The sequence below is a fragment of the Lactuca virosa genome, chromosome 6, assembly GCF_052849685.1.
Source record: "Lactuca virosa cultivar CGN04683 chromosome 6, Lactuca_virosa_CGN04683_v6, whole genome shotgun sequence".
Classification (NCBI taxonomy): Eukaryota; Viridiplantae; Streptophyta; class Magnoliopsida; order Asterales; family Asteraceae; genus Lactuca; species Lactuca virosa.
In genome coordinates this window covers 266,247,842-266,319,930 of record NC_136431.1, presented here as the reverse complement: position 1 = coordinate 266,319,930, position 72,089 = coordinate 266,247,842, and the positions used below count along the sequence as shown (strand labels likewise).

The window sequence follows — 72,089 nt, the reverse complement described above, 5'->3', positions numbered from 1 at the left end:
GAAAGGGTGAAGGTCTTGCCCAACAAGGAGATACCTTTGGTAAAAGTTCAGTGGCAGCATCGGAAAGGCTCCGAGTGGACGTGGGAGTCGAATGCTAAGATTCGGGACCATTATCCTGAGCTATTCTCTGTGACCGACTTCAAGGACGAAGTCTAGTTCAAGTGGGGGAGAATTTTAACATCCCAACGATAAGGTACTTCTAATTTTGACCCTATAATTGAATTATATTGCATTTTAGTCCCTAAGTGAGAAAATGAGTGCTAAAGGACCTTTTATCATTTTAGTAATTTGGGACTTTGAGGAGTACGCAGTGCGTACATGTGTACGTTGAGCATACTAGGGTGCGCCTTAGTACTTTGGGCGTACACCTCGTACGCAGGGCGTACGTAGTAAACATGTAAACCCTATTTTTTAAGGTTTAGCTTATATTTAAACCCCATTATAGCCCCATTCCCCTCTACTTATCAGTCTCCACCCTCTCAAAATGCTTTTGTAACCCTAACCTTCCTTGTGAAGCATTTCTAAGCTTGAGTGTGTGTATTTTTGTGCTTTGAAGAAGAAAGAAGGAAGTAGAGACCATCTTGGAGGAGTGAAGCACTTTGGATCTGGGATTTCTACCTTATTTGCAACCTTTTGAAGGTATAAAGCTTGCAACTTTACCACTCCATCATATAGATCTAGATCTTGTCCTTTTAAAGACACTTTTTTGTCCCAAGATGGTGAATCTTGAGCATGGCATGTTCTTGACCCATTAAACCGTCCTTTCAGACCTTAGGAGAGGTCTTAAGCCATAAAAATGGAGTCCTAATGGTTAGTTTTGTCCCATGAATGTTATTGAAGGACTTAATTGTAACATCCTGTTTCGGATCGTCTGTGGTTAGGGCTCGTGGGCTGCAACCCGGGCATGAGGAAGTCTCAGGGTTGCGACGAGTTGCTAGAAGCGTAGGGCATCTCGTCACCTTTCCGTGGGTATGAGGTTCTTTGGAAACGGAGTCATATCGAGGAAGCAATGGAAGTTCGGAGTTTTGGCAGGATAAGTCCTTTATGTGAGAAATGTGGTAGCTAAGTACGCTGGGCATACATGTGTGTACGCTTAGCGTACTCATGTGCGTGAAATTGAAGCGGAGTCACCCAGTACGTTGTGCGTACTAGGTCCAGAAAGAAACCCTAATATATTGGAGTGTCCCTATTTAAGGAACATTATGTCTTCATATCCAGCCACCATTTCCAGATTTCAACTCTCTCAAAACCCTAAATCCCGTTCTTTGAGCTTGAGTGTCCATTGTGAGCTTATAAGTGTTCTTGTGCGATTTTTGGAGTGAAGAAGGTGCATGGAAGAGAATAGAGTTGGAGTCCAGGCTTTGGATCTGAGCTTTTCTGTGGATGGAGCATCATTTGAATGTATAAAGCTCAAACCTTTCCCATCCTTTTTATTTGTGCGTGATATGGTCCATTCTAGGGTTTTTGGTCCAAAAGCTTGAAGCTTTATGAGTTGTTGCACTCCAGAGCCTAATATTTGTCCTTTTAAGTGTTTCTAGTGGAGAGGATCCATAAAAATGAGGTCTTGGACGTTTGAATCAAGCCATGCATTAGGTATGAGCATTTTGAGCTAAGAAAGTGAGAGTTTTGTGTGTTTGTGACCTTATCAACCATGCAAAGGCTTAAAGTCACTAACTTTATGGAGTAAGAGCCTTTAAGGAGTCCAGATCTGGGGTTTGAGTTAATATCTTAACGAGTTAAGAACAAAGGAGTAGGAAAAGTAATTATGGTCCTATGCTGGGTGTAATTCATGTACGCCCCGCGTACTGACCAGGTGTCCCCGATGGCTAATCCGGATTCGTGAGTATGCTGAGCGTACCAAGAGTGGTACGCCCCGCGTAACCTCACTGTGGACTTTTGGGCTAAGTCTCATTTTGGCCTTTAAGTGTTGGGCCTGGAGTTTGGGCTTGTTGCAATAGAGTTTTGGACCAGATGAATACACATTTGTGCTTTGGGCCCTTAAGTTGGGCTTGCCTTTTAGATTTGAGAGTTGAGCCTCGGGAGAGCCATTTATTATTGGGCCTTGGTGGGACCAATGGGTTTTAGGTTATTGATGGGCTGGTTAGTGGACTACCATTAGACCTAATGAGTGAGAGTTTGGACTTAGTTTCTAATTGGGTTAATTGTGGGATTGGCTCAGAGATAGAGGTCGGTACGCAGCAGCAGCGTTTTTAGGGGTTGTTCTTCATCCGAGGTGAGTCTTCTCACTATACTTACCATGAGTGGTATCTATGAGTGACCGGAGGGTCTTATGTGTTTACTTGAGTTATGTGATATTATGTATTTTGTCTGTCTGATATATATGCTATACTATGAGTTACAGAGTTAGGGTCGGAGGGTCCACAGAGTTAGGACCGGAGGGTCCACAGAGTTAGGACCGGAGGGTCCATCAGAGTTATGGGACTAGAGGGTCCCACTGAGACACATTGATCGGAGGGTCTTACAGAGTTATAGCCTCGAGTGGCTAATGAGTTGTATGTGGTATTTTAGGGAACTCACTAAGCTTCGTGCTTACCGTGTTATGTGATATGTGTTTCAGGTTTTTCTCAGGATCGCGGGAAGGCGTCGTTTTGATTGTACACACCAGTGAAAGAGTTATGTTTTGAGGATCCTGGATTACTAATCAAACAATTATGGAGTTGCGAATTGTAAATTAAATAATGAGATTTTTGTGAAATGGGTTATGAGAATTATGTGATTTTTAAAATGAAAAATTTGTTTGAAAATTTACGGTGTTACATTAATGCATTAAGATGTGGAGTTTGGAGTTTTAAGCACTTATTGAGCATGCAAGGTCATAAAGTTGGAAACTTTATGACTCCTAGTGATATTTTGGCCATGGATCTGCAATTAGACGCATTAAGTCGAAGTATTAAGCACTTAATGGGAAAAGAGGAAAACTTGGGATACACCATGCGTATCTATGTGTAAGACCAGCGTACTCGGTTAGCCATCCTGATCCAGTCAACGAAGGAGTACGCCCCACATACATCTGGAGTACGCCCCGCATACGTACACTGTGTCAACTCGGCTGAGTTGACTCAAGTTAGTGGAATCTTTATGCTCAAAATCCCTACAGTTGGGTTGACTCGGTTGATTTATTGACTTTGACCAAGTTTGACTTAAGGGTATTTTGAGTATTTTGAGTATTTTGGAGTATGTTTGAGAATTGGTCATTTTGATGATTAAGTGCCGGTTTGAGTTGAGATTCGGAGTCAGGACCTCATCAGCTAGTATTCAGTTTCTGAGGTGAGTTTTCCTCACTGTACTTATGGGTCGAAGGCACCAAGGTCGTCCCATTGGATTAATATCCTGGTTTACCATATGTTGCTATGTTGTGGTGATCTGTTAGATCTGTATCCTTGTATATAGGATGTTGCTATGTTGTAGTGATGTGTTAGATCTGTTTGTTGTCTTCTGACTGGTTATATGTTTATCTGTTATGTTATGTCGACATGTTATGTTTGGTTGGGTTGAGGCGGACCAGTGGAGACTGAAGGCCAAGAGACCCAGGGAGGTTCGGATAGACTGAAGGCCTGTGAGGCGGACCAGTCAGGCCGAAGGCCCGGAGAACGATCTAGATAGGCTGAAGGCCCGATAAGGCGGTCCAGTCATGTTGAAGGTTCTGTGAGCGGTCCAGATAGTCTGTAGGCCGGCGCGGCGTTCCAGTCAGGCTGAAGGCTCTGTATGCATGTTGTTGTTTAATATGTTGTATGTGGTGGTACTTTAGGGGAACTCACTAAGATTTGGCTTATTGTTTTTATTTGTTGTTTCAGGTACTTCTGATGATCATGGGAAGGCGAAGGCGTGACCGTACACATCCTCTATTTTATACACTTTTGATCTATGGGATACTCTGATATGGAACAATACTTTAAAAACAATGATTTTGTATAATTTGGGGTTGTTTTAAAAAGTTCAAATTTATTGTGATTTTTATGGATGTTACACCAAGAAAGGTGGTAAGAGCAAGATCTTAAGCAAAGAGATATCTAGCTGCAAAAGAGTTATGTAATTCTTATTACACTTTTAGTTGCAATAATAGAATCAACTATAGGATCCTTATAGGTTGCATGAACACATAAGAAAATTTTTGTATGCTTTCGTTGCGTATGAACATGTGTTAGTATGTCTAAAACCTTTCAGGACTATGTGTGGTGGGGTAACAGAGGCAAAGGGAATGGTGTTGGTAGTGGTGAAGATGGTGGTAGAATCGGATGCGGTAGCAATGAAGGTGACGGTGGTGGCGGTGGTTAATGGTAGGGTAGGGTAGGGAGATTTATATTTTAATGATATATTAGTTAAATTAAAAAGGTATAAATGACATCCTATAAGCGAAAAGGAGCAACCAAGAAATAAATGAAACCACAAGGACCAAGCACGTAGAGGCTTAGATAGTTATATATTGAACCAGCTTGTTTTGACAAGCCAAATGAACCAAGCCGTTTGTCACTGGGTTGTTATGGACTTTCATTCGATCAACCCATCTATTCACCCGTAAGTTACCATTTTTCGACCGTAGCTCCACATTTGTAGCCACTTCTTCATCAATAACCTTCTCAATCCCAATTCATGCAAATACCTTAACCCCAACCGAATTTCCAATCCCAACCCCAAACAAATTTCCAGTCTCAAACCATACCTTATTTCCAATCCCAACACCAAACAAATTTCTAATCTCAGCCTGATCCAAATCCCGAATTTGAGCCTTTTGAGTCGTTCAAGTAACCCAATTCTTTCCCCAACCGCAAACTAAGTTCCAATCCCAACCCCGACGCCTAGTCGATGAGTCTACTAATTCTTCCGATGAAGGGCCTTTTTAACCAGTTCAAGAACCAAAGTCGAACCCAAAGGAAAAAAAAAATTCAACACTAGACCAATAAAGAAGAGAAGGCGTTGACACAAGCATCGTTAGACATATCGGAGGACCCCATGAGGTGGGATGACCAAAGTAGGATTTATGTCTTAAATCTAGGGTTAAGTTATTTTTTAAGTTAATTAGTAAGTTGTGTTTTAAGTCTATTACTAAATATGTTTTAAGTCAATTTGTAACTTTTTTATTAATATGAAATGTTGGTGTTTATAAAATAAAATTTATTTAAGTTACAAAAAAATCAAAAATGCATCGAGTGTGCTACTACTCTACGAAATTGCCAAGGAGAACATGTTATCAAGGTGGCGGCACAAAAGATAATATTATAGCGTGTTAAGCTAAGATGGTGGTGTGCTTAGGATGCTATTACTCCTCTAGTCTAATTATATAAATATAACTTATACAATGCAATAATGGCAGAAATCAAATTAATGAATTAGTCCTATCATAATTTTTTTAATAGCATTTCGTAATTTATTTATTTATTTATTCTTTTACATTCCAAACACGCCCAACAGAATCCATAACTAATCATTCAAATTAAATATCAATGGATTTCAAGAATATCAATGCCATATTATTAACATTGGATTACAAGAATATTCGAGACAACTCTCTATATGGAATATGGATTTTGAAAATTAGCATTCCATTTCTAGAATAATACAATATCAATGCATTTAGGAGTATAAATAGGGATAATAATCGATAGTCAAAAACACTCGAGCTTTAATTTTCATTACAATAATGGCATCCACATTTGGGTCTCTCCTTACAATCATTCTCTTCACTCTTCTTGTCAATGGTTATTGTTCTTCATTTATATTATATCTTCACATTAATCTTTTATTCATTTTGTAATATATATTGAACTGATATAATTTTCATTCTTGTAGGGTATGGTCAATGCGAATTAAAAGGCATAACTGTTGGAACAGAAAGAACTAATAGAGAAGTAGGAGGCAAAGAAGAATGGAAAGTTAGTTTTATAAACACATGCAAATGCCCTCAAAAAAGCCTTATTGTCTCATGCGATGGTTTTCAATCCACCGAGAAAGTTGATCCAAATCTCTTTGCATCCGTAGGAAATAACAACTGCATTGTTAACGGAGGCCAACCAATAGGACCTTTTGCGACAGTCGGTTTTGTTTATGCTTGGGACCCTCCATTCATTTTTGTACCTCGTTCCTCTCAAGTTCAATGTGGTTGATATATTTAATTCTCAATTAATGAATAAGAGTTTCTGCTTGCTTTCTATGAATGTTATAAAAGTATATTGATCAATCTTACAACATATATGATTAGTCTTGCAAGTAGAGATTGCAAAAATTGAAATGACCCGTCAAATCAATCTGAATCGAACAGAGAATTAACTGAGATATTAAATCTGTTTAATTATAAACCTCAACTTATTAACCCTTTTAATTAAATATATTGGATTAATGTAGAATCTATTACCTAAAACTAACTCGTCGTCAGCCCATTTAAATATATATTTATTTTCGTTTTATATTTTTGTCAGTATTCTACTTTAACTATTACAATATCATAAACCTGTAATGTACATGCTGCCTTGGATGTTTAACTTGCAGTGGTGTCTCTTTTTGTGTTTAAATAAAGTGGCGGTGGCGGTGGTGGTTGTGCAGGTGGGAGATGTGGTGGAAGAAAACAACGCGGTGTGGATGCATATTTATATATGAATATTACCTCGTGCATTTAAACGACAAAGAAAAAATATGTGGCCCATTTATTTACGTGACTGTTAGGTACATAAGATTTGGTACAGAATTCTTTTAAACACATCTTTTTATGATGATGTATTCTACTACCCATTTATTTACATTGATTATTCGGATTCTTCCCTCTATGGAGAGATTACTTACCATGATTATCTTGATATTGAAGGTTCACACTTATATTGATGTATTCTACAACCCATTTATTTACATTGATTACTCGGATTCTTCCCTCCATTGAGAGATTACTTACCATTATTATTTTGTTACCATGATTATCTTGAGATTGAAGGTTCACACTTATGTTGGTGTATTCTACAACCCATTTATTTACATTGATTACTCAGATTCTTCCCAAACTCGTGAAATGAATAGGGAGACGGAGGGTCAAGGGAATGATGCCGGAACCTGGAAGGAGGTTCGCCGGAGAAAACCACTTGAGGAAAAACAAATCACCTCCTTCTACGTATCGAATATACAATACGGCACCACTACAACCATGTTAAGCGAGGCGTTTCGGAAATTTGGGAAGATAGTCGACATCTATATTCCTGGGAGAAAAGACAAAGCGGATTCATATTTCGCGTTCGTGAAATATGAAGGGATCAAAGATGTACAGGTGATGCTAAACTCACTGAACCAAATAAGATGTGGGCACTGTATCATGAAGGTAAATATCGCCAAGTATGAGAAGAAGCCGAACCATAAGATTCATGGGCAAGCATTTCGTCACGTTCGGCCACGACAGATCAATAAGGATGTTGGTGGATGGAAAAAGACAAGTGAGGGCAAATCCTTTGCAGATGTTGTTACCGGTAGAACGAATACGTCCAAGACTCCATTGGTAAATCTCAATCGTGTTCCTGTAATGGAAAGTGACTGGCTACTCTTGGGCGAGGTCTCGAACTTTCAACACCTCAGTAACCTCCCCAAGCTTCTCAATGTTGATGGGGAAGTACCATGTCATGTGTTCTATGCTGGTGGCCTGAAAGTGTTATTGAGATTCTCTTCACAGGATGCGGCTACTAGATATTTAAAGAATGAAAATACATGGAATAGATGGTTCAGATGGCTCAAATCTGAGATTATCGATAATTTGCCATTTGAAAGAATGGCTTGGGTTAAGGTAATTGGTCTTCCCATTCATCTGAGGTCTGAAGAGAATGTCAGCTTGGTTGTTGGTAGACTTGGCAAGATTGTTGAAGTTGACGGTTGTCAAAATTGGCATAACATCGATCTTACGTCCTCACATGCTAGGATCCTAACAGGTGATAAACTACTAATAAACAAGGAGATCAACTGTTCCTTTAATGGTAAGAATTACACAGTGGGTGTGGTCGAATGTGAAGATATTTGGCAACCGTTTTCCAAATATTATGAATCTGACTCCGAAACCAGTACTAAGACTGTAGAAAATGATGATGAGATCGAGAAAAGTGATTCAGACGATGATGGCATATCAGAAACATGGGAAAATGTTAATCATATGGACGTGGAAGAAGGAGAAATTGTGATGGATGCTAAGGTGATTGACAATCCAGATGCAGTTGGTGGTGTTGTTGCATCTCCGTCACCGGCAATCTCCGATGGTGTGGCGTACATCGAAAATCAAAATTTTGCTTTAAATACGGAATCTGATAAGTCACCTAGGGATAATAATATCATTAATACGGAGAACTCAAAGGAGTTATCCAATACCGACAATATCAACGTAACGGATGGAAATTTGGATGATCAGATAACAAGGAATCATGGTAGGCGGCCCACCTCACCTGTTGGGCATGCTACAAATTCAATAGCCCAATCCCCATCTGGCCCATTTACTCCTAATCCGGTTCAAGGCGTCGATTTTCCCTCCTGTAATTTTGGGGGTTCCCTCTCCAAAAAGAAAAAGTTTGACAAAATTGAGAGAAACGATCATTCTTGCTCTCTCCCTGTTCGAAGATTACTGCCTGATTTTCTTGATCTCCCTCTCCCCCTCCTAGATCGCAGCCCATACCTCCAATCATTCACGCTCCCTCCTTCGACCTAAATGTTTCAGTCAATAACATTACCCCATCAAAAACTGATGAGTGCTCCTCCTCTAACGAGATCGTCAGCCTCATCCACATTGCAAATGAAGTGGGATTTCAGATTTCAGAGGATTGTGTTGGTATGTTGGATGAAAACACTTCCAAAGCAGTCATGGGTGATGGTGTCTCAAACGGTGATCAATGAATGCTCTAAGCTTAAATATCAGGGGTGTAGGTGAATCCCACAAGGTTGATTGGATTAGAAGGCTTAAACAAGTACATATGATTGACTTCATTGGTATACAAGAGTCTAGAGTCACGGATTATAATCGAATTGATTTCGTTAGATGTTGGGGGTCGTCTGACTTTGACTTTGCAGCTGTAAACCCTACTGGCAGATCGGGTGGTCTTTTCTGTATCTGGGATCCTACTATTTTCTCTAAAATTAACATTATGTCATCAAGAAACTACCTTGCAATCTCTGGGTACTGGAAGGGTGTTCCAGGAATAACCACATTTGTAAATGTTTATGGTCCCCAATCTACCACTGATAAGAGGGCATTATGGTCTGAACTCATTACATTAAAAAACGGACTCTCGGGTACCTGGGTCTTTCTTGGTGACTTCAATGCAGTGAGATTCGAGCATGAAAGGTTCAACTCTGTGTTCTGTAAAGCAACTGTTGTAGACTTCAATCGCTTCATTACTGAAGCTGACTTACACGAATTCAATATGGGTGGATCGAAATTCACATATTTGCGGGATGATGGCTTTAAACTCAGTAAAATTGACCGATTTCTGGTATGCTCGAATTTTATTAGTATTTAACCACTCTTATCTATTACCGCTCTTGTTAGGGATCACTCTGATCACTCTCCACTTATCTTGAAACCTTCCAATTCCAATTTTGGCCCTATCCCATTCCGATTCTTCAATTCTTGGTTACTAAAGGATGACTTCAATATGATGTTCAAAAATACATGGGAATCCTTTCGTGGATTTGGCGCTCCTGATAGATTCCTCGCTGCTAAACTAAAATTTGTAAAGAATGCCATTCGAGACTGGACCAAGGTGAAATCAAACACAGAGCATTCAATATTAGTACAACTCAAAACGAAGGTGGAAAAATTGGAATCGATTTCAGAATCTAGGATACTCACGGAAGTTGAACGAATATCTTGGAGGGACGATAAGAAAAAAATAATGGAGCTTGAACGACTCAAGAAGTTAGATATGCAGCAAATGGCCAAAATAAAATGGGCCACAGATGGCGATGAAAATTCCCGTTTCTTTCATGGCACCCTCAAACAAAAGAGCAAGAAAAACATAATTCACGGTCTTAACATCAATGGAGAGTGGATCTCATATCCCATGGCAATAAAATCGGAAGTTTATTGTGGACAAATTTCATGAACATTGGACTCACAGACCCAAGTTCATCAATCACAACTTCAAGCAACTCTCCAATGATCAATCCTCGTTTCTTGAGTCAGAATTCTCAGACCAAGAAATTAAGAATGTTGTTTGGTGTTGTGGAGGGGAAAAGGCGCCCGGACCTGATGGGTATACCTTCAAGATTTTAAAAGCAAACTGGGATGTGATCAGTGGAGATATAATTCGATTTGTAAAATACTTTGAATCCACTGGTTCTATTGCCCCAGGCTGCAATTCCTCTAGTATCACTCTCATCCCAAAAGTGAATGACCCGCTATCTCTAGGGGATTACCGCCCTATTAGCCTTATAGGGTGCATGTATAAGGTGGTGGCCAAGCTTCTGGCAAATAGATTGAAGCAGGTGATTGATTCAGTGGTTGATAAAGTGCAATCTGCATACATCCAAAACAGATTCATACTCGATGGCCCCCTGATAATAAATGAATTATTATCTTGGGCAAAACAATAAAAAAAGAAAATCTTTCTTTTCAAAATCGATTTTGAAAAAGCGTTCGATTCAATAAATTGGGGCTACTTGGATTCAGTTATGGATCGAATGAATTTCGGCTGCAAATGGAGGAGGTGGATCATGTGTTGCTTATCTTCTTCCAAGGCATCTGTTTTGGTTAACGGGGCTCCAACGGCTGAATTTCCAATTTCCAAAGGGGTCCGTCAAGGAGATCCATTATCTCCATTTCTCTTCATATTGGCCATGGAAGGGCTAAATATTGCCATTAGAAGCGCCTGTGAAAAAGCACTATTCCATGGGGTCAAATTACCTAGAGATGGCCCCTCGGTCTCACATTTATTCTATGCTGATGACGCGATATTTTTTGGGGTATGGAACATTGATAGCATCAAAAACTTATCCAGAATTCTAAAAAGCTTTCATATATCATCAGAGTTAAAAGTAAACTTTTTTAAATCTCGTATTTTTGGTGTGGGGGTCTCAAAGACAGAACTGTCAAAAACAGCCCAGGTGCTTGGTTGTCTACAAGGTGATTTTCCATTCATATACTTGGGAGTCCCGGTTGGGGCTAACATGGCGTTAAAGAAGAACTGGAAACCAATTCTGGATAAATTTTCCTCCAAATTATCGAGCTGGAAAGCCAAATCCTTATCGTTTGGAGGTCGTCTCACCCTCATAAAATCAGTTCTTGACTGCCTCCCCACATACTACATGTCCGTCTTCAAGGCTCCTCAAGGAATCATTGATCATCTTGACAAGATCAGGCGTAGATTCTTATGGGGAGGTGGAGAACTCAAAAAGAAAATACATTGGGTTGATTGGAAAACAGTCACTGCACCAAAATCAGAAGGAGGTCTCGGTGTTGGCTCCCTACTTGCTCAAAATATTGCCCTATTGATCAAATGGTGGTGGAGGTTCATGAACGACAATGGCAGTTTCTGGAAAGAAGTCGTCATGAGCATACATAACTTATACAACAAACCGGCAATATATATTGCAAGGAAAACAACAAATGGGGTTTGGTGCAATATTTCGAAGGCGGTGAAATCCATTGAAAAGCTACATATCGACTGTAAGGATATTTTTGCTCTCATTCCTGGTTTGCAAAGTAACATTCTGTTTTGGAAAGACATTTGGTGCAGTAATATTCCATTTCATCTCAAATTTCCTCACCTGTTCGCGCTAGAAACGGTTAAAAACTGTCGATTGGAGGATTGATTTTCTGGTAACGGGTTTTCATGGATGTGGAGACACGAACCAACAGGTGGTATTGAACTGAAGGAACTGTTGGAATTATATTTGGATATTGGTGATATGACCATTGAGAAAAATTCCAAATATGGCTTCAGATTCATCCTCAACCCCACGGGTAAATATATTGTGAAAATAATGAGAAAACTATTGGAATCAAAATTGATTCCGTTCAAAGGGCCGACAATTTGGTGGTCCAAGCTAATTCCTTTGAAAGTAAGTGGATTCATATGGAGAGCTGTGTTGGGAAGGATTCCAGTGGCAGATACTTTGGCAACTAGGGGAATTATCATCCCCAATAATCTTTGTCCTCTGTGTAATAAGGAGACAGAAACAGTGGATCATATACTTGTTACATGTGAGTATTCTAGGGAGGTACAATATTGGATACTTAAATGGTGTGGAATTAAAGTGAGTGGGTTCAAAAATGTGAAGGAATTCACAGATTACGCGGCTACCTGGGGAAATTGTCCTAGGAAGAAGTTAATACTGAACATGGTGTTTCACTGCCTCATCTGGAATTTATGGCTAACCAAGAATGATAAGTTATTCAAAGGAATTGGTGTGCATCCGGCGAAAATTGCAGACAATATTATCTCTCTCTCTCGTATGTTTGGTTCAAGCACAGAGATGGACTTGGTTGTGGGAATTAGTTTGAATGGAGTGTATCGCCTTTCACTCATCTCTCAACTTAATTATGTCTTTTTTTTTCTTCCCCTAGCTTTGTTTTTCTTTCTCTTGCGCTATTTGTTCGTTTTGTTGACTTTTGGCTTGTTGTAGCTTCTTGCTATTTGCCTCCTTTAATGATATTTGCCTTTTCTAAAAAAACTCGGATTCTTCCCTCCATGGAGAGATAATGAAGGTTCACAGTCATATTATTAATTCAATATAAATTCGTCTAATCCCTATTCTAATAAAAGACTCCTAATTTTACCGCTTGTCACTTTCATATTCCATATTTCTTCAAAAAGTTAATTGACCATATTACACTTCTTTAGTTTAAATTTCGGTTGACTAATAAATTTGAATGAATCCCTACAAATAAGCAATTGAAACGATATCAAAATTATGTATTTAATTTGATTGCCCCTGTATTCCTTAACAATGAGGTCCTTGCCTATTAATAAAAACGATATCAATACAATCCCGTTAAATTAGTACGAATCCCATAAATTTCGATCCAATTACTTCTCAAGTTTTGAATTTTGCTTCCTTTCATCTTCATGTTCTCTCTCGCCAAACCCTAAACCGCTTCGGCTTCTGCTAGCATCCTAAGTTTTAAAATTTGAAAATTTCATTGGAGTTTGCTCTTTGTTGTTTGGAGAAATCAGTTGCTACCGGTGACGATATAAGTTTCATTTATTTTACCTACTTTGTGTATGTAATTGGGTTGTGCAAGGAAGATTTAATTTAAGGTTTCAGTCTTCGATAACAACATCATCAACCATCAGTTTACTATTTTTATAAATTTGTTGAATTAGGTTTTTGATTTTGTGAATCCGATAATATAAATTATGTTGTGTTTATGTCATATGACAAATTCCTCTTGGTCCGCCCCTAAAGTTTTTGGAAAGCTAAGTAGAACAAGCTCAAGTTTCATATGCATCTACTCCCTGGAAAACAACTTCTATGTTTCTAGAGTTGGCCGACCGTTTCTTGCTTCATCATTTCCGATGAATACGTTGGTTTATGATCTTCGTTCGCAGTTTGTCTCTGATAATAATGATAATAAACAGATAATCCATCTCACTTTGTTCGTCATGTCCCACCATCTTTTTACCGAGTTGTTCATCACCATCCTATCATCAGTGATAACTAACATGTATACCCTCCTTACTACCTAATGTTTCCATATATATATATATATATATATATATATATATATATATATATATATATATATATATATATGTGGGTCTCCAATAATGAGGACACCCTTTTTTCTAACAGACAATAGTCGATTATTTTGTGATAGTTCAAAACCCTAGGGCTGTGTATTCTTATTCCAAAAAGATATAGGATTAGAGGAATTTATCATTGTTGGGGTAAAATTATGTATTCTGCTATCCGATTTCTCCAAACGTTACACATTTAATATGTTGGTTTCTTTAGTTCCTTTAATTGAATTGTTTCTGAAAATGATGTTGGGAGTGATGCTACTCTTATTGGAGTAGATAGGTATTTAGCTTGATGAGGGCTCTCCAAATATCTGTGTGTATGAGTACATTACCTGAGATGAATATGAATTCTTCATTTCCTTTAACTAAAAGATTATCGCTGCTAGAAAATTGAGTGTGTGTTATGAACAGAAATGTCACTAAACCATCTTCGAAGTCAACTTTTAGTTCTAAAATCCAGGTAGAAGTAATAATGTATTTTCAAAGTTAATAGTGGGTTAATGCAAGAAATAATAATGTACTTTCATTGTGTTGTTATTATAACATTCAACTTTCAACTCACTTATCATAATATAATTTTGTTTTAATTTTTTTTCTTGAAGAAACCGAGGCGATTCAGACCAATTACACTGATGGTTTTGGATACTATAAAAACCAAAAGTGATTCTGTTAATTTTCTTCCTTTGTCACTATCTATTACTTTCCTTTTAATGGTTTTTGCTGCTTTTTTAATTCGTAATAAGTTGCAAAAAACTGATAGTATAAAGCAGAAAAATGGTGCAAACATGCAATGTCATAATCTTTTTCTATATAAATTTATTATTCTTTTGATGATTTGCATTTTTGATGACATATAATTCATAGCTTTATATCATATTGGTTTGGTAAACAGGAGCTTATTTGGTTTATTTGGTTGGTTTAATTGCAAGATTTGCTAAACTCAATGAGTTTTTATTTTTCACACTTTGATGTTGAATCTAGCTGTAAAGGAGGCCTATGTGGTCATAAAAGTAATTTACCATAATTTTTTAAAAATACATTAGTTTATTTTAAAATATACTACATGTTAAAGTTAAAAAAAATAGGCTAATTTATTTCGAGAAGTGGTGTTGTAAAAATTGAAGGTAAAGTTAGAAAAGTAAGAATTGCATCCTTGTAAAATAGTTATGAGGAGGATATGTTATTATGGCAATTGATATGATATTAAAAGCATTTTATGTTACAAAACATTCCTTTTATTTCAACTAAAAGGCTCCGACCTAGGGAAGCGGATAACATACTTATATTTAAAAAAAAACATGAAAATACTTTAACTTAGGTTGTGTTTGGCGCGCCACAGCTAGTTTATTTTTCGAGCTTTTTTATGTTGTCGTGTTTGGTAAGCCAAAAAGTAGCTTATAAGCTAGCTTTTTGAAAAGCTACTTAGACTAGCTTTTTAGGAGCTTTTTTAAAATTTTCCAAATACACCCCTTAATTAATTATAGAAACACATACTCCTACATGTCCTTTTATGTAATTTTATATATTTTAGCTAGCTTTTCAGCTAGTTTTACCAAACGTTATTTTTTATCAGCTAGCTTTTTATTTAACAGCTAGCTTTTTAGTTATCAGCTAGCTTTTCAGCTAACAGCTAGATTTTCAGCTAGTACGCCAAACATAGCCTTAAACAACACATTGACACAAACGTTAAACATGCAAATACTTTAACTTAATTGATTTTGATTACTTTTATAATCTCTTCCACAAACTATTTATTTTTGTTGATGTTATTCATTGGCTTCCATTGAGACAAAGATGATTGAATTGGAGTTTTATTTCATGAATCCAAAACACAAACGAATAACATGAATGCTAGTAGGTGTATATATAATCATTAAATCACTTTTTCCAGATTGAATTGGGGTTTTTCTTTAATTTATCCTTATAAAACTTATTCCTTGAATCCAATGCATAAATGATTAAAATGAAAGTTTATATATGTTGATATAATCAATTAATCATTTTTTTTCTTCTCCAATTACTAAAATCATCAAGTTATTAAAAATAATAGTACAACAATCCGAAACCACAACAATGGATAGTAGATTGAATAACATCGCTAGGTTTGTATGGATAAATAAAGAAAAATAAACTGATAAATTAAAATATACAGTTGATGGGTTGTTTAAAGAACAACGCCAGTCAAAGGAATGAAATAGTGGACATGTGTTTCACTTCATTTTCTTTGTTTTTTGAAAATTTAAGCTTTATTTTTTTCGAAAAAAAATTACTCCTTTCATCCCAAATTAATTGTCCACTTTTGACTTTTGAAGTCTTTTTTCTTCAACTTTAACTTTAAATATTTTTATTTGTATTACATATTACTTGATAAAACTTATTACAATGAAAAGAAATTTAAAATACAGTTCATTCATATATTTTTCATCAAGAATTATCTATCGAAAACAAAAGTATTTAAGGTCAAAGTTGAAGAATAAAAACTTCAAAAGTCAAATGTGGACAATTAATTTGGGACGGAGGTAGTAATAAATATATCAAAATTCATATTTTTTGGTATTATTGATGTAAAAAAAAAAGTTTTAACTCAAATTCATGTTGTGATCGCTCAAACTTTTAGCTCATATTCACATTGTGAATCTGCTGAAAACTGATTATATTCAACTCAGATTCACAGTGTGAATAATAGTTAGTCAGATTCACAGTGTGAATTCTGAAAACTAAACTAAAGTTCAGATTCACAATATAAATAAATTCACATGTTGATTTTACAAAACTAATTTATAAATAATCAAAACGTTAAAATACTATAAAATTACATGAAAATATATTCGGATTCATATGTAAAGTTCACTAGATTTGTTTGTGAATTAGCAAAGAGTTGAAATAATAAGTCAGATTCACATTGTAAATATTAAAACTGAAATATGTACAGTTCAGATTCACATTGTGAATCTGTACAGATCAATGTGTTTTTTTAATCGATGATGATGTTTATTTATACAGGACAAAAAATTAAAAACTTTGGTATATTTAGTTTTTTTGGGATAAAAATAAATCTATTAAAAAAAACGAAGTTGGTTTTTTTTTTAATCATTATTTTATATATCAATATGTATCTCTATTTAAAGATGATAAAAATCATAAACAATGATTTATTCAATTTTTTTCAACAAAAAACAAGACCTAAAAAAAATTAAACGAATAAAGTAGGTGAGGGTTTTCTGGTATAATTAGGTACATGTGCGTCCAATATACAAATTACAACCATTATCTTGGTCGTTGATCGTTATAATTTCCAACGTTCACGATTGGTTCATTTATTCATTATCAATAATGATCCTCTATTATAGGAGTATGATAAAATGAGAACACCAAAAAGGTTGAGAACGCGAGAACAAAGTATATTCATTTATGATTCCATGTATTTATTTGTGGAGAAATGATAAATTTTTAATTGGGATGAAGTTGTGTTGCTTTTTCTCTTCAATTGAAATTAAAGGCGTAAAAATTTATCATTTCTCCACAAATGAATACATGGAATCACAAATGAATATACTTTGTTCTCGCGTTCTCAACCTTTTAGGTGTTCTCATTTGATCTTTTCCCCTCTATTATATATATATATATATATATATATATATATATATATATATATATATATATATATATATATATAGACACACACACACACACTAGCCGTTTAACCGCGCCAAGCGACGGGTGCGAATAGTTTTTTAGAAATTAGTTTCTAGAGACAATTATTTTTTTGCTCAAATAGTTTACTACATCTGAACACATTATTGACTGTGCGTTATTAATCATGCAACACTTCTTTATACACCACAACTGATATACATATTTCACTGTCGTTGAATTGTTCGTCAGACTTCACCAACTCGGAAATGGTTCAAAGATAATACACGTCCGACCAAATCATGTTCACAAACAATGACTCGGAAGTGGTCGTTGATCGTTATGTAAATTATAAATAAAACATTAACAAAAAATGACATATTCATTTTATCGTATTCATACTTAGTTTTCGATTAAGAATCTAAATGAGAACTATGTTATGTTTAACGTCGTCCCAAAATTTCTACATGAAAATTCAGCAAAAGCTCAATAGGCTAGATTAAAACAATTTTGAATTGTTAAGTCCTTCGAATCAGGTAGATTTATCCCGAAAACCGATATTCAAACACTTTTGAATAAATGATTGTCTTTAAAACAAATTAATTTTTCTTTTAAACGACAATTAACATAGTAAAAATAAGCACACAGTTTATACGAACGTATAACGATGAACTAAACAAATCTTGATTGGTAATATAAGAATACAATCGGAAAAAACTATTAATCAATTATAAAAAATCCACAATTAATTTAAACCATTAATAAATACTCAATTTTTTAAGTGAACACTATAATGGATAATAATATAATAAGATCATTTGTTTTAGTGAAATTGTTGACAACTTCCATGGAATGTCGCAATTTGTGGTCTTATTTGACGGAGATGGGCTCGAACGAATAGTAATATAAATCCATGCATATTTAAAATATAATTAAATTGTCATGTGTAAAAAGTTTTACTGTTTGAAGCTAACAAAAATAGTTTTGTAAAAATTTCATGACATGGAGTAAATGCATTCGAGAGATTCCCATTAAGGTTTTCCATTTTCATATGTGTTAGTTTTCAAAATATATATCCATTTTTTAATAAAGTTATAAATAAGTTTGAATTTAAAATAGTAAATATATTGCATATAAAAAAATGTTTTACCATATTAAAAAAGTTAATGTATAAAAATGTTTGATAAGGATGAAAATAAGAACACATACAAATTTTCATATTTATTATAAAAGTAAAAAGTATTTATATAAATTATCAACAAACCTCCAACCTCCCATCCCCATTTTTTATCAATGTTTTAAAAAATTCTAGCCAATTTAGTGGTCCACGGGTCTAACATCATTAATCAGTAAAAAAAATGGAAAGAAATAAACTCATATATAGCATACTTCAAGTCAATGTAGTACTGAAAACTAATTTGTATTTAGATGACATCGTTATAATTGGGAAAATTTTATAATGTATATTATTTTAATGATTTAATAGAAACAAATTAAATGAAGATGTTAAAATAAACAAATAATATTATATATATGTTATTGCTTCTTGTAACCTGCAACGGGGAAATTACACTTACAATTTTGTCTATTAATTATGTGAACACGCTAACCATTATGGTATGGATTAGCGTGTTCAAAAGGGACATGGTATTTCCAGAGACTTGATTTCTGCATCCTTCATTTTCATTTGCTGCAACTCAAAAGAATGTAATTAAAACAAAAGATTACTACTATAAGATCCAATTATCTATTTTTAGTGAATAGTTAACAAACATGTGAGCCTTAGACTTTGTTGAATTGTTTTTTTTTTCATTGTGCAAAGTTGCAGCTGAGGTAAAGTTTCACTACCTTTGGTCCTTTTTTCTCTTAGGGTTACTTGGGTCTTGCCTCTTCAATTATATATATTTACAATGAATGTAAATATATAAATATAAATAAACTTAAAAAATTACTTAAAAATATCATTGAATCCTAGTGTGCAAAGTAGATTGATGTATAAAGATGTCGAGGGTATAACATTGTCTTGTAGAAATAAAAAATCTTAACCCTTGCATACCGAAAAACTAATAGAATTTACTGATGGAAAATGTTAAGTTGCAACCATCAATGTTACCTTTTGTTCCATTTCAATTTCCATGAGTTTAACATGAATAGATTTCAAAGGGTTATAATCAACAATTCTCATGCACAACTTTTTGTAATTAACTTATAAAATTATGGGAAATAATCTACCTCAATTCATTGTCGGTCCTCATCAATCCTTGTAGTAGGATTCATCATCTTCTTATGGTCTTAAATGGTTAAGTCATCTTCAAGGAGGTCATTTCTTCATCTTGTTACATTTAAAAGGAATACACCTAGTCTAACTAATTTATTACAACAAATCAACAAATAAAAAATTACTTATTTATCTATTACATCATATGAATAAATAAATATCAACCAAACACAACACAAAGGTCCAAATGGCTTGTTTATACACAACAACATATCAAATATTACAACAAACAACTCTTTGTTTTTTCTAAGACAACTTTTATATAACCAAAATGCATAAAAAACGGTTATATATAAAAATAAAAAAATTTAACCAAGAAGTTGCCAAAGAAGACAAATATGGATTTTTTTTTTAACAAAAAGAAATACATGCTTGTTTTCCAATAACCAAAGATTATCAAACATAAAAAATCATTCTAACATATAAAAGATGGCACTGATACCACTGTTGGGTTTTTTATACGAAATATAAGTTTGTTTTTCACAAAAACCGGCAACGGGACACTTTAAAAATAACAAGTTTATTTTTAGTTCATAACAAAACCAAACCATCATGGATCCATTTATAGAGGTTAGAATGAAATAAAAAACAACCATAGGATGTTTTAGAGATAACCTCTGAAGCCTTTGAACCCACTTGGTTTTGGGGTGTTGATGAAGATGTAAAGATCAAAGAACATGATCTTCTCTACAAATATCCACCATCAAGAGTAAGGCACTTGGAATGCTAGTTCCTTCTTGTATTCTTGAGTGTCTTAACCCTTTAAGTGCTTAACTCAAATAAGCACTAAAGGAGACAACTCAAGAAGGCTTCTAAGCCACCAAACTAACTTCAAAAAGAGAGTGTTGTAGAGGCATAAAACTCACGGTTTTAGAGAGCAAAATGAGAAGAAAAGAAAAGCAAAAACTTCTTCCAAAACTCATGCAAGGCACTCCCTTAAATACTCCATGAAAATTAAAGCCTAAGATTAAAATACTCTAAAGTATTTCTAGCATTTAGAAGCATGAGAGACAAAGCATGGAGGTTGAAAAGCAACCTCCATATTTGTTTATTAATTTCGGCCCTACCTCTCAAAAGAGGATGGATTCTTTAAATTTTATAAACTCTCAATTTATAAAATATATATTTTGTCTTTAGGTAAAAGACAAAAGAATCCAACTAGTCCAAAATGTTGTGCATGACTTATTAATTCATACCATATAAAATAATAACTAGTTATACTCTCTTATAATTATTATTTTCACCAAAACAATAATTATTCCATAATTAAAATACAAGAATTGATATTATCTATTAATAATCACATTAATAATAAATATACAAAATGTGCCAACTTGATAAATGTGTGACCCTATAGATCGTATATTATTAGCAATATCACTTCATAATGATTCTGGGGCATATAGCTTCAACAATATGTTCGTAAGGCAACCATGAGGCGGATGGAGTACACCGGTGAACACATTGTTCACAAACACCTACAGGTTGCGAGTGTAACGCCTGGTTCCTAGTATGTATTTTAAATCAGATTTATTCAGTTTTGTGCAGGAACTCGACGAGTTGGAGGCCCCAAACTCATTGAGTAGGAATGGATTTTGGACGAGGAACTTAAAGTCTACTCGACGAGTTGAGAGACTCAACTCGACGAGTAGGCCTGCCAGAATGAAACCCCAATTTTCAGGGTTTAGCACCCTATTTAAACACCTTAACCCCAAAGGTTGACCTCATTTACAGCCTCCATAGTCCCAAACCCTAGCCACGAAACCCTAATACGTCTTTAAGAGTCTTGAGCCATTCTTGGTGCTTTCTTGAGGTTTTGAATAAGAAGATACTTGAAGAAGGAGCAAGGAAGTGAAGGAGAAGAGTAGATCCAGAAGTTGAGCTCCATTTCTGATTCATTGGAGGTATAGAGCTCCTATTGTCACACCCCAAAACCAGAATGGCGGAAACATTCGGGGGCGAATGACTTCACTTTGTATCATAACAGTTGAATATTCGTAAAGAAAGTAAACACAACCATCATAAATATAATAAAAAGTTACATTGTTGCATATAATACATGTTTCAAAAGAATATTACAAATATGATGATTTAAAATGTTTTGATATCGGACGCCTTAGCGTTCCTTCTCCAAAAGCTTATGGTTACCTGTATTACTGACTCCCTGAGAAATACAAGTAGTTTTGAAAAAGTGTCAACAATTAAGTTGGTGAGTTCATAAACGTTTTTGTTCTGAAAGTTGTATGTCTTTTGGTAAAAATAACTGAACGTGTTTTCCAAAAAATCCAATATTTTCCATGTATGTGTGGTAGTTTGAAAAAGTTCCAAAGACTGAAATACAATTGTATCTTTCATGCTAAAATGGTGAAAGTGGATTTTTATGCATATATAATTGTAATTACTGAATGCATTTAAGGGTCTCGTAAATCCAAATATTTTGATATTCCATGTGAGATTTATAACCACGCTATTGACCGAGACTGCCTGTAACAACGTTCTTCAGGCGTTGCAGTGTTATGACGTTTGTCACCCCAGACCTGCCAGTCTAACTGTAGCTAACAGTTTAGGTGCGGGATTGTCAATCCCGTATAGATCTATACACAAGTATCACGCTCTCCCTACAAGAGATTATGATTTATAATACAGGACTTGAAATGCGTACTTGAGAGTACGGTGAAGCCGGATGTCTCACAAAACTTAGTATCAATAGATTTACGGAATGAAAGATCCACATTACTTGTAAATAAAAGTATTTCCTTTTTATCATGTTTATGTAAAGTTGTCATGAATATTTCATAAACTATACCTATTATAGTTTTTCAAAAGTGTGTTCCATTTGGTGATAAATACTTGACGTAATACCAAATTTGCATGTAAAGTGTAACGTGGGTATTAATGTTGTTTAACATTTATAAACAGGATGTAAGTAAAATATTCGAAACCATATATAACGGTGCGTATTTGAACATAAGTTTTTCTCGTGTTTCACTTGTATTCCCCCCCCCCCCCCCTAAAACATGAAAAAGACGTGAAAATGTAGGGGTATGAACTCACCTGGTTGAAGTGGTGGCTTGAAGCAGTTGAGACTAAAAATCGAGCAGAACTTCGACTAGAAAAGCTGATTTCTCGGGATTCTCGGGAATTCTCGAGACTCTCGGGAGCGTAGAACTTCCTTCAGGGCTTGGATATGAAACCGGAATGTCGGGATAGCCTCGAGAGGTTAGAAGTGCGAGATTTGGGAGAGAATGTAGTAAACTTGCCACCAAGATCCGTAACCCTCGCACCCGTTATATAGGGGTTGGTCATGGTGCGAACGCGGGGCGTTCCTGCTGGGTACGCAGGGCGTTCCCCTGAACGCAGCGCGTTCCGAAGCTGAAATACGTCATCGCTTACGAACCTCGGATGGGATGGCGAAGAGTCAGGTCTGCGAGTACAAACGCGGCGCGTTCCCTTCGGACCCGCCTCGAAGTGTGTGCCCAAAACTTGTAAAATCCGTAACTTTCGCGTACGATCTCCGTTTTCGATGTTCTTTATATGCACGCAAAGGTGAGAATATACTCTACAACTCTCATTTAGACTTCATCGGCTAATTTTGACTTTATTTTTAATAATATATTTTTAACAGGCAGGACTGGAAAAGTCCGTTAAAAATACATAACTTCTTCATCTGACGTCCGTTTTCGTCTGTCTTTTTACCGTTGTATTACCATTGACGAGATCTTCGATTCTCGTTTAGGTCGTGTTGGCTAAAAGTCGCTCGATCTCTATTTCGAGTTTTTAGCTATCTACTGCTGTTCCGAAACTTAGAAAAATCATAACTTCCTCATACGAAGTCAGATTTGGGCGTTCTTCTTATGTATGCTCATGGTTTAACATAATCTACGACTTTCGTTTAGATACCTAAGGCTAAAAAGTATTTTATTGAAATTTCACTTTGTACGCTTAACAGTGTTTTACCGGTTGTGTTGCGGATTTTCGATTGGTCATAACTTCTTCGTTATAACTCGGATTTGAGTGTTCTTTTATATTTGGAAGCCTTGACAATATATCTAACATTTTATGCAACTCGATTGAGACTTTAGAACACTTCATTTTTTACGCCATTTTATTACATCAAAAAAAATAATTTATAATATTTGACTTTTTGAATATTACATTGACTCGAAATATCGGGTTGTCACATCATCCCCCCGTTAGAGGGAATTTCGTCCCGAAATTTAATCTAAGATAGAGTTTATGGACTAGGAAAAAGATGTGGGTACTTTTGTTTCATCTGACCCTCGCGTTCCCAGGTGTATTCAGGTCCTCGCTTGGCATTCCAACGAACCTTCACAATGGGTATGCGGCTTTGTTTTGTTCTCTTAATTTCCCGATCCATGATTTATACAGGCTCTTCCACGAAGTGGAGACTCTCGTTGATTTCAATTTCGTCCAGAGGGATGACGAGGGTCTCATCGGATAAGCACTTCTTTAGGTTCGATACGTGAAAGGTAGGGTGTATGTTATTGAGTTCCTGCGGTAATCGAAGTTCGTATGCCATCGGGCCGATTCTGGCAAGGATCTCGAATGGTCTGATATACCTTGGGTTTAGTTTCCCACGTTTTCCAAAACGTATTAATCCCTTCCAGGGTGAGACTTTTAGTAGTACCCGGTCCCCAACCTGGAATTCCAAGGGTTTCCGTCTTTTATCCGCATAACTCTTTTGTCTGTCTCTTGAAGCCTTCAGTCGTTCTCGGATTTGGACAATCTTCTCGGTAGTTTTCCTTATGATTTTTGGGCCAGTGAGAGTGTTGTCGGGTACTTGACCTCTAGCTAGTTGTGTATCACCCACTTCAGCCCAGCATAGAGGTGATCTGCACTTACGGCCGTAGAGGGCTTCAAATGGAGCGACCTTGATGCTAGTGTGATAGCTATTGTTGTACGAGAACTCAACCAATGGTAAATGGGTATCCCACGCTTTACCAAAATCGATCACACAAGCTCTTAGCATATCTTCCAAGGTTTGAATGGTTCTCTCACTCTGACCGTCGGTCTGTGGGTGGTAGGCGGTACTCATGTCTAGCCTCGTTCCTAGAGATTTTTGTAGTGACTGCCAGAACCTTGAGGTGAATCTACTATCTCGGTCCGAGATAATGGATATTGGTACACCATGCAGTCGTACAATCTCCCTGATGTATGTTCTAGTTAGTTTCTCCAGCTTATCCGTTTCCTTTATTGGTAGGAAGTGCGCGGATTTGGTTAACCTGTCGACGATCACCCAGATGGTGTCAAGTCCACCCGCTGTCTTGGGTAACTTGGTTATAAAATCCATGGTTATCCGCTCTCACTTCCACTCGGGTATTTCCGATTGTTGCAACAATCCCGAGGGCTTTTGGTATTCTATCTTGACTTTGGCGCAAGTCAGACATTTGCCTACATATGTAGCGATTTCGGCTTTCATGTTTGGCCACCAATACAGTTTCTTGAGGTCCAGATACATCTTATCTGAACCGGGGTGTATGGAGTATCGAGTCTTATAGGCTTCATCCATGACAACATCTTTGAATCCGCCAAACTTCGGCGTCCAGATCCGATTCATGAAGTAACGAAATCCGTCATCCTTGACTTCAAGATTCTTATCCATTCCTCTTAAGGCTTCATTCGCCGTATTTTCGGATTTCAAGGCTTCTATTTGAGCTTCCTTGATTTGTGCGGACAGGTGTGAATGGATCGTCATTGTTAAGGATTTCACTCGGCGGCCCAAGTATTCCTTTCGGCTGAGGGCGTCAGCTACTACATTAGCTTTCCCGGGATGATAACGAATTTCGCATTCGTAATCGTTTAGTAGTTCTACCCACCGCCTGTGTCTCATGTTGAGTTCCTTTTGATTGAGGATGTGTTGAAGGCTTTTATGATTGGTGAAGATTGTACATTTCGTGTCGTAGAGATAGTGCTTCCAGATCTTTAGAGCGAAAACGACTGCTCCTAGTTCGAGATCGTGCGTGGTATAGTTGACCTCGTGCGTCTTGAGCTGTCTCGAGGCGTATGCGATGACCTTCCCTCGTTGCATTAGGACACATCCAAGTCCCTGGTTTGACGCATCACAGTAGACCACAAAGTCTTCTGTTCCTTCCGGCAAAGATAATATAGGTGCGCTGCATAGGGCTCGCTTTAGTGTTTGGAATGCAACGTCTTGTTTTTCTCCCCAGCTGAAGGTTACACCCTTCTGAGTCAGGGTGGTAAGTGTCTTAGCAATCTTCGAGAAGTTTTGTATAAACCTCCGGTAATACCCGGCAAGGCCCAAGAATTGTCGGATTTCCGTTGGAGATTGCCTTGATTTTGGAAGGGTCCACGTGTATCCTCTCCTTGCTGACCACGTGCCCTAGGAAATCTACTTTCCGAATCCAAAATTCGCACTTTGAGAATTTTGCGTATAGCTTCTCTGTCCTTAATGTTTCCAAGACTTGTCGGAGGTGTTGGCTATGTTCCTCCTTGCTCCTTGAATAGATGAGTATATCATCTATGAACACGATCACAAATTTGTCCAGGAAAGGACGACATACTCGGTTCATCAAGTCCATGAACACCGCCGGTGCGTTTGTCAATCCAAAGGGCATCACTACAAACTCATAGTGGCCATAGCGAGTTCGGAATGATGTTTTGGGAATGTCTCCTTCCAGGACTCGCAGCTGGTGATACCCAGATCTTAAATCAATCTTTGAGAAGTAGCTCGCTCCTTGTAGTTGGTCGAACAGATCGTCTATGCGCGGTAAGGGATATCGGTTCTTGATCGTGAGTTTGTTTAGTTCCCGGTAATCGATGCATATGCGAAAAGATCCGTCCTTCTTCTTTACGAACAAAATCGGTGCTCCCCAAGGTGAGAAGCTCGGTCTGATGAACCCTTTGCTTAGAATCTCGTTCAGTTGGCTGGATAATTCCTGCATTTCTGTCGGTGCTAGACGATACGACGATTTTGCTACTGGGGTAGCTCCGGGAATCAAGTCGATCCTGAACTCAACCTGACGTTCTGGTGGGACTCCTGGAAGATCTTCAGGGAAAATGTCGGGGAAATTGTAGACTTCCGGAATGTCTTTAATGTCTTTCACTTATCGTTTCTTGTCTACCACGTGGGCTAGGAAGGCATGATATTCTTTGCGAAGGTATTTTCGGGCTTTGACGCAAGAGATGATTTGTAAATTGGTACTGGGTTTGTCCCCATAAATGATAAGAGTTTTGTCGTTTGGAAGATTAAGGCGAACGTCCCTTTCGTGACAAAGTATATCGGCATGGTGAAGGCTTAACCAATCCATACCGATGATGACATCAAAGCTTCTTATAGTGATCAACATTAGATCGATTTGGAACGAGTGTTCATTTAAATCTAACGTGCAGCCTAGGTACATATCGTTTGCGCTTTCTGTTTTACCGAAATTTGTGAGTAAATGGAAACTCGCAATAATAAGTGTATGATTTCCTTAGTATCTTAAGAACTTAATGGTATACTCAAGGAAATAATAAATGTGTGTCATTCTCATTGATATTAATATTTGATACAACGATCAGGAAAATTTGACCTTACATGGGTCTAGGGTACATCAATGATAAAGGGAAAATTTGACAGCATTTCGAGCCCCCGAATTGTGCACTCACAATCCGTCGGGTTTACATTTAAAAAGAAAGAGTAACACCAACACTTAGTCGATAAGTATATATACATATCGCCAGAAGTACGCGCTCTACTCCGAGCGGGTAGCACGTTGCGGACCATGGTATGGGGTTGTGGAAGTCTTAGCTCGGGCTACTTGTCGTTCAGCCTCGATGATACGCCTCTCCATTGCGGCTTGGTTCTTACGGAACTCCTTTACTTCGGCTCTAGCAGTAGTAATGTCCTTCTGAAGGGAAAAGGTGTACTCTATTGTCCGTTCATGTTCTTCGTCCAGACGAAGAAGACGTACCACAGTGACAGCAGCGGTGGCCCCAATGTCCAAGAGTTGGCTGGCATTCACTCTTGCTTGCTCGCCTTGGTTGGCAATGCGACGAACCATGACATGGAGTGCCCTGTCAGGCGAACCTCCGTTGCTGAGGTTATAAAAGCCTCGTGTCATGCCGTAGGGTGGGCGTTGCCCTTATTCCCTGCGCCATCGCTTCAAATCCACAGCCCAGCGGGGCGCCGGGCCCTGAAAGTTCCTTTTGGGATTTGCTGCTCCTCGGGGAGGATTGTAGATCTCGGGTTCCGAGTCAGTGTTCCCACCATCTCCTTCCTCTTCTGACTCTTCATCTGGGTCTTCCTCGGGATCCTCTTCGGAGTCCTCTTCTGGCTCTTCCTCGGGAATCTCTTCGGGATCTTCCTCTGGGTCCTCCTCAATCCAGCCTCCATTACCCTGGTTAGGGTAGTAGGGATCCCCGGGAATGTGAAATCCCGCCATTTCGTCTAGTCGAGAATAGGGGTAAGAGAATTACATATAAACTTGGGAGTAAGAAGGAAATTTTTGATAAATATAATTTTACTCATTTGACGATTTCTACTAAATATCGAGGTTCACAAGATTTTTACAGTTCTTATAGTTTTTCAAAATACTCCTATAGTATTTTCAAGTTTGATTCTAGTATTTTATTTGGTAAGTTTTCGACTTGTTGTTTACTACGATCATTCCCCGACATACGTTGGTCATATCTCCGATAAATATAGTTGATCAGGCTATATTTATCCTTGATTTGATTACATATCTCAAGGCCTAATCGTAGCGTCACAACTTGTCTTAATACTTTTGTAGAATTTTGGCTCATGATACTAGACCGATGCATGCATGTATTTATACTTTTATAAAACCAGCGTTTTCTTAAAAGTATATCTTGTGAAAACGTTTTATCAGAGGATTTTAGTCCCTTTTGCATTTATAGTTTGTATATCTTATGTGGTTCGATATACTTAGTTCACTATAAACAATGCTCTGATACCAATCTGTCACACCCCCAAACCAGAATGGCGGAAACATTCGGGGGCGGATGACTTCACGTAGTATCATAACAGTTGAATATTCGTAAAGAAAGTAAACACAACCATCATAAATATAATAAAAAGTTACATTGTTGCATATAATACATGTTTCAAAAGAATATTACAAATATGATGATTTAAAATGTTTTGATATCGGACGCCTTAGCATTCCTTCTCCAAAAGCTGATGGTTACCTGTATTACAGATTCCCTCAGAAATACAAGTAGTTTTGAAAAAGTGTCAACAATTAAGTTGGTGAGTTCATAAACGTTTTTGTTCTGAAAGTTGTATGTCTTTTGGTAAAAATAACTGAACGTGTTTTCCAAAAAATCCAATATTTTCCATGTATGTGTGGTAGTTTGAAAAAGTTCCAAAGACTGAAATACAATTGTATCTTTCATGCTAAAATGGTGAAAGTGGATTTTTATGCATATATAATTGTAATTACTGAATGCATTTAAGGGTCTCGTAAATCCAAATATTTTGATATTCCATGTGAGATTTATAACCATGTTATTGACCTAGACTGCCTGTAACAACGTTCTTCAGGCGTTGCAGTGTTATGACGTTTGTCACCCCAGACCTGCCGGTCTAACTGTAGCTAACAGTTTAGGTGCGGGATTGTCAATCCCGTATAGATCTATACACAAGTATCACGCTCTCCCTACAAGAGATTATGGTTTATAATACAGGACTTGAAATGCGTACTTGAGAGTACGGTGAAGCCGGATGTCTCACAAAACTTAGTATCAATAGATTTACGGAATGAAAGGTCCACATTACTTGTAAATAAAAGTATTTCCTTTTTATCATGTTTATGTAAAGTTGTCATGAATATTTCGTAAACTATACCTATTATAGTTTTTCAAAAGTGTGTTCCATTTGGTGATAAATACTTGACGTAATACCAAATTTGCATGTAAAGTGTAACGTGGGTATTAATGTTGTTTAACATTTATAAACAGGATGTAAGTAAAATATTCGAAACCATATATAACGGTGCGTATTTGAACATAAGTTTTTCTCGTGTTTCACTTGTATTCCCCCCCCCCCCCTAAAACATGAAAAAGACGTGAAAATGTAGGGGTATGAACTCACCTGGTTGAAGTGGTGGCTTGAAGCAGTTGAGACTAAAAATCGAGCAGAACTTCGACTAGAAAAGCTGATTTCTCGGGATTCTCGGGAATTCTCAAGACTCTCGGGAGCGTAGAACTTCCTTCATGGCTTGGATATGAAACCGGAATGTCGGGATAGCCTCGAGAGGTTAGAAGTGCGAGATTTGGGAGATAATGTAGTAAACTTGCCACCAAGATCTGTGACCCTCACACCCTTTATATAGGGGCTGGTCATGATGCGAACGCGGGGGGTTCCTGCTGGGTACGCAGGGCGTTCCCCTGAACGCAGCGCGTTCCAAAGCTGAAATACGTCATCGCTTACGAACCTCAGATGGGATGGCGAAGAGTCAGGTCTGCGAGTACGAACGCGGCGCGTTCCCTCGGGCGCAGGGCGTTCCCTTCGGACCCGCCTCGAAGTGTGTGCCCAAAACTTGTAAAATCCGTAACTTTCGCGTACGAGCTCCGTTTTCGACGTTCTTTATATGCACGCGAAGGTGAGAATATACTATACAACTCTCGTTTAGACTTCATCGGCTAATTTTGACTTTATTTTTAATAATATATTTTTAACAGGCCGGGACTAGAAAAGTCCGTTAAAAATCCATAACTTCTTCATCTGACGTCCGTTTTCGTCTGTCTTTTTACCGTTGTATTACCATTGACGAGATCTTCGATTCTCGTTTAGGTCGTGTTGGCTAAAAGTCGCTCGATCTCTATTTCGAGTTTTTAGCTGTCTACTGCTGTTCCGAAACTTAGAAAAATCATAACTTCCTCATACGAAGTCAGATTTGGGCGTTCTTCTTATGTATGCTCATGGTTTAACATAATCTACGACTTTCGTTTAGACACCTAAGGCTAAAAATTATTTTATTGAAATTTCACTTTGTACGCTTAACAGTGTTTTACCGGTTGTGTTGCGGATTTTCGATTGGTCATAACTTCTTCGTTATAACTCGGATTTGAGTGTTCTTTATATATTTGGTAACCTTGACAATATATCTAACATTTTATGCAACTCAATTGAGACTTTAGAACACTTCATTTTTGATGCCATTTTATTACATCAAAAAAAATAATTTATAATATTTGACTTTTTGAATATTACATTGACTCGAAATATCGGGTTGTCACACCTATCTTGTCTATTCAATGTTTAGATCTAGTTTTGGAGTGATTTCTCCATGTTTTGGTCTAACTGTGCTAGCTTTTGAGACTTGGACGTCCCAAGTAATTACTCTTTCAGATCTATGGTCTAGAAGGACTTTCATGGCATAAAGGTGCAAACTTTATGACCATGGAAGTCCCATGCAAGCTTTAAGGTGTCATTTTGGCCTTTTAAGCTCCAAAAGGCCATGCATGGAGGGAAAGCCCGGGACTTTACGTGTTCATATGATGTCTAGGGTCTAGATCTCAGTTTTTATGCTTTAGTTTGAAGTATTATGGCTTTTGGATCAAGAGCTAAGTCTTAAAGAATTAGGGTTTGAGCTAAACCCATTAAGAAGAGCTACTAACGGGTAAAGTTGGAAACTTTACCCTTAAAAGGACATTTTCAGCATGTAGATGTAGTAAGGGGCTTAGATCCGAAGAATATGAGCTTAATCTATTAAGATGGCCCAACAGACTGAAGAACTCGTTGAGTCCATTGAGGAACTCGACGAGTTGGGTTGAAACGTCCCGATTCTGTAAAGGGAAAAACTCGATGAGTTCAAGGATAACTCGACGAGTAGAATGGGAAAGTCCTGATACTGTGGATAGAAGGAACTCGACGAGTTGAGAAAGAACTAAACGAGTTGGATCACGATTTCAATGTTTTATGATTAATGGAACTCGCCGAGTTGATGAACCCACTCGGCGAGTTGAGTCAACCAGGTGTTGACTTTGACCAGATGTTGACTTTGACTTTGACTTTGACCAAAGTTGACCCTTTAGGGGTCATAAGTATGGAAGGGTAATCAAAGGAAATGTTTATGTGTAGGAGTCTGAGAGAGATTGATTTTAGAGCAAGAGTCTTTGCAGTTATTCTCAGTTATCGAGGTGAGTTACCTTCCAGTAGAAGCGGGTCGAAGGCACCAATGTCGGCCCACTAGTAGTTGTTTATAGTTGAGATTATTGTCTTTGTGATAATTGTCTGGTATGCCACTATCTGTTATGATTTATGTGCTAGTATGCTATGATATTATGTGATAGTGGTAGGAGGGGTAGGATAGTCCCCGGTTACCGGTTGAAAGAGACCGAAGGGGTAGGTCGGCACCTAGATATGCTAGGCAGTTACCAGTTGAAAGAGACCGAATGAGTAGGTCAGCATCCAAATATGATAGGCAGTATCAGAATTATATGTATATGCTAGGATATTATGTGGTAGTGGTAGGGGTGAAATAGTCCCCGGATACCAGTTGAAAGAGACCGAAGGGGTAGGCCAGCACCCAGATATGTTAGGCACTATATTATTGTATGGTATGTGGTATGATGGGGGGGACTCACTAAGCTTTGTGCTTACAGTTTTCGATTTTGGTTTCAGGTACTTCCTCTTCGAAGGGAAAGGAGTTGGCATGACTGCAGCGCATCACACCAGGATTTCCGCACATGAGATCTATGGGATTTATACTCTGATATTATTTTGTCATGACATATTTTGATTATGGATACATTGGTTTTTGATATGAGTTTTCTATGGTTGTTTTCATGCAAATGGTTTTATAATTTTTTATGTAAAAATGAAATTTTTGGTCTTAAATTTTGGGATGTTACAGCGAGCCTTCTAGTGCCCCACTAGACTGTCAAGAATAGTCTGCAATCGTCATCTATACTCAGCTAGATGACTGGATCATCGTAAACATCGAGGCCTCTCATCATTTTATTTCATCACACATCAACTATTTCATTTACGCATGTTATACCCAACATATTCGTAGATATAAAATACATATACAGTTTAAATCATTTAAAACATGTATAAATCGTTCATCCAGTATAGATATCAGGAACACAAATAATATGCACACATAACATGTAGTTTATATTAAATACTTCATATCTATGTGTAAGATGAAAGTAACTATGCACTCACATGTTAAAGTGGTGATTCCCAACTCGGGCAGCGCTTCGTTTCTAATAATTTATTTTCCTTCGACGAAAGCGGGTTTTTAACGAAAACCGGGAAATTACGCAGGCAGAACTCCGACTCTAAAAACTTCTTTCATCGGCTTTTTGACAACTCAGAGTTTCTCTATCGCACCATAAAACTAGGAGAAATTGAACAAGAAAGAAAGAAGGATTCTAGAGAGAGTTTAGAGGAATGGTGTAAGAAAATATGAAGAATTCATCATTTATTTATAGGGATTTGATTCTAGAGTAGGCCCTAAGTTTCGTTCGTATCTTCCGCGTACGAGCTCCGCTTTCTACGTTCTTTATATCCACTTGTTGGTATTTACGAGTACTACAACTTTCATTTAGACCCCGTTGGTAAATTCTCATTCTATCTCATATTTACAAATCTGTATCGAATTTATCGCGCTCGAAAAGTAGGAACTAAGTTTCGTCCATATCTTTCACATACGAGTTCCGTTTTCGACTGTCTTTTTTTTGTTGAGCTCCTATTAACGAGATCTTCCATTCTCATTTAGATTGTTTTGCCTAAAAATCTACCGATCTAAAATTCGATTTCCAGGCTGTACATTGCTATGCTAAATCTTAGAAAAATCACAACTTCTTCATACGAAGTCAGATTTCGACGTTCTTTTTATGCACGCTCTCGGTTTAATGTATACTACTACTTTCATTTATATTGCTAAGGCTAAAAAGTATTTTATCGTAAATTCACTTTTTACGATTCCCGGTGTCGTGCCGGTTTTGCCACAAAACTTTGACAGGTCATAACTTTTTCATTATAAGTCGGATTTCAACGTTCCTTATATCCCCGAAATCCTTGTTACGACTAATTCAACTTTATTCATAGATATTGGGTCTATCTATTAGTTTATTTTTTACGCTTATTTTTATTACTATTTTATTACGTCGTTATAAATAAGTATAATGAACATAAAATCACATAAATCACATAATACTCAAATAATTCTTCTTTATTACTTCAAAATAGGTTACAATTGTTGACCCTAACTATTACATCATCATACTAATGCTTAGTCAAAAGTGGAAGAAGACTTTTGTGGAGCATCCTCTTGGCAACCTAGCTTCTACCTCACCTTCTTGTAGAGTTTTTGGACCCTTGTAAGTCATAAAGCTCTAGGCTTTTTACCTCTTGCATGCTAGATCAAGGTTTTAAGCTCCTTTTTGCATGGTTGAGTTGGATAGCATGCATGAGATCCATAAAGTTGGCAACTTTGTAGATCATTGAGACAACTTTTTTATTATAAGCCTTGGATCTGAGTTTTAGAGTTGGCTTTAGACTCCAAGTATGAGTCTTGATCTCATTTTCCCTCTTTTGACCTATTGAGTGTTTAATTCATGCATTGGACATGCATAACTAAAAAGCTACGATTTTTATTATCTTTTGGGTGAGGGAAGACCCTCTGGAAACTCCCAAGTAGTAGCTTAAAGGAATAAGAGCTTAATGCTCAAAGTTGGCCAAAAAGTTCATGACGTAAGGATGAGCCTGCAACGACGTGAGAATGCATGCCATCCGCGACTGTATTGGTTAGTTTAGGTCACGACGTGACTGAGTGGTCGCGACTGTATTGGCTGAGTTGACCCGTTGAGTTGGGTCCGGGTCAAGTTCATACTCACGACGTAACCATGAGCTAGTCACAACGTGAGGGTCGGCTATTGAAGTTTGGACCGTTGACTTTAGGCCATTTGGGAACTTTTGGGCCTATATTAGGCCTTATGGTCCTCTAGTTTGGCTTGGGCCATTTATGGGCCTAGTTTGGGCTTGGATCATTATTATGCCTTATGATTTATGGGCTTAACCTTAGATAGTAACTAGGGTTGGTATTGATTGTGTTCAGTGTGAGGAGCTGTTGTGCAACAGACTCGGGTGTGAGATTTGTTATCTTCTTATCGAGGTGAGTCTCCTCCCAGTGTTTAGCGGGTCGAAGGCACCAATACCGGCCCATGGATTATGGTTATTAGTTTGCCAGTTGTCTGTGTGACCCTTGCATGTATAGTTTGTGATGTATGTATATCGGACGGGGCCCGATGCCGACAGAGCCCGATGCCCGATGTCAGGTGGGACCTGATGGATGTACCGGACGGGGCCCGGTATATGTATGTATGTATGCATGCTATGTGTGGTATGAGTTACTTTGGGGAACTCACTAAGTTTTGTGCTTACGATTTTCAGTTTATGTTTCAGATACTTCCAGTTTGAAGGGGAAGAGCTCGGGATGATCGTATCGTACACACACCATGATTTTTCCGCTTTATTGACTCTAGTGTACTTTGGATGATCATTAATATACTATGACTTTCTTATGGGATTGACCATCATGTTTGGTTGATTTTTATTTAATATAAAAACAATTTTTTTTTTGGTTTTGGGTTTTTGGGACGTTACAGAATAATTTCTCATCTCTTGTTAGATGAAAAAAAATAATAATAATAATAAAATAATAATAAAAACTAGTGTTATAGTGATATGACAAATATAGTCTTTTTGAAAAATTTGGTTGTGGTTTTTGATCCTTAACTTTGACACCTTATTAATTGTTAAATCTCTAAAATGAATATAAAATGGTTTCGGTCACCATGTCTCTTCAATACCCCTACAATCCAAAACTAGGTATACACGCTCTAATGCCATCTGACATGAAGAAGGGTAACGACATGTACCATCATTTAAACCCAGAAAAACAATTTTTTTTTTTTTTTTTTTTACAAAATCTCAATCCCAACACCACTGCGAAAGCAAGAATGAAGAGGAAAGTATCCTATTTAAGATAGTTTCACAAAAACACAATCCCAAACCCAAATCTGCAAAACACAAAACAAGAAACAAGAAATCTGTCAAAGTGAAACAAATAGGCAGTTTTACATTTCCTGGAAACTTATTCTCAAATAAAATTACGATCTTGAGCATCAAAGCATCCCGATTTCCTTAGGTAATTCACCAAGAAATTTGTTTTGAAACAAAGATATCATCTCCAGATTTGGTGAGGTTGACTTAACGAATCTAAACAATTCATTTGAGAAAGATGAGAAATATTTGTAATCTTTCATTAAGCATGCCTTTGATATGAAATAGCCGAACATTATGTTAAGAATTCTCCGAATTTTCCATTTAGATTGCTTTTATATATGTATATAAAAATAAAGTAATTAATTTCACTCCATTCAGTCACCTTTAATATTTTGTACAATTACATGACCACATCTTGTAAATAATATAACCTCATCTCAAAAATCAGCTTTATGCGATAAGACGGAATCATGATTCCGTGATGCTACGGAATCATGATTCCGGAACATACTGTTCTTGCATTGCAAGCGGAATCGCGGGTCTCCAGGTAGTCCCCTCGGGGCTATCCATGAGTGCGATTCCAATTGCAGCCAAATCTTTTCTGATTCCATCCGATCGTTCATACTCTTTGTTCTTTCTTGCTGCATTCCTTTCATGGATTTTTTCAACAACTTCTTCTTCTGTTATTTTTGCACGCTTCAGTGCCTTTTCCCTAAGCTCCTGTAAAACCTTCAAACCACCACAAATATGCATATGGATAAATCATATTTATAAATTATAATCTATTTGACAAAAAAATAAATAATAATTGAATTAGGTACCTGATGGTAAGTGGGTGGCATGAGCCCTAGAATGTTGAGGACATTCCTGATACTCTTCTCTATAGCAGCAAGTGATTGTTTTCGTGTCCCTTGTTTCTTTCCCTGTGATGTGAAAAAATAAAAATAAAAAAGGATTTTACAATTCGGTTGTATTTTACTTTCTAGAAAAAGAAATAATTAAAGAGGGAAAATTTAATGGTACCTTACGAGTATGTAAAAGATCATTTGCTGTTTTCAAAGGGTCAGACATTGCAGACAGGACAACAGGAGAGTGAAGATCCTCAGACATTGAAGTAACAAAAACATCATTAAAACTTTTTATGCATTCAACAATGTCTGCTCCTAATCTTATATTCTCTTCCTCAACCTCTTCTTTCCCTACAACCTCTTCACAATCTTTCAATGTCTGCAACCCAACCCAATTCATTAATCTTCATTCTTTCATAAACTACCTAAGGGCAAAACAGTCTTTAGTATTAGATACCTGATATATGTAATAGGCACGATCAGAAGCAGTTTCCAGCTGGACATCAGAGTAGTTGATAGGGGATCGATAGTGGGTCCCAATCAGAAAAAGTCTCAATGCCAATGGATGATACAGTTCTATAACCTGAATCATCATCATGTTCAAACTTCAAAGATTAAACACTTATTGTCCACATTAAGTAAAAAGGGTGAAAAGTGAAAAGAAATTATTTTACCTGGCGAATTGTGAAAAAGTTACCAAGAGATTTTGACATTTTCTGTGAATCAATGGTGACAAATCCATTGTGTATCCAGTAACTTATGTTGCTTTTGTGACATGCTGAACAGCTTTGAGCAATTTCATTTTCATGGTGAGGAAAAATAAGGTCCATTCCACCACCATGAATATCAAATGAGTAACCTAAATAAGTAGCACTCATTGCACTACACTCAATATGCCACCCAGGTCTTCCAGCTCCCCATGGACTCTCCCAAAATGGCTCACCCTCTTTTGCAGACTACAACCCCCAAATATGTAAAATTACCTAACTACCCTTATTAGCTTTTATAAGCAACTGATTAGGATTTAGGAATAGGAACTTACTTTCCATAGAGCAAAATCAGCTGGATTTCTTTTCCTGGAGTCAACTGCCACACGTTCACCAGCTCTATTATCTTCCAACTTCCTTCCAGAAAGTCTTCCATATTCAGGAAACTCATCAACTGAAAAGTATACATCACCTTCAACTCTGTATGCACGTCCATTATCAAGAATCTGTGATAAGATTTACACATTGATGATTCAAACAATCAGAAATGGAAGCACTTTCATTTCATATGTAATGCTAAAGTTTAAAAAGATACCTACCTGCTTTATCATATCAATGATTTGGGGCATGTGATCAGAAACACGGGGTTCAACAGTAGGAGGCAAGCAATGAAGATATTCCATGTCTAGATGAAATTCTTCACAAAATCGTCTGCTTAAACTAAGTGGATCTTCTCCCAATTCACCTGCTCGAGCAATTATCTACACAATTTGAAAATTGCACATACATTTGTAACAATTTAGCTCTATATGCATTCATTATGATATGATCAATAGTTAGCTTCACTCACCTTATCATCAACATCAGTAAAATTTCGAACATAGTTCACTTCATATCCCATGAATCGTAGGTATCTGCCTAAGTGTCAACAAAAACAAACAGAAACCCACATGATTAGTAATAGCCAAGATGAAGAAACAACCCACTAAACGCTTTAAGATACAAAGAATCTTGTGTAGACGCTATGAATATAAGAACATTCAATAATGAGTTTTCAGACAAATTCAATTGAGATAGCCACATGTTCCATGGTGCATTTTCGAAGTTATCATCACGAGTTAAAGAATCTGCATCTGATAATCCGAAATGGGAAATCAGTTGCTAATTCTATATTTATCTCAATAATGAGTTTGATTACGACGACTTTTGCATCCAAACAGAGATTGCAACAACGTACAATTCATCGAAACTCGAGAACAGTTTGACTTGAGAAATAAAGAGGATATAAGAGAACGAGAGAGGACCTGAATAGGATATCGAAGGAAACGTAAACCCTAGCATGACCAATGTGGCTAAGATCATAAGCAGTAACACCACAAACATACATTCCAACTTTACCATCCACCTTAGGTTTAAACAATTCCTTCTCTTTGGTCATCGTATTATACAACCACAATTGCTGCTCTTTCGATTTCTTTTCATCCTCACCATAGGCGTTGGTTTTCGTAGAGGTCGACTGCCCCAGCGATGTGGAAGAAGAACAAAGAAGCCTAACTATATTCCTACTGGTTTTCTGGAAATTCTTATTAGTTATACTGCCACTGGTGATGAAGATTTTTCGAGATTGAATTCGGAACAAGGGTTTGTAACACTTGAAGAACTGGAGAGCAGCCATTTTTGGGCTCTCTGAAATCCACCCTTCAACACAAGTTTGTGCTTCGGATAGAGGTTTCTTCAGTGGTAAACTTAATGGCAGGCAGATGAAGTTATGGGTTACAAAAAAAAATTGATGACAATGAACAACGGGGATGTAGCTCAAATGGTAGAGCGCTCGCTTTGCATGCGAGAGGTACAGGGTTCGATCCCCTGCATCTCCATTTGAAATCCATGATTTATTTAATCAAACATGTATGTTTTCTCTTATTTTTAAATCCAATGACTTATTTAATCAAACGTGCAACTTTTCTTTTATTTATGAATGTTTATGGTCTTATTGATCATGAGAATTTGTTGCATAATCGTTATTTGAGAGTACTAACGAGAATAGCAGTATTCAAACTCGTATGTGTTAACTAATTTTGAAGGTCATATAAACAAATTTAAAAGATTTTGTTATGATTTATTTAATCAAACGGTTAACTTTTCTTTTATTTATGAATGTTTATGGTCTTATGATTTCATATATGAGAATTTGTTGCATAGCCGTGATTTCAGAGTACTAACAAGAATAGTAGTATTCAAATTCAAACTCATGTCTCAACTAATTTTGAATGCCATATAAACAAATTTAAAAGATTTTGTTATCGGGTCAGATTGTTAATAATAACATCCAAGAAAAGTGTCTTACTAAACTGTCTATAAATATATCTATGCTAATAATATGTAAAAGACATTCATAAATTGATCATTCCTTTAATTGCGCAAAATTGTTTCTTATCAAATTTATTGTTGAAAATGCATGATCCATGGTAGATGTTGCAACGATCAAATCAATGTTGATATTATTCGAAAATATATCATTAGATATTATCATATATTGTGTGTTTATGTGATTCAACCATCATATTTGTTAAGTTTTCAATTCCTTCCAAGTTATTAAATCTTGCTATCTCCATACACATCCACAATTATCTACAATATAATTGTGAACATTTGTTCTATACGATCTAAGGTCATTTTCTCATAATTAGTTAGGATTTTTTTTTTAAATAGTTCTTTCATTTTAAATGCTTGAAAAGACTTATGAGGAAATTAATAAGACCATAGAAACAAGTATTGTCTTATTTACTTTATTAAAATGGTTGTTGAGTTTTTAAAGTTGTATATCTATGACAGAATATACATTAATCTTGAAATGATGCAAGTAGTTAATTTGAGGTAAACTGATAACTTGTAAGCAATTAACCTATCTTTTATATATATATATATATATATATATATATATATATATATATATATATATATATATATATATATATATAATCTTGTATATATAAAGAGTTTTCGGTATAAAAGATATGTACATAGTTTGTAAAAGAATTAAACAAAAAAATGTTATTTATCTTCTTATTTGAAAGTAAATGCTACCAACTAGTCATGTAGCTGGTTCATGTCTTTTATAGTTATTTTAATAAACGAAACATGCTTTGAAAGGTTGTGTTCTTTATAATCATTAAAATCATGGTACATGGGAAGCATAATACATGCAAGATATAAACATTTCAAAAGGCTTTTAAAGGCTAGTTATTTTTTACATGCATGGCAAGTTTTCTTCTTTCTTTCTTCTACTATTGCTGAGAACAAAAGAGAGTATGGGGCATGGGTTGCTAGTTTTATTTAATAAAAAGTCATACTCCTTTAATCACTAGACTTTAACTGCTAGGGACATGGTGTCCTAAAGTTAGTAAACACAAACGGTAAAGATCATTCTTAAAGGGTTTAAGAAGTTTGCATCTTATTCTTTCCTTGGCTAGTGAATTCCGATTTTGTCTTCTTCTTCTTCTTCTTCTCTCTCTCTCTCAATATATATATATATATATATATATATATATATATATATATATATATATATATGTGTGTGTGTGTGTGTGTGTGTGTGTGTGCGTGTGTGTATGTCTTAATTGTTGAAGACGGAGTTAGATGAAGATGATACTTGAATACTCTCTTTTAAGACAAGCTTGTTTATTTGTCTTAATTGCTTAAAAGTTTTTTTTTTATTACAAGATGGACTAGCATTCAAGATAATTTGGTTGTAATTGATGTCAAACTGTAACATCCTGAGATAAGGTATGTATCGATGACCCTTACTTTTATTGAATTGTCAAAACTAGCCATTAATTGAGAAAAAGGTGGCAAATGAGTACGCGGGGCGTACGCGTGTGTACGCTCAGCGTACTCATGTGCGTATTATGGACGTGGAGGCCACCTAGTACGTTGGGCGTACTAGGCTCAGAGTGTAAACCCTAACTGTGTTGTATGTCCCTATTTAAGGAACATGATGGCCTCATTTCCAGCCTCCAACTTCCCTTAAACCCTAAATCTCGTTTCCTTAGCTTGTGAGAGCAATTATGAGCTTATTGAGTGTTCTTGTGGAATTCTTTTGTGAAGAAGGAGCTTGAAGGAAGAAGAGTTGGTGTCCAAGCTTTCGGATCTGAGATTTTCTGTGGTTTGTGCATCATCCAGAGGTATCAAGCTTAAAGCTTTCTCAATGTTTTGATTAGTTCATATTTTGGTCCATTTTTAGGGTTTTATGTCCCAAGCTTGAAGCTTTATGAGTTTGGTGAACTCCAGAGCATAATACATGTCCATTTAGGTGTTTCTAGTCGTCTGGACTTATAAAAATGAGATCTTGGTCATTAAGATCTCTCCATGCATGAGATATGAGAACCTTTGTGAGTACAGGATTAGAGTTTATGAGTTTTAGACTTGTCCAGCCATGCTAAGGCTTAAAGTCACCAACTTTATGGAGTAATGGACCTTATTCAGCCCAGAGCTATAGTAGTAGCAATGGTCTTAACAGATTAAGACTAAAAGAGTGAAAAGAAAAAATCTGGGGAGTACGCCGTGCGTACTCCCAACTACGCACAGCGTAGCGCTAAACCACCCTGATGCATGCATGGCTGACTGTACGCCTAGCGTAGAGGGACGTACGCCCAGCGTACGCGTTGGGTGTTGACTTCTGTTGACTTTTAGGGTTTTGGTCAAGTTGTGGACTTTGGAGGCCATGGAGGGGTAAAATGGTCTTTTACCCTTCTAGGGTTTAGTAGAGAGACTTAGCCAACATTTTGAGGATTTTTTATATCAAGTTTTAATTAAAGATATATGTGACATATGTTAGGCGGAGTCTAGACCGGCAGTTCGGGTGTGGGATTTACTTGCTTTATTTCACGAGGTGAGTCTTCTCACTATACTTACCAGAGTGGTAATTACTGTGCGACCGGAGGGTCATATATGTGTTATTGACCGGAGGGTCTTATGTGCTTATACTGAGATATGTGATATTATGTATTTTGTCTTTGTGATTTATGTTGTATATTATTCTTTGCATTTATTGAGATAGGACCAGAGGGTCCAGACCGAGCTGTAAGATCGGAGGGTTCTCGCTGAGATACAGGACTGGAGGGTCCAACTCGAGCCGTGAGACCGGAGGGTCTTCACTGAGACACATGACCGGAGGGTCTTTATCGAGATATAGCCATGAGAGGCTAATTATTTGTGTATGATATTTTGGGGAACTCACTAAGCTTTGTGCTTACAGTGCTGTGTGAAATGTGTTTCAGGTACATCTCAGGATCGCGGGAAGGCGCCGACATGATTGTACACACCAGCTTATTGATTTATGTTTTGAGGATTCTGGGATATGAGTCAAACAGTTTTTGTGATTGTGTTTTGAGACAATTATGATTTGCGTATGAGATGTTAAACAGTGTTTTGTGTGGAATTAAAAATGAAAATTTTATTTGAAAATTTAGAGTGTTACACAAACTTTAAATGAGTTCTCATTTGTACTTTTTCCATCTTCTACAACTTCCAACCTCCCATGAAGAATCAAAGTTTTTAAAGGTTGTAATCTTTTCTTTCTATGGTTGTTTTAATCATTCATGTTCATGCAAAATGATCACTAGTGGGTTAAAATGATTTTTAGTTTATTCAACATTTTAAAGTTTCCGTTGTCGTTTTTAGTGCTTTTAGAAAACGATTTTTGAATTAAACCCAACAATCTTCAGTTACTCAAATGAGTTGAAATGTTCAATACTTAGGACAGATTCTCAAGTATTTTAAATGTGTATTATACTAATATAAAAATTCAATCTTCAATACATTTTTATTAATGCATGAGTTTGGTTTTGTGTTTGCCTTTTAGTTAATTAAGGATTACACTAAAATGGAGGAAGAAAGTTAGGTGATTTTAGTGTTATCAACATATTTTGGTATAGTCATGATTAATACCGACACATACTGAGTTCAGTTTATGTTTCGAGACTAAAGGTGCGAGGTGCATACTTGAATTGATAAATCTATCCTCGGAAATTTGGGGTTCCGGAGGCAACACCCCTAGATGGGCCCAAAAATGTAGTTTCCCACTAAATCCTTTATTGAGTCAATATTATTAGGCGTCGTTTTTCCCTCGTAATTGTCTTCTTCCGTGTATTTAAGGAAGATTGACGTTGCAGACATTACATACAATTACGAAAAACTACATTGTTACTCTACAAAATTGTTTTTGAAAAAACACAATCACAACAAGGTATTTATATGTTTCCTCCATTTTATTTTTTCTTTTTGTGCCACGTCCTTCATCTCTTTACTTTCGAAAGTAGCTAGGTGAAAATGGATATTACCTCTTTCCTCCATCAATGACAATTAACTTTTTCCTTCGTCAATTAATCTATCAATAACTTTTAATCTGTCATTCAACACTTTTATCTCAACGTTCTTTTTTGCATTCTCATGAGACCACCAATCCCTAATAGATTGTTTCAAACACTTTAGTTTGTTCTTAAACTGAATGCAAGCACCCCCTTCATCAAGATCTTGTTGTAAAAGCCAAGAATTTCTGACCACCTGATCAAACGACAATTCTTGCAACCAAGAAGAAAAAAAAAATTAAAAAGGTCTCAGACCATAGTCAAGTTGTGCATGCGATAATAGGTCTATGATTTGAAATATTTAGGTCTAAATCCTTGGATATGGTATAAGGAAACTAGTTGTGCATGATAAGAAGTTAGGTCTATAGATTGCTTAGAGTATTTAAACTCTAATGATATAATTGAAACCAAAAACGGTTTACTCATCCAAAAACCAACTAAATACACTATGATATCAAGTGCTTCAATCAATCATACTTAGAAAAGCACATCAACGTACCCCCCAAATCTTTAACCAATAACCACACATTTTTATTAAATCATATGTTAAATCACGGAAAGTCAGAAAAACTAAGGCAAGTTATTCAACCACAAATGGTAAATGCAGTTTATAAATCATTGCTAATACAAATCGTAATTTGTAAATACATAATTCACAATTTACTAAAAAAATCATCGCAAACACTGAAGATGACGTACAACTTTACATTGTTTTTCTACAAAAGATCAAATTCAACAATTATAGAAAAACAGTATATGTGGTATGGTGTTAACGCATCACCCGTTATGCTGATTTGGCAAGTTATAACACATGTCATGCAACCCAACCACCATCACCGCATACTATGTCATCACTACCTGTCAAAAATTAATAATGTAGTGTGTTGAAATATGTCTTGAATAGTAGTATGTTATTATTTTGTAATGTAATTGTAAAGTCAATGGTACCCTAGAAATAGTTGGATATGTCATGTAATAATCACACTAGTAATAATATGTGTCTATGCCACTAGTAATATTATGTGTGTAAAGTCAATAGCGTCCTACTGGATATGACATGTGATAAGTCACTAGTAATAGTATGTGTCTATGTCACTAGTAATAGTATATGTCTATGTGATCGTTCTTATCGCACCAGTAATAAGGTGCATGTATGAAATATGTCTATAAATGCATCGTCGTTCTTTAGAAATAAAATCATCAAAAAAAATGAAAAATAGTTTGTGTTGAAGTTTTAACTACTAAATAGTAGATTATCCATCAAAATTACCATACAAGCATAAGAGTTTAAAACAAAAATAGAATATAATGTTAGCTAATAATAATTTTAAATTCTAACAAGTACTAATTGATATCATTGTTCTTAAACAAGAAACTTTTTATTTTCATTTTCTAAATTTTTTGGTGTTAATGGTATTCCCCAAAAAGATTTTCTTTTATTTATTCTTCATAAAAAAATTTTAAGAGCAATGATGTATATATTATTTTGTATTTGATTTTTAGAATTGGCCATGGTGTGTGTATACATCATCATCATCATCATCATCATGACCGATTCTAGAAATTGAATACAAAATAAGATATACATCCATGCTCTTAAAATTCTTTTACGAAGAATAAATAAAAGAAAAACTTTTTGAGGAATACCATTAACACCAAAAAAATTAGAAAATGAAAATATAATTTCTTATTAAAGAACAATGATACCAATTACTACTTGTTAGTGTTGTTCTTACGGAATGATATTTGGCTGATCGTCGAATGCTTGTATGGTAATTTTGATAGATGATATGTTATTCTAAAGTTAAAACTTCACCACACATTTAAGAATAAATTCGTTTTTCATAAATTTTCAATGATTTGATCTCCATCGATCGACAATCTTTTTATAGAAATATTTCATACATGCACATTATTATTGGTGCCATTAGACGAGCGACACATACTATTACTAGTGTCATTATTACATGACATATCTAACTATTTCTAAGGCGCTATTGGCTTTACAAATAAACACAATATATGCTTGTGATGCATGACATATAGTGGTCGCATGCGGTGCTTGAACAATAATATCTCTTGACATGTAATTACACATCATGCGTTATCCTAATTTAGCAGGTTATAACATGTAAACACCCCGTAGCCTTATGAACATAACTTGAATCAATATGCAAATTTACCCAAAAAAAAAACAAAACAAATCAAGACATTTGATATTAACATGTTTAAAAGGTTAGTACAAATGATCTACCAATCTTGCATGTCCTAACAAATTCCCACAAAATTGAAAAACAAAACTTAAATCAATAAGAAAAAAGAAGTATTCATATCATATATCACAATTTTAATCATGAGCCTCTTCAAGCAACTTCACCAAGAGTTCATTTTCAAACAATCAAATCCCATCATACAATTCAACCATATTCACCTTTGATGATTGGCAAATCAGCTTCAATCAAGATTTGAAACCAAGAATCTTTAAGAGTTAGTGATGATGAATCACGTGCTATAATCCAATTTTCTTGGAAATTTTATCCGGAAGATTAGCAATCACAAACCCAGCAAATACCTGTAAATTAACCACAATAGAATGTTATATATTTACCAAACAGTGTAGGTAAAATGTCTAAAATACCCTTACAACAATTATAATTACCTGAGCGGAACCAAGAATGTAAATGGCGGAATAATGGCGGCCATGGATCATCATATCCGCCACCATGGCAAGCGGGATGGTGAGTGACATGCCCAAGGTGGCCACCAATGGAGTCGTCCATACAACACATAATGCCCTAAATCACAAAAAATAAAATCAATCCCCTTTAGTCATTTAATACAAATTTCAATAGATTATATTTATTTACATACCAAAAATAATCGGAAAGAACACTCCCAATAAGTCCATTTGCAATAACCACTTCATCCATTTTAGCCGAGTGTGGAATCTTGAACTTTGGTTCAATTCCTAATGCCGTTAGTGGCCAAACTGAAATTACCACAAAAATCCATCATAAATTAAATGAAAAAAAAAAAAAGTGAAGTAGCACTCAAACAAGCTTTCTAAGGCTATTTTCAATAACGACGAGGAGGGCATTCATGCTTTTTTTATAGAATTTTTGGGTGGGGTGAGACAGAAAAGTACAATTTTTGCAACATTGACATCAGTATCAGTATCAATATCAGTCGCAGTCCAATGCATGTCAAATACAGTACATTAGAGAATATTTATTATAGGCAAAATTAATGAGTAGTATTTATTCCAAATGTGTAGACTGACTTACCGAGCCACCATAGAGCCACGAGTGTAAACAAACCGATATATCCAAACAATTTTTGCACATCAACGCGCTCTCCTTCCTCCCCGGAAAATTTCTTAAGAAGCACTGTAAAAGGGTTAAATAAAAATAATTTTTTATTATCATCCAAACTATATAAAATATGTTACCATTGCTATAATAATTGTGTAGATTTTTCAAAGTAGAATGATGTTCTAATAAGGAATAATTTGAAATAATTTGAAATTGGAAAAAGAAAAGATGATAAGATGATACTGACCGGTAAAGAGGCCATATGACATAGCTGAGCAAAGCCCGAAGAGATCGCCAACGAGAGAGCGATCGCCATTTCTTTAAAAGAAACAAAAAGGTCAACTATATATCAGTCAAACTCAATGCCCTGAAACATTCAATAACAACACCAAATTCATGAAAAAACTAAACACTACACTTTTTTTTTTCTAAAAAAGATAAATATTACAACCCTTCTCTCGTTCTATTGCATTCTTGCAAAGAGACAGAGACGGTTTTCAAGACTCTAACAACATTACCGAGAAAAACATTAAGAAGGAGAGGGGTGAAAATGCAAAAAGTGATATAAGACAGGGACTAAAAGTGTAAATTTGTAAGGGGAAAGAGGGAGGGACTTACGAATTGGAAGTTGAAGCTACTTCATCTGCAGCCCAAGTTTTTCCCATGGTTGTCATGGCAACACCAGCCATGCTGACAAAAACAGCAACAATTTTTGTGACATTTAAGGAATCTTGACCCAAAAATGCACCAATGAAAAGAGTGAATAGCCCTGAAGTTGATGAAAGCACTGTTGTACTAGCAACACTTGTACGTGCAAGTGCAGCATTTGATAGATACTGTCATCAAATGAAAGCATAAAGAACAAGTCAAATTACAGTTATACCCTCCATCCTTGGGAAAGAATCATACTTTTAGGGCTACATGCAAGTTTTCATGTCTTATGTTTAATTTTTTTCATGTTAAGACATTATATTCGTATTTTTTTCTAATTAGGACACTGAACTTTGAAAATTATATTTGGATGATATTGCTATAATTAGGAAGAAATGAAAGTAGGATGCTATAATAAACAAAGAAATACAAGTATATTGTTGTTTCTTGCATTAAACCCTATTTATTACTTTCAAGGTCAAACTTATTGAACTACAAATTAGAAATTCTGATAGGATTTTGTTGTAGATCAACGATTTCACATGGGTTTGTTATCCAAATTTCACAACGAATCATATGCAATTTGAAGTTGAAAAACAGCTTATTTGACTGAAAAAGTCAACATTTTGGTCAAAGATCTTTTGACTGTTTGTATCAAAAATCATCTTTAAACTCAAAAAAAAAAAAAAAAAAATTGCATGAACATAGATAGTTACCTCAGTGACAAACCAAATAGGTGCAATATAGAATCCATAGGTAGCAACCTCCCTTGTTGTAACTTGTGTTTCATGTTTTAATGGCAAATTATCATTTTTGGTTTTAGGGACTAAAGGGTTTCCTTCTTCTTGAATAGCAATATCATGATCACTAGCTTTTCGACTTAATGATGATTTGTCACCTTCCAATTCAAATACTGTTGAGCCACCAATGAATTTAAGAGGGGAGTTCAATGAAACAGGGGATTGATTTTTTCTTTTCTTGAGTAACTTTATTATCCAATCTTTGATGAATGCAATTGGGAGATATATAACCATCAATGAAGCTCCAAGATATGTCACTGCAAATGGCTGTTTATAGTCTGTGAAAATCCCCTGTTTTTAATGTACAAAATAGTCAGAATTTGGTCCCTTATTCTAGTGTTAACATCTTAGGGATATGTCAAAAATGCCCCTCTACAAAGCACAATTGAGGAATTTTTTCCAAACTCACAATGACACAATGAGCAATTGAGTTAATTTGGTGTGTGATATATGAAACATCTTAACACCTTCCAACTGCAGACGCCATATAATTCTACTTGAAATCAACTTAAAATGCACATATATTCCATTATGTGATGATCGAATCCCTATTCCCTATTAACATGTATAACCACCAAATAATTTCCTACCAAATAGTCTTGAAATTAGTCCCGGATTCAAGAAACTCATGTGATCTAACTCAAATTATGAAACCTCAAACATAACCCTGAATACAAGTAAATTACTAATCATTTAAAGGGTTAAATCCCACCAAAAACATCAAGTTATCAGAAAAACTCACAACAAAAAGTCAAGCACACCCACAAACATATACGGAGATAGCCAATGTTGAGAATTCCAATCGCATATCCTCATCGATTAAGAAGAAAATTGATAAAAACAATAGAACAGTACGAAAATTAGAAGTTAATACGAGAAATCTAAGAGTTTGACCTGGGTGACTTCTGCGGAGAAGACCCATATGATGACAACAGCACCAATCATAAACAACCCAGCTTTATATCTCCACCCCATCAATTATAATGAAAAACCCACAAACCTTTGTTGTTTATTTGCAAGTAAACACCAAAGATCTAAGGTTTCCCCACCAAGATCTTTGAGATCGCCTCAAAAGTTGAAAAATCCCCAATTCCCACCGACAGAAATCACTTTGAAATGTCCTGTCAAATGGGGTTTTTGATGTCCCCTGATCTAAGCTTTTCTATGCATTAATTCCTGGAGAAAACGAGGAGGAAGACGCGATAAAGAAACGCCATGATTTTGAAGCCTTTTTATGTGTTGAAAATGCCGCAGTTAAAATGAAGCCTCTTTTTATCAATTTTTCTTCACCCTTTCTTCGCTTAAATGATGACCAAGCTGTCTTTTGCTTATTTTGTCTAAAAAATTCTAATCCGCGAAAGTTGTGCTTCCTCCATATCAAGACAAAGGTAGTAAGTAATCTTTAATTTGTTGTATAATTTCCAAAGTTACAAAATTGGTCCTTTAACTTATAGCCAACTTGCAAGTGTAATCCATTTACTTTTGTTATGATACTCACGATCTCTAAAATTACGATTTTGCGTAAGTCAAATTATTGGATGAAAAAATATGAAAAACCTATCTTAGCTACGAAAAAGTAAAAATCCATAATCGATGTCTCCGGCTCAAGTATGATCCGTTGGTACTTAGGTGCATGTGATTTCCACTATTTTTTGGTTTTACATAATATGTGTTGAAATCTAATAAATTTGAAATGCATTTAGACTAAATTACATAAATTATCCTTATATTATTTCCAAAATTGCACTCCAAGTCCAATCTACAAAGTGATACTCAAACACAAAATTTATTTGTCACAAAATCCAAGATGTACTAAACTGAGTAGTTGTTGCACCATCAATTATTTTAACAAAAGTATTTATTAAAAACAAAAATAATCGACAAAAATACAATGTAAATAACTACAAAAGAAAATTACACAACTAAAACAAAAATTAGATATAACAACCTCCCCACATATCAAACCATGAGACAATATGAACAATAAACTTGCAACAACATAAAATTTTAAAGTTAAAAAATATTACTTTCTCTATTTGATCTGGAATTTAGATTACATTGAAAACACACAACAATATTACACTAAAAATACTACAATATTATAGATATAATTAATAACATTAAAATGATAAAACTCTCTATCATGTAAAAATACAATAAAAAACAATAATAATATTATTTGTAATCCAGATTATCTAGATTTAAAAGAGAAAGTACAATAATTTTTTTTCTTAGATTGTGAAAATCTCATTAGATTACAATACAATAACAAAATAATATTAAACAAAAACAAAAGAATCATATTAAGACTACAGTACGATAATAAATATAAATATATAGATAGTTTTAGAAAAAAAAAAACTTTGATTATGATCCTTATTTTTGATTTTAAAAAAACTACTACATCAGTTGACATGCTATTTCAGGTCAAATTAAATTTTACAAATTTTCCAATTTTATAACATTTCCTAGAAAAAAAATAAAGTCATGACTTTTTTTATAAATACTATTAAAGTTTAGAGACTTTTCTGAAAATTTCCGGATACATTTATATAAGTAATTAAGTTGTAAATGTTTGTTTTCACACTAAAAAGTTAAATGTTTTTATTAATCATAATTTTAATATCATTATGACCCAAAAGTTGACTAATAGTAGATTAGTAGTAATACTCTTGATTACACCTTTAAATTTAATATATGTATTTAATGTCAAATAAATCATAAAATCGTTAGAAAGTTTTCAAAATATTTTTATAATTGTCGTTGTCATCCTCCCTAATAAACAAAGATCTTTTTTCCACATGTCACATTCTCATTTATTTTGTCACATGTAATTTTGTGGTTTTTTTAAATTAATTTTTATTCCGCATGTCATTTTATGGTTTTTTTCATTTTATTAAATTCCAAATATTATTTAAATGCAATAATAAATGTATATCAATTTCATTAATGAACTTTCCTTCTAATTTCAAAATTACTAAATTAAAGATTCATTAATTTTCTTTATTTATTTATCTAAATTATTTGTTTAAATTTAAATGAGAAAAAAAACACTTTAACTTTTATAATTCAATATTTTTCTCACTTTTATTATAAATACAAACTTCTTAAATGTTTAGAATTTTGTATTTAGTTTTTCTTTTAAATAAACTCATTTAATACATGTGTCTTACACCTAGTTTCACTAATAATAGCCTTCCATTAGTAATTTTATGATTCAATACTCATCAATATTGTTTTTATTAGTTCACAAATACTAAACAAAACAACATTAGTTGTTAGGGAAATAAGCTTGTGATATCATCATTGTTGTTTGATATAATACTCCAAAAATTATATGCAACTCTTAAAGAAGAGTCAAGTAATCTTGTGGTGGAGATCATGGGAATGTATTCTTTATGATATTCACTTAATAGTTTAGTTAGAATTTATAAAAACTTACATTACAATTGTCAATATAGCATGCTATTGGAGTTGGATATAACATATACAAGCTAAGTGATCTACTAATGAGTTTGTTATTTTGTTTGGATTATGTGAATTAATATGAAAATGGCGTGATACAACTTCATTTGCTAACTTCCTCAAAAGATACAGTTGGATCAAAACCGGACCAATATGTACAACTACCTTGGGCTCCCGACATTTTATGATTTTAGTTTAAAGATTGCTTAAAATGATGAAATCAAGAGAGAATATAAGAGATTTCTAGAGATAAAAAAGGATTTGGGACCAGTTTGACCCAAGACCGGAAAGTAGTCATTGCTTGTCGATTATAGCTGTTATAATTCAAAATTTGGGAATTACTGAAGACCGGTATATAAGCTGGACCGGATTTGGATGATTTTTAGACTAGTTTAGCACCAAAATCAGACCAACTTTTGACCGATTTAAGACTATATAAAGACCAACGGGTTGCTAAACATGAGAGTGACCCGGTCTAGACTAGATCAAGACTGTATGGTTCTATATTGATCCAAACTTTTTTAACCCTAAACCGATTAAGATGTTCGGGTCTATATGTAACTACGTCTTGTCCCCTATAAATATGTCAAAATTTAGAGGACCGAAATAATCTAGCCCGATAGTTATAGGACTAAAATCTATCTTTTTATAGCGAGTTGCATCTGATTCCCACTCCATAATAAGTCCAAAATTTACTCTCCTAGTTGACTTTATAAAGTTGTCATGATGATATATGATAAGCTTAGGTTGTACTCCACGAAAAGATAGTTGCACCTAAAAGTAAGGCAATTTGCTAAAATACCCTTAACCAAATCAAAATTGCTCAAAAGTCCTTGTGATTTTAATAACCCATCCAATCCGGTTTATGTTTCGGTGCTCTCATACAGGTCCTAATTCCTACGGGTTTAGATTTCGGTTTTGGCTTAAACCAAAATAAATTTCAGGTGAAAGTGTTCAATTTTGAGTTGTTTAATTCGGGCCCTACCCAATGTATGGATTTTAATTACAAAAATGTAAATACTAATGAACAAAAAATAAAATATAAATCGTGAAAATTAATACAATTGATGATCCGGTTAACGGAAGCCCATTTGGTAATTCGGTTTGGACGGATGGTTATCGAGTTGGGTTTTTTTGGATGAAAAACCCGATTAAACCCCCTGACTAGCAAAGTTGAAAGACACATATTAAGGGACTATAATTTTAACTGGTACAAAGATTTGTCATCTATATATCATTTACAGTTACCTCAAAAATAAAAAATAATAATAACTAAGAAAAAAATAAATAACGAATTCAATCAAGGTAAAAAAAAAACCCGCAAAAGACTTGTTAATGTGGTTGTTTTCTTTTTATTTGTGTACTCTTCTATAAAGTTGAAACCGTAAGGTTTTTGCATGTGAGTTCATTGCACAAAGCCTTTAAGTTCTATTGATCGTGATGCAAATGACGAACAATTGAGTTTTGATTTATCAAGGATCACGAATAATTGTTTGTGGGGTCCACTTAAGATGCAGAGTCAACTTTCCTGCTTTAGATCCCTCTAAGTCAAATGTTTCGGTATATTCGCCTTCTAATATCACCCTCGTAAGTGTCATGATGCATTTACCCATTTTATCCTGATACAAGACCCAAAATAGATTAAAAAAAAAAAAAAAAAAAAAACTAATGACCATAAAACTATACTAGCTTAAAAGACGACTAATATAAATTGATGTTTGATGCTAAACTATCAAGAAATGCAAAAGTATATAAATAAACATGTAGAAGAATAAATTCAATCTTAAAAGTGATTTTAAAACACATAAACTAGTAAAAAAATAAGATGTATTCTTTTCGGATGTGTAGAATTTAATAAAACATTTTTTTTTACAGTTGTTACAAAATATCATTAAAGAAAACTCTATAAGCCTATTGATTCGTTAGTCCGAATAGCATTTTAAAAATTATTTTATAAACCATTTTTTAGTATGACAAACATAACAATAAAAATAAAGTAGTATGCCAAAGAGAGTAAAACATATATTTATATTTTGGTTACTTTTATTTATTTTATTTCAATTTGTGGTCCCATCTTAACTTATCTATTTATTTAGCAAATACGAAATGTATTGAATATGAAAAAAAAGATGTGTACCTTTCCAAAAGTATCATGATCCCACACTTCACACATTAGCAAATCACGTAATCCATCTTCCACAACAAAGTCAAATGTCTGATTCCATACAGGATTCAAGGTGTTATTTATAACCTGAAAAAAATCAAATCATTGAAATATCATAACTTATCCAATAAAAACCAACCAATATCTAAGCAATTTAGCAAAACATTTAATTCATGATAGTATGACACAAAAACATAAAATAACCAAATTCCTTTAAAATTCATTACCGAACCAGCTTTTTTCTGGTTTAATTACCGAATTTTTTCTTTTAAAAAAAAAACTCCACGACTTATTTTTTTGGTAATGAAATTGCAAAAACATTCAGAAGAATATTTTTGTAGTTAAGATTGCTTTTTTATTTTTTAATTTCAAAATTAATGTTTAAATCATAAAATAAATCAGAGTACTGGTTTTTATCGACCTTAAACTTTCATGTATAGTGTTTTTTTTGGATTTTTGTTAAAACCCTCAATGGCTATAAATTCTAGCAACCATTTGTATATTTGTTGCAAAAAAAAAAAAAACATTTAGAACGATGGATTTTGGTGAAAATGTTAAAAAAATAAAAAAAAATTACCCTGGTTTTTAATTTCTGTTCTGTTTTTTTCATTAAAAGTACAACATAAGGATCGCTTTTTCCCATAAGATCAACGGCTGGAAGATCTTGAGCCGACATTACTGTTACAGAAAGAACTCCTCTCACAATCACTTCTTTCTTCTTTTGTGCAGCAAGTTTTGCTGGATCAACGTCTGTATCACTAATCCCTGACTTGAGTGCTTTCTCTAAATCAGTTAATCTGAAATCAGGGTTATATGCACTTTGAAATCCCGCATCTGTTCCAAAAGGACAATATAACAGCTCCAAATGCACCTAAAAATTTCATAAATAAAATACGTTACATATCATTTATGTCTAGAAAAACATAATGAAATATATTACTAGTATTTAATTACCTGACCCCTCTTTTTATTATCTCTTGGAATCTCCAAATCTTTGACCAATTTGATCCATATATCTTTGACTTTGCCAGGCTCAAGGTCTTTTATGGGGACTTGCGCACACCCAATTAACTCGGAAGCCTGGACTCCTTCATCATCAAACACTCTTATCGTAAAATGTTGAGTATTCGGATCTTCAACAGTGAACTCAAAATGCTCATTCCAAATAGGGTTTAATTGGTTATTCTACACACAAAATCAAAATCAAAATCAAACCATATTTTAAGTTTGAATTAATGAAAAATTGTATTATCGGTGTTGTTAATTATTAGTAGTTCTTACAATTGTCTTGCTGTTTTTCATTTTCGCACGAAGTGGACGTACGAATAGAGTGGCGTAAGGATCTGATTTTCCGATAATGTCCTTGTTCGTTAATTCTTTCGCTTCTATCAGCTTTACTTCTAGTATTCCACATGGCTTCAACTCCAAGTCACTAAAACCAAAGTTTTAATTTTTATTTTGTTTATAATGAAAAGTATAAAACGTAAATGACGTATTATCAACTATGAGGAAGACGCTTATTTTTCTGTTTCTAAATAAACAATTCGATTTATAAAATTAATTATGTTTTTTTGATAATAGTAGAAGTGGATGACACGTGTAAGCATGTGATGTACCTATAGTCGCCTGCTAATATTGGTATAACTATTCGAACTGGCCACGTGACAGAGTCTTCAATAGCATCTTTGATTGTTTCCTATAATATAAACAGAAAGTGAAATCATGACTCATGAGAAAAGGGTAATATTTTTTTTTCAATTTATAATATAATTAAAATGTTAAATATTGTTACAGAATTTAAGAATTGTAATTTATTCATTGCATAATATAATATACCTCTATGGCATCAGATACCCCAGGAAGTGCTGATAAATCTCCACCAATAACTTTAAGTGTGAAATCTAGTTGTTTCTGTGAATGAAAAAATATATAAAAATGAATAAGACTTGTAAATAAAAAGAAGAATATTTTCTTCTATAAAAAAATATACCTTTTCTCTCAAGGAAAATAAAACTGCTCCAAAACAAGGAAACTCATCAACTAATGGTTTAAAAATGAGTCTGAAAAGGCCTGTGAATGCAATATTCTTCACCTGTTGCAAAAACAAAAGATCAAAAATCATTTTTTTTTCTTTTTTTTTTTTACGTTATAAAAAAAATAAAAATAAAAAAGATTATAGAACCTGTATGGGTAAAGCCACACCAACTCTGGTGACAATATCAAGAATTACATTAGGTTTTCCATCCCATTGCACCTCCATTTCCATGGTAATTTCTCCAGGATCACCTTCTTCCACAGAAACTCCTACAAATATTTATAAATCATCAATCCCACATTATATATTTATCAACTTTATAACAATTGTGTGTTGAACTTGAAATAATGAAAACAGTCAATTTTTATTTTTAACCGATGATAACTTTTGATTCATATAGAGTTATAGGCTTTGTCATTTTGGCCCAACCATTGGGCCCAAATTCGATTATTTGGGTTTTTGATTTGAAAATTTCCAAAATCTCAAGATTTGTGCATTTTGATTTTCTTTCTTTTATAGTTTAAGATGTGTGAAATTATGGATCTCCTTCAGTCAATCTCTATTCTACGCATGAAATTTTACTATTTTAGTTAGGATTATGAATTTTGGTGTATATGTCAAAAGATTCTTTTTCAAATCTAGGTATTTGTCTGTCAACAAATAGTGGGGAGATTGATCATGATCGATAGGTTTGATCATTTTTATCATCTTAAATGGTATTATAGGTATTTATTAAAAAAATGTATCAAATCAAATGTTGCACGTTTTTTATGCAATTATATCAACTACCCCAAGAACATCACACACAACTTACACAGCCTGTTTATGTAGCTGAAATAAGAGCCCAATGCCCATAAGAAGCCCAATATTTAGAATTTTGATATTTGGTTAAATATGCCAAAATTAAATTAGCAACATCCTAGTATACAGAAGACCTTTTGTAATAAGGTATTATTTGTGGAATAAATCAATCGTCTATTATTCATTGTAACGTATCTTCCGTTTTTGGAAAGATTTTTGAAGATCTATGTTCCGTTTGTGGAAAGATTCCTTTTCAAATTATATATATTTGTCTTTCAACGAATATAGTTAAAACTGATGGATCATTGTGGAAAAGTTTTCTCAACGACTTAAAGCCTAATTTAGGTATTTATTAAAAAATCTATCAAATCAAACGCTTGCATGTTACACTTACTTTATGCAATTATATCAATATATTAGTATACATCTTCTTGTTGTATGCTATAAATAGCTTATTGTTAACAAGGAATTTCTACAAAAGGTTTATTCTTCCATCAACCTCATAAAAAAAGCTTGTTATATATAAATTTCAGCAAAAACGATTATTCTTATTTCTTCCAACCACACCAACATGCCTCAAGAGCATTATGAGGTCCAAAAACCTTCTAGAAGATTGAGATAAGATAAGGAGCTTAATCCACATTGGAACTGAAACTCTGAGTTCACACTGCAACTACTATGGCTGTTTGTGATTGCAGTGTAGGCGTTTCGGTTCCAACTTTGTTTAATTCATGGTTAACAAAATGAGTTTTATGGGAGCATTTGTTAACTATAAATTAAACAAAATTGTGCATGTCAACAAATAAAGAAAAGATGAAATTAATTAGCAATGGAACAAACCTGTAAATTGTGGAGCCACAGTACCAAGGGTTAACTTTGAAAATTTTAAAGAAGACAAAATGATTGGTTTATATTGCTCAAGTATCGGCTCCACAGAGCTTCTTATTAGATCGGACGCTGCCTATGCTAGCATCCAACAAAACCCAAAAATAAATTATTACATTTTTTTTTTTTTTGAAGAATACAAGAATCAAATAGTATAATGAAAGAAACTGAAGTACCTCATCAACATATGGCCAAATCTTGTTCATTATGAGATTAAGCCAATTCAACTTCTGTCTCCTTGCAAAAACAACCCAAGGAGGGTAATACTCTCCTGGAAGAAGCTTTCTGGAATCCGCAACAGTCATCTTTGCAAATGCAGCTATCGTTCCAGCCTGAACTTAACACAAATCATATACTATTAATCAATCAACAGAAACAAAAACAGTGTGTTCAGATTGCTTTCATGTCGTACGATTATGTGTTGGCGTCATTAACGTATTATGAAATCATGTGTGAATCAAAAACGCATACCAGATCCGCACGACGAGCAGATCGAATGTTCTGGAAACGAGCAATGCAGACTATGAAACCGAGGCCAAATGCAACACCGAAAAAGAGACCGGTGAAGAAGCCCATTTTTGTTTTTCTTTCTGAATGTGACCCGAATTGATTAGTCGTTCATCCGTTGAGTTTTCTTGCGAGGTTGGACATGGGTTTTCAATGGCGGAGGCCATTGAAAAGATTTTTTATTGGTTCAGACATATCGTCGAACAGATTGAAGGCATCGAATAAAGTTTGTGGCTTTGTGCATCATAATTCTTTCCGTGTAGGGGAATGAGAGATAGAGTAACAGAATTTTTTTTTTTTTTATTCGGAAGTTTGTTAAAAGTGGGGAATCAAAGGATGACTTAGGCATCCTTTTAACGTATTCACAATTTATATCTTTATTTATTTTTTATTTTTTTTCCCACCAAGTTTCTTTATTTTGATAGTCGTATCCCTCGATTTGATTTTCTTTTTGTGACAACCCGAAATTTCTATCTGGTTAAGCCAACCAATCCAATCAAATGTCAGATTTGTTTCAGCTATCTTTTAGCATTGTTAGGGATCTGTTTGAGTGTTCTAAGGTCCCGTTTGATAGTTTCTGTCTGGGAAAGTGCTGTCTGCTAAAGTGTTGTCTGGGAAAAGTTTTCTGACTGGGAAAGAAACCATGATGTTTGATTATACATCTGATTGACTGTGCTGAATGATGAAAAAAATTAATAATTCAATGAAAAATAAATTTAAAAAAAGTTATTTAAAAAAATTAATAATCCAATAAAGAAAGAAAGATGTGGAGTTTGGTGTATAATTGTATTTCCAGCCCATTCAGCCAGAAAGATATGATTTTGGGGCTTTCTGGGAAAGACATATCTTACCGGGAAAGACCCATTCTTTTGTGCAAATCAAACAGTTTTTCTGGTCCATTCAGCCAGAAAGATCTGTTTGGACCTGGAAAGATGTGTATCAAACGGGGCCTAAGCCTAGTACACTTAAGGATTGTGTGTAGGGATGTGTCAGCTAAAGTTCATTGAGTTGCAATCGAGCTGGAAACTCCATCACAAGGAGTTCACGGCCCCAAACAAGAGTTTACGGTCGTAAACTCCATGTTGGCCGTGAACCCCTTCCCTTAAGTATCATATTCCTTTATTTCTTCATCATTCTTCACATCTTCAAGGCTGAAACTTGATTCTCTCTCAAGTATCATCAAGAACACTTCCATTTTCTTCCATATTATAAGTGATTCTTCCATTTGTTTCGTGATATCCTTCTTGATCTTGTGAAACCCTTTGATTTCATCTATGGGTTCAACTCTTTTTGGTTAGATCTTCAAGTCATCAACCTTTTCACCAAGAACACCTACTTGTTCTTGGGCCGTGAACACCCTAAAGTCTTCCAAAGTGTAAGTATTTCTTCTATCATCTTGTTATCCATTAGAAGCTCTTGTATCCTCATAAGACCAACACCTTATAAGCATGAATCAAGATCCAAAGTGCATCATTTTGGAGTGTTTACGGCCGTAAACATCTCCCTTAGCCGTAAACTCATCTCCATTGGCCGTAAACTCATCTCCCTTGGCCGTAAACTCAAGTGTGGCCGTGAACACACCTTCCTTTGGCCGTAAACTCCCTTTAGACAATCATATGTGATTGTGACACTTTCTTACAAGTGTTTCCTAGTCCCTAAGGTTGTTTCCTTGCATGTTAGTTGTTTTAAACACTAATTCCATGCATATATATGCCATTATATGTCATTTAGGACTCGTTTGTGTCTCGGGAATTCATTCGTGGAACTTCTCATCCTTACACGAATCATCAATTGAATCACGCACATAAGGTGAGTTCATACCCCTATAATCAATCTTTTAAATGTTTTAAATGCTTTTAAGCGGGGGAATACAAGTTGACCACAATGATAATTGTGTAAATGTTTATCTGTGATAAACTTCACTTTAAAGGATTTCTTATGCTTTTATAAGTGATCAAATCATTTCAAAAACATCTTTTAAAGTTATATTACTTTGTTGTTTATAAAACTCTATTTTTAAAGTACAATCATAACCCAGTAGATAATTGAGTCTTTTCTACAAATCAAGAACAGTTCAAAACAAGCATACTAGTAAACTATAATAGGTATAGTTTAGGGGTTCAGAACATACAATAACCAGAACAGAAGGAACATATTATACACTAGAACAGAAGGAACATACTATACACTAGAACAGAAGGAACATACTACACTAATACAAGAACACTATAACATTAATGTGAGCCACTACTTCATGGCATGGCAATATATTGTTGTGTCACATTTTGTAACCAGAGTCTCCTGGAGGGAGAGCGTGAATTTGTGTATAGATCTATACGGGATTGACCATCCTACACCTTGTTGCTAGCTACAGTGGGACCTGTAGGTCTACGGGTGACGAATGTCATACCATTTCGACGTCTTTGATCGTCGTGTTTTAGTAGTCAATCAAGTATGGTTTTAATCTCATCACATATTAACCTTAATTAACAAATTGGTTTTAAGGTAGTTAGTGCTTCAGTAATTACTTTATACAGTATTACTGAATACTTTCATTTTCCCATTACATTCATATAGTGATCTTCTCACATAAAAAGAATGCAAACTATTTTCTAGAAAAGATAGTCTTAACTTGGGAAAACTTACATCATTACAAAAGACAAACAGAACAGTCGAGTCTTAGTACATTCAGTTAGAAGGGGGGCTATAATGCTAACTTTATGATTCCTCGGTAGATACATCAGGGATATATATTAATCGGGTCCGGCAGACAGTAGGATGTGTGCTTTCCGCTTCATTTCATGTTCCTTGTTTGGTTGTGGGCTTAGAGCAGATTCACTCAGCCTACTATCTATTCAATCTTAGCTATATATATATATATATATATATATATATATATATATATATATATATATTCCTTATACACCAAGTAAGCATAAGGAGTACCAGGTATGGGTCAGGTCATAGTATACAAATTCAATATACCATTTTCTAGTACAAAAACATACTTTTCAGATAGAACATTTAGTAGGCTAAACTAGAAACTTATCGGTAAAAGGGTTTAATTCATTATATTAAACCAGTATAACTTAAAGGACCTTTAGTGGTTAATTCTATAATACCTTAGTTTATACATCAGGGTTATATATAATTAATATCCGATAGGTAATTGGATGTGTGCTTTCCGCCTTACTTCCTGTTCCTTGTTTGGTTGTGGGCTTAGGGCAGATTCATACAATTAACTATCCGTTCGATATTAGATTATATATAGCTAGTATAAACTAAGTGATTATAGAAGGAACTATTGTGGTTACCATTTTTACTAAAGGAAATATATGATTTTCTTAAAGAATGTTTTCATCAAATAAAGGAACTATTACAGTTAACTCTGTAAGTACCAAATGATTACACCAGGGTTATATACAATGAAGATCTAACAAACAATGAGATGTGTGACTTCCGCCTCATTTCCTGTTCCTTGTTTGGTTGTGGGCTTAGGGCAGATTCACACAATTGATTGTCTGTTTGATCTGGGTTATACATAACTTGTAACCATTTAGTACTCATAGAAGGAATTGTAGAGTCATTTTTACTTTCATTCATCATATCAGAACATATAGGATTTTCTGGAGGAACTGGCAACTTTTCAAAAAGGAACTTACAACTTACTTTACATCACTAAAATACTTATGAACTCACTAACTTAAATGTTGATTTACTCTTTCAAAATAACTTGTATTCTCAGGAGAATAGTAGACAGGTACGCGCTCTGGGATTCAGAAGATGGAGCATAATAGCGTTATGTCGTGTTTTGTTATTTACTTGAAGTTAACCTTTTGTGAACCACATACTTTGTAAACACTTTAATATTAATGCAATGGTTGTTTGTTACTTTGATTACTATGATGCATGTGTTGCGATACTAAACATGACGTCCTCCGCCCCCGAACGTTTCCGCCGTTCCGGTTTGGGGGTGTGACACTTTTTTGGTCATTCTTTACACCACCATAATCAGAAAATTAAGATATCTATTTTGATGTTTGGAATTAAGATATTCCGACACACAGGAATCAAAAGAAGGGATCATATGTTGGAGTTCCATGCTTCGAACCACAATGCATGCATGATGATTATCAAAATCTTTTTAGTGTTTACCTTGGTGAGTTTCTCTATTGTTGTATTGTTGTGGTGTGTGTTTGGTCGTGCGTTAGATTTCTTCATGGGGTTGGCTTCATATGTATTATTTATTATGTTTTAAAAATTATTAATATTTATTATACATATTACATATTGATTTTTAAAAATATATAATAAAAATGAAATATGTAATGGGTTATTGAATGTTAATGACCCAATAATCAATATTAAGGGGGTGTTTGTGATTGCTTTTGAGCATCAAAAGTTCTTTTTGTAGAATGACTTTTTATAGAAGGATTTTTAACAAAAGATGTTATTTAAAATGTGTTTGGATTAACAAAATAACTTTTGGTGTAATTTTTAAATGTAAAGTCACAAAAAGTCAGTTTTTTGTGACTTTTTGAAATCCCTCCTTTTACTCTTTGCAAAAAGTCATTTCAAAAGAACTTTTCTATTACCTAAACATCTTTAAGTTTTTTTTGTTTTTTTTTTGTTTTTTTTTGACTTTTTAAAAAAGTTAAAAGTTAAAAAGTCATTCTAAAAACAATGACAAGCACCTACTAAATATGACCTTCTGCCCCCCAAGCTGGAGAGTGTGGCATGAATCCGATCTTGGAAATGGCTTGAGAATGCAAGGTTGGTTGTAAGGCTTTATTAAAAACATTAGCTTGTTGAAGAGAGGTTAAATACCCTTTAATTACTTCTAATTGAATTAACTAACTTGAAACTCTTCTACCCCCCCCCCTCCCAAGTTGGAGAGTGTGGCATGAATCCCAGCTTGGAAATGGCTTGAGAATGCAAGATTGGTTGTAAGGCTTTATTAAAAACATTAGCTTGTTGAAGAGAGGTTGGAGCATGAGACGAAGATATCAATCCTTATGTTAACTTTTCTCGAACAAAATGGCAGTCTAATTCAACATGCTTGGTGCGTTCATGAAAGAGTGGATTAGATGCAATGTATAATGCAATCAAATTGTCACACATAAGAGGAATTGAGGTTATATTTGTGACATTAAACTCATGTAAAAGTCTTGACAACCAAGCTAACTCAACATATACACGTCGCATAGAACAATATTCTGCTTCAGCTGAACTTAGTGAAATAGTCATTTGTTTCTTCGACTTCCATGATATAGGGCTTCCTCTAAGTAGAATGAAGAAACCAATAACAGATCTTCATGTAATCGGGAAAACAACCCAATCCGATTCACAAAAGGCTTTAAGATCTAAACTTGAATTATTATTGAACAACAAACTATGAGTAATAGTCCCTTTTGAGTATCGTAGAGCATACAATGCAGTATTGTCATGTTCTATAGCTGGGGATTAATTGTGTTGACTCAGAAATTATACAGAGAATGAAAGATTTGGTATTATGTGCAACAAAAAATTCAATTTTCCAATATGTTGTCGATAAGTGGTGGGATCTGAAAGCTTTTCTATGGAAGAAATTTTTAGATTAGAGGGCAATGGAGTAGACACAGGAGTGGCATCAACCATGAATACATGTCTCACAATTTATGTATGTATTTTTTTGATGTAGAACTAATCCCTTTCAACTTTATCAAAGTGTATGTAACATCCCGGAAATTCAAGTGCGTCTCTTAAACCCTTCTTTTTTTCCAAGTTGTCAAGTTTAACCCTTAAAGGAAATATTAAGGAAAATGAGTACGCTGGGCGTACTGAAGAGTACGTTGCGCGTACTCATGTGCTTAAGTTGGACGCGGACTCGCCTAGGTATGCTGGGCGTACCCAGGGTTACGCTGGGCGTAGCGGGCCCAGATGCAAACCCTAAATGAGACTTGTGCCCTATAAAAGGAATGATAAGACCCTTACCCCAGCCACCATACTTCAGTGAGTGAAACCGTAAGAGAGCAAAAACCCGTCATAAGCTTGTGTGTGTGTTCTTAAGCTTCAAAGTGCCATTTCAAGGTGGTGAAAGAGAAGAGGAGGCCATTTTAGGAGCTAGAAGTTGGTGGACAAGAGTACGATCAGCCAGCGCCCGAACGGTGATTTCCTAAAATACCCTTATATTATGTGTTATGAGATATGTTATGATATGTTATGCATGCTAGAGTAGGCTAGGTATTCATATTAGGACTAGAGTGGCCTGATTTGTGATGCCTTAGCCTAGGAAGATTTCTGCTGCTATGAGATGCTTGAGAGTGAGTAGGTAGCAGTGGGGAGCTGATGAGAGGTCTACCGAAGGGTAGCCTAAGCAAGCGAGATGTAGAGTACTTGTGATCCGGGATCCAAGGAGGAGGACTTGGGGTGAATACTGATGCGGTGTGGACGGTAGTATAGGGCCCGTACTACTGAAGACACCGGATCAGTGCGCAGTCCAAGTAAGAATCCTTAGGGTACTAGGGAACAAGTAGGGTTGAGTTATCGAGTGCTAGTACACTCGAGCGAGTCTCTGATATTTTTATGTTGTATTTCAGAGGTATCATGGTTGGGACACGCCACAGACCAGAGACGAGCAGTGTGAGTGACGAGGAGCTTCGTCAGATGATCCACGATGAGGTGGCTGCAGCTATCCGCGCAGAGATACCGGAGATGTTTGGGTCTATCAAGACCACCCTGATTGAGACGTTTGACGAGAGATACGCAGCGGTTACTGAGGCTGCGGCTGCTGCAGCTACTGCGGCTGTGGCTGCTGCTAGAACTCAGGGGGGCGACTCGTTGCTATACCGGGAGTTCAGCAACACGAAGCCATCGAGTTTGATGGGACGCAGGATCTGATTGCTGCGATGAGATGGATTTCTGATATCGAGGGATGCTTCTACACCTGCTCGTGTCCGGAGCATCTGAGGGTTCGGTTTGCACTGAACCAGCTTCGCTTGGGGGCGAAGGACTGGTGGAAGTTTGTGACGGCGGACTTCACTACGGCAGAGCTTACCGCGGTGACCTGGGAGAGGTTCACCGCGATGTTTCGAGATGAGTATGTTCCCCCTGTGGAGAGGGAACATTTAGCCCAGGAGTTCTTGTCCCTCAAGCAGGGAACTGAGTCTGTGACGGTGATTACGAGGATGTTTCATGAGAGGGCGTTGTTTTGCCCTGAGCACGTGTCGACTGAGCAGGCACGTATGAGCCGGTACTTGAGCATACTGAGGAGGGATATTCGTGAGTTCGTGGTGAACTCGTCATACCGGACATTTGCTGAGCTCCAGGCAAATGCCCGGAAGAGGGAGATTGTGCCCTATAAAAGGAATGATAAGACCCTTACCCCAGCCACCATACTTCAGTGAGTGAAACCCTAAGAGAGCAAAACCCCGTCATAAGCTTGTGTGTGTGTGTTCTTAAGCTTCAAAGTGTCATTTCAAGGTAGTGAAAGAGAAGAGGATGCCATTTTAGGAGCTAGAAGTTGGTGGACAAGAGTAGATCCGAATTCTACAGAGGTTGGAGCTTCTTTCTGAGGTAAAAAGCTCAAAGCTTTCATTGTCATTTTTGATTTGTGCTTCTTGGACCAATTTTTAGGGTTTTTGGTCCCAAGGTGGAGACTTTATGAGCAAATGGTCTCCATTGGCCTAGATCTGCCATATTTCAGGGTAATATGAGTTGTATGTTCATAAAAATCCAATCTTGGACGTGAATATTGAGCCATGCATGAGATCTAGACTTTATGAGGAAGAAGGAAAGGTGTTAGAGTGATTAGGGACCTTTACAGCCATGCAAAGGCTTAAAGGTCTCGACTTTATGGATTAAGTGATCTTAGAGAAGTCAGATCTAGAGTTTGAGTTTATCTCTTAACCGTTTAAGACCAAAAATCCAAGAAAGGCTGAAACTGAGACTTACGATGGGCGTAACTCTCAGAACGCGCAGCGTAAGGGGTTGAGACCCCGATTATGGATCACCGGCGTACGCCCCGTGTACAGAGATGGTACGCGCCGCGTACTGCCTCCTATTGACTTTCGCTGACTTTTAGGGTTTTGGTCAACATTTGGACTTTTGGGTCAGGGAGGGGTAAAATGGTATTTTACCCTTCTGTGGGATTGTAGGAAGGGATTTAATCTAGCCTTTGAGAGCCATTATTTATTTGAGGATATTGTTTATGTGATTAGGCGGGGGCTAGATCAGTATATCCGTGTGCGAGATTATCCGAGTTCCCCGAGGTGAGTCTTCTCACTATACATTACCTAGAGTGGTATCTATGTGTAGACCGGAGGGTCTTGTGTGCTATGTGTATGTATGAGATTTTTTGTTACGTGATATATGCATGTTATGTGTTGTATAGACCGGACCGGAGGGTCCACCGATATAGACTGGATCGAAGGGTCCAACGATATAGATCGGACCGAAGGGTCCAATGATACAGACCGGACCGAAGGGTCCAACGAGCTATGACCGGACCAGAGGGTCCAACGAGCTACGGGACTGAAGGGTCCCGCTGAAACACATCGACCGGAGGGTCGTACTATAGCCTCGAGTGGCGTATGTGTTGTATGTGGTATTTTGGGGAACTCACTAAGCATTTATGCTTACCGTGTTGTGTGTTATGTGTTTCAGGTACCAGTGAGGATCGCGGGAAGGCGCCGGCATGATCATTACACACTCATAGAGATTATGTTGAGATTCTGGGATTTGTTTTGTGTTGATGACATTGGATACATTATGTTTTGACATTGTTTTATTTTAAAAAAAAGTATGATTTAAAAATGAAAAATTGTTTTGGAAATTTACGTTGTTACAGTGTAACCCCAAAAAATAATGAATGGTGCCCAAGTCTTTAATCCAAAATTGATCATTGAGAAAACTCTTTAAAGTGGATATTTATTCTTGATCATTGCCAGTAACAAGGATATCATCCACATAAACAACTATAATAATAAGATAGGTTTCGTTCTTCTTGATGAATAAAGAGTAATCATTCAAGGAAAGAACAAAACCTTAAGCTTGTAAAGACTGAGATAATTTGGCATACCATTGCCTTGATGCTTGTTTTAAGCCATACAAGGACTTTCGAAGCTTGCACACAAGATTATTGGATGTAGCTGGATAACCAGGTGACAATTTCATGTAAACTTCATCATGTAAATCTCCATGGAACAAAGCATTGTTAACATCAAGTTGTTGAATTTCCCATCCTTTTTTAACCGCTAAAGAGATAAAACAACAAATAGTATTGAATTTTACCACATGTCAAAACGTTTCATGATAATATATCCATTGTTTTTTAGTGAAACCCTTGGCAACAAGGCGTGCCTTGTATCTATCAAAAGAACCATCTGACTTATACTTCAATTTATATACCCATCTGCATGAAATATGAAGTTAACCCTTGGACAACTTAACAATATCCCATGTATGATTAGCATCAATAGCTTGTAATTCCTGTTGCATAGCCTTTTGCAAATGACTATTATCTTTAGCTTCATGATAAAAGGTTGGTTCAGTGACATGAGTGACAACATTGAAAGCCTGAATTATAAAAGGAAAAGTAACAGAAGATTGTTCCTCAAAAGTAGATGGTATACAATTTCTTTTTTTATTGTATGACAACAAAAATGAGTGGAATTGTAACACCCAAAAATTTCAAACCAATTTAAACTTTCAAAAACAACCCAAATTCCATTAGTTATTACAAAAAGGTTTCCAAATAGTTTACTATCAGAGTATCCCAGAAACAACATCATAAAAATGAGGAGCGGTACGATCACGCCTTTGCCTTGCCACGATCTCCTGATGTACCTGAAACAATAAACTGAAACTGTAAGCCCGAAAGCTTAGTGAGTTACCTCCAAAATACCCATACACATACAACCATACACATACAGAAATGAACAGCATACTATGGGTCCAGTCAACCATCGGGTTGGAATACCCCTGGCCCTCAACCATCGGGTTGGAATGCCAACATACTACGAGTCCAATCATCCTCGGGATGGAATACTCCCGGCCCACAACCATCGGGTTGGAATGCCCACACTCCTACACATACAATAACTGCTATGGGTACAATCATCCATCAAGATGGAATACCCCAGGCCCTCAACCATCGGGTTAGAATGCCAACACACTATGAGTCCAATCATCCTCGGGATGGAATACTCTCGTCCCACAACCATCGGGTTGGAATGCCCACCTACTATGAGTCCAATCATCCTCGGGATGGAATACTCTCGGCCCACAACCATCGGGTTGGATTGCCCACATACTATCAAATAAACATGTGCACCTATATCAGATAATCATATAACAGTCTACCAGACAACATACTAGGGCCCTATCATCCTCGGGATGGAATACCCTCAACCACCATAACAAGCATGTGCACATATAACAGGTAATCTCCTACCAGCATACAGACAGTCAGACATAACTATAGGTCACTAATCATAACCACATCTGATCTACCAGGATACTGATATAACCGATCGCACTAACACGTAACCATCCTATCTACCAGGATACAGAGCTATCATATCACAATAGTAACTATCTCAAATAACAAATCAAAGGACCGGCCTTGGTGCCTTAGACCCTTGAGTATAGTGAGGATAACTCACCTTGCAAATGCCGAACTGAAGAGATGAGATCAAAACTCCCGATCACTGCCACGAACACCACCGCCTAAAACTTCATTGAAACCATAACCATCAGAGCCCAAAATACCAAAATACCCTTTGAAGTCAAACTGGTCAACTCTTTGTCAAAGTCACAGTCCTGGTCAAATTCAACCTTCCTGGTTGACCCTACTCGTCGAGTCATCCTAGTGACTCGCCGAGTTCATGAACTCAGAACCCCACAATTCGCGACTGGACTCGCCGAGTCACCCCCATGACTCGTCGAGTCCTAGCCTGTCCAACTCACTGAGTCACCAATCAACTCACTGATTTCCATCATAACCAGTTGGGTTAGGGTTTGCGACCCAACTCGTCGAGTCCAAGAACAGACTCGCCGATTCTACTTAAGTCATCCCTATTCAGACGATTTCAGACCATCTCACTGCTTCCAACTCATAGATCTGGACTCCTAGGGCTAGTTTCACACGTAAAGTTTCCAACTTTACGTGCATGCAAGGCAATATAGGCTCAACACAAGCTAGAAAGAAGATTCAAGACAAGAATGCTCTTATACATGCACAAATGTTGATGCTTTATGCTTCCATGGACCAAAACCAGCCTAGATCTGAAGTTGCAACCTCAGATCTAGTCCCTACACCCGAAATGGATCCCAATCAAGCTAAAAATCCCCAAAACCTTAACCATGAATAGATCTAAAAGGGAAAAGCTCAAGGTAACATCTTGTTACCTCAGAAACGTGCCCAAAATGAAGTAGATTCCGGATCTACAAGGATTCTTTGATGCTAGCCTCTTGATCTACAAGCTTCCTTCTCTATATTCCTCCTCCAAAGCTCAAATCTCTTCAACAATGGAAGCTCACACGATTTTAGGTTTTACTGGCTCTCAAGGGTAACAAGGAGGCTGAGGGGAGGACATAAGGTCCTTTAAATAGGGTGCAAACCCTAAGATTTAGGGTTTTCTCTTCCCAGCACTGACTCGTCGAGTCCAGCCGCCGACTCGGCGAGTCAGGTCACGTATCACGTGCCCAACACACGTTCCGACTCGACGAGTTAAAGCTCCAACTCGCCGAGTCTACTTTTCCATTTACACTTTACACCCCTGAACTCTTGCTTCTGAACTTGGGATGTTACAGGAATCATGAATATTATTGCATATATAATCTTGAAGGTATGCAAGAGGATGTATAACTCTAGAAGAGCGAGTTACAAGAGCTGGAGGATTATTGTCAGCCAAATCAGGGGTATGGGTAGAATTGTCAATATTTGATAAATTTGTTTTTGGAGACATGGAATCCATAGAAAAAAGAAGTTATATCTTGAGAAGGTACTAGCATATGTGATTTTGAACAAGGATTGGAGTTTGAAGGAATAAAGTGTAGAGGAAACAAATTTTCAAAAAAAAATTATGTCTCTTACAGTCTGAATGGTTTTGGTGAGTAAGTTGAGAACTTTATAAGCTTTTTGATGGAGAGGATAACCAATAAGGACGAAAGGATGAGCTCATGACATAAATTTTTCCCTATTAACAGATAAAGTAGTGACAAAACATTGTGTAACACCCTGTTCCAAATCGTTTCCTAATTTGGGGCTGTGACCCGAAGATCGGGTATCATAAGGCTAGGGCCTTTGGAAAAGGGAAATTTTGATCCATTTTGGTGTGGGTAATGAAAGTTAGATGATCCAGGAGTCCGATTTATGATTTGGAGCCCAAGGGTATAACCATAAAATGGCAGTTCGGGCTTTTATAAATATTGGATTTTAGTTCGGGAAGTTCTAAGGGAAGGATGAGTTGATAGAAGTGTAAAGCTTCTCGTTACCTTTTCGTGGATATAAATATTGTCGAAATCAAATTTAGAACAAAGAAGTTACGGTCTCAAGAAGTTTGATGGTTTAAAGGCTAAGCCTTGTACGTAGGTTGTACAAGGGAGTACGTAGGCATACTAGGCAGAAGGAAACGCAGGCACCTTATGGAGTACGTTGGGCGTACTCCAGTCAGATGAAAACCCTAATTTTTTAGGGTCCTTTCCCTATTTAAGCCTCATTATAACATCTTTTGGACACTCATGATCAGCCTCCATCCCCCTTTACCCTGAAATCGAAACCCTAGAGTGTTTTGGTGAGTTTTAAGTTTGAAAGAGTGTTTGTTGGTGGTTTGTGAATGAGAAGAAGAAGAGGAACACTTGGAGGAGTGGTTTGAGCTTGAAGATCCAAGGTTAGCTTCTCATTTGCAAGCTTTTGAGTTAAAAATCTCACACCTTGAGATCGTTCTGCGGCCCGTACGCCCAACGTATGCAACTTAACTCAAAACCGTCCTAACCTCAAACAGTCGTAACTTCTTTGTTCTAACTCCGGTTCGATGAGCTTTAAATCCATTTTTCATGCAAGACCCCGACCCTTGATTTTCCCTTTTCGCCCATTCGACCTAAAACACAATTCAGAGGTTAAGATCTCGCAACCATCATTACCTCCTTCTACAAGGACTAAACTTCACCTCCTTAAGACCCAAAGTCTTTACACAATCGACTTCCGGCCCACATCCCTGAATCACAGAATGATCTAGAACAGGGTGTTACAGTTCTTAACACTTTAAGCACTCTATACCCTAAAGCCTACATGTCTCCCGTGCCTCTTAAGCCATGCTTACTTTCCGTTATCATATTCAAAAGTTCATGTCTTGTTTCCTAGAAACTAGCTCATCTTTTTTATATATAAAAAGAGAAGATAATTTTATAAAATTCTTATAACTCTTTATAAGATATAAACCAAGGTTCTAAATTGTCACACCCCCGAACCAGACAGCGGAAACATCCGGGGGCTCGTGTGACTAACAATTGAATTAGCATCACAATGAATATACATGAAACATAACACATTCATCACCAACATTACATATAACAACCATCATTGTTCACATCAAGTACATTGTTCACAAGGAGACACTTTCAGGAGCACGAAGTCTCCCACCTGGAACTCAAGCTCGGATCGTCGCCTATCCGCATAACTCTTCTGGCGACTCTGAGCCATCGACAACCTCTGTCTAACCTACTGTATCTGCTCAGTCGTCTGAAGCACTATCTCAGTGCTGCCCATCACGCGCTGCCCTACCTCTCCCCAGCAAATGGGAGTCCGACATCTCCTCCCGTACAACAACTCGAAGGGAGGCATACCAATACTCGAATAGTGGCTGTTGTTATAAGAAAACTCAGGCAACGGCAGATACGTGTCCCAACTTCCCCCGAAGTCCAACACACATGCTCG

The 72,089-nt window shown here is 36.0% G+C and overlaps 4 protein-coding genes and 1 non-coding gene across 6 annotated transcripts; 2 read left to right on the top strand and 3 right to left on the bottom strand.

Annotated features, from left to right (window-relative positions):
• The first annotated feature begins 8,861 nt into the window (after positions 1 to 8,861).
• Positions 8,862 to 11,781, top strand: LOC145122511 (uncharacterized). Its single transcript, XM_079058105.1, has 5 exons — positions 8,862 to 9,461; positions 9,612 to 9,996; positions 10,089 to 10,223; positions 10,322 to 10,455; positions 10,570 to 11,781. The coding sequence occupies exons 1-5, from the start codon at positions 8,862 to 8,864 to the stop codon at positions 11,779 to 11,781; spliced, it is 2,466 nt and encodes an 821-aa protein (XP_078914231.1).
• A 24,191-nt stretch (positions 11,782 to 35,972) lies between these two features.
• Positions 35,973 to 38,919, bottom strand: LOC145120965 (Cysteinyl-tRNA synthetase, class Ia family protein). 2 transcript variants are annotated; one of them, XM_079056749.1, is made up of 9 exons: positions 38,489 to 38,919; positions 38,035 to 38,098; positions 37,784 to 37,945; positions 37,520 to 37,690; positions 37,152 to 37,433; positions 36,935 to 37,060; positions 36,653 to 36,856; positions 36,451 to 36,552; positions 35,973 to 36,358 (listed from the first exon to the last, which is right to left on the bottom strand). In XM_079056749.1, exons 1-9 carry the CDS (start codon positions 38,857 to 38,859, stop codon positions 36,122 to 36,124), a joined length of 1,719 nt encoding a protein of 572 aa, XP_078912875.1. In that variant the 5' UTR covers positions 38,860 to 38,919; the 3' UTR covers positions 35,973 to 36,121. The 2 variants fall into 2 exon arrangements, with proteins under 2 accessions (XP_078912875.1, XP_078912876.1); XM_079056750.1 differs by having other exon boundaries at positions 38,035 to 38,102; positions 38,489 to 38,618.
• A 69-nt stretch (positions 38,920 to 38,988) lies between these two features.
• TRNAA-UGC (transfer RNA alanine (anticodon UGC)) lies at positions 38,989 to 39,061 on the top strand. Its single transcript has one exon. It is a non-coding gene; the product is annotated as a tRNA-Ala (tRNA).
• Positions 39,062 to 45,744: 6,683 nt separating this feature from the next.
• On the bottom strand, positions 45,745 to 49,678 carry LOC145120613 (EamA-like transporter family). Its single transcript, XM_079056410.1, has 8 exons — positions 49,209 to 49,678; positions 48,231 to 48,605; positions 47,482 to 47,699; positions 47,111 to 47,181; positions 46,837 to 46,938; positions 46,424 to 46,541; positions 46,212 to 46,347; positions 45,745 to 46,124 (listed from the first exon to the last, which is right to left on the bottom strand). The coding sequence occupies exons 1-8, from the start codon at positions 49,287 to 49,289 to the stop codon at positions 46,062 to 46,064; spliced, it is 1,164 nt and encodes a 387-aa protein (XP_078912536.1). The 5' UTR covers positions 49,290 to 49,678; the 3' UTR covers positions 45,745 to 46,061.
• Positions 49,679 to 52,878: 3,200 nt separating this feature from the next.
• LOC145118549 (synaptotagmin-4-like) lies at positions 52,879 to 58,480 on the bottom strand. The gene is made up of 12 exons (XM_079054241.1): positions 58,136 to 58,480; positions 57,841 to 57,996; positions 57,620 to 57,740; positions 56,126 to 56,247; positions 55,934 to 56,035; positions 55,780 to 55,854; positions 55,560 to 55,639; positions 55,225 to 55,375; positions 54,898 to 55,128; positions 54,521 to 54,814; positions 53,917 to 54,030; positions 52,879 to 53,398 (listed from the first exon to the last, which is right to left on the bottom strand). The coding sequence occupies exons 1-12, from the start codon at positions 58,238 to 58,240 to the stop codon at positions 53,252 to 53,254; spliced, it is 1,698 nt and encodes a 565-aa protein (XP_078910367.1). The 5' UTR covers positions 58,241 to 58,480; the 3' UTR covers positions 52,879 to 53,251.
• Positions 58,481 to 72,089: the final 13,609 nt, after the last annotated feature.

Bases quoted from the DNA above. Each gene is read 5' to 3' on its own strand.
- LOC145122511 (XM_079058105.1), top strand. From the start codon at position 8,862: ATGAATGCTCTAAGCTTAAATATCAGGGGTGTAGGTGAATCCCACAAG. The intron at 9,997-10,088 runs GTCTTAACATCA...TTGGACTCACAG, and splicing joins CAAGAAAAACATAATTCACG to ACCCAAGTTCATCAATCACA. The intron at 10,224-10,321 runs GTATACCTTCAA...CTATTGCCCCAG, and splicing joins AAGGCGCCCGGACCTGATGG to GCTGCAATTCCTCTAGTATC.
- LOC145120965 (XM_079056749.1), bottom strand. From the start codon at position 38,859: ATGGCTGCTCTCCAGTTCTTCAAGTGTTACAAACCCTTGTTCCGAATT. The intron at 37,691-37,783 runs GTAGGTATCTTT...ATCTTATCACAG, and splicing joins TCATTGATATGATAAAGCAG to ATTCTTGATAATGGACGTGC. The intron at 36,359-36,450 runs GTACCTAATTCA...GGTGGTTTGAAG, and splicing joins TGCCACCCACTTACCATCAG to GTTTTACAGGAGCTTAGGGA.
- LOC145120613 (XM_079056410.1), bottom strand. From the start codon at position 49,289: ATGGGGTGGAGATATAAAGCTGGGTTGTTTATGATTGGTGCTGTTGTC. The intron at 46,939-47,110 runs GTCAGTATCATC...ACCCTTTTACAG, and splicing joins GTCATATGGCCTCTTTACCG to TGCTTCTTAAGAAATTTTCC. The intron at 46,125-46,211 runs GTAATTATAATT...GTTAATTTACAG, and splicing joins ACATTCTTGGTTCCGCTCAG to GTATTTGCTGGGTTTGTGAT.
- LOC145118549 (XM_079054241.1), bottom strand. From the start codon at position 58,240: ATGGGCTTCTTCACCGGTCTCTTTTTCGGTGTTGCATTTGGCCTCGGT. The intron at 55,855-55,933 runs GTATATTTTTTT...TTTCATTCACAG, and splicing joins TATTTTCCTTGAGAGAAAAG to AAACAACTAGATTTCACACT. The intron at 55,376-55,559 runs GTACATCACATG...CTTTGGTTTTAG, and splicing joins ATATTAGCAGGCGACTATAG to TGACTTGGAGTTGAAGCCAT.